The sequence below is a fragment of the Leptosomus discolor genome, chromosome 2 (assembly GCF_034619465.1).
Source record: "Leptosomus discolor isolate bLepDis1 chromosome 2, bLepDis1.hap2, whole genome shotgun sequence".
In the NCBI taxonomy this organism is placed as follows: domain Eukaryota; kingdom Metazoa; phylum Chordata; class Aves; order Leptosomiformes; family Leptosomidae; genus Leptosomus; species Leptosomus discolor.
Window position 1 is genome coordinate 7,409,974 of NC_141392.1, and position 70,241 is coordinate 7,480,214.

The following is a 70,241-nucleotide window of genomic DNA, read 5'->3' on the forward strand; positions in this document are numbered from 1 at the left end:
GCTTACCATTGTTATCCCACCCTATCTCAACTAAAAAGGTGATTAAGATAAGTTATCCAATGTAAAAGTAAACCCCATGAAATTAATTAAAATAATTCATACTCTTCTACCAATCTAGTTTCAGGTCTTACACCCTATCTTCAAATTCTTTTAATTAACTTAGATTGGAAGATCCAATTTCTCATGATAATCCATTTAGAATACATGGAATACTTAAAAAAATGCTTCAGATAATGGAAGGTCCACACCAGTGCATAAAGTCAGACTAGCGTGAGTAGTACACTTAGGAACATACTTATGCCAACAATTTTTATAACAATTAAGACGACAGATCTGATGCAAAAACACAGCTAATCAGAGTGCCAAGGTTGAAAAGACTCTCAGCAACACAGAAAAGTAAATGCAGTTGCTCTTACAGATTCATATATTTCTGCCACAAGGTTCTCATTGGAATATCCTGCACAGGAGAACCAATCGTTACAAAAACTTCAAACTGACCAAGGAAGAAAGACGGTACTCAGAAGAGCTTGGCTGGGCTTCTTCACCTCCCACTTCTCTGAGCTGGTGCCATGTTTGAAGGTACAGGCAGAGAGTCAGGTTATGTGGGACCACGTAGAGGAAACAGATCCCTGATCACAGTTATGGTTATTCTTTTCGCATACAGGCTCCTGATAAACAGAAGATTTTAGTGAGTGGGGAAAAGCAGAAGATTGCAGGACAGTACTTAAACCAGACAAATCACTGACGTTCCATCAGAGAACAGTTCATAAAACCAATTCTGGTAGCAAGAGTAATTTAAGAGGTGCCTGCTTCTCCGCATATACTTATTTTCTGCTCCATTCCATAAGCTTTATACCAGTTATGTCAATATGACTGCTTGGGATGATGCTGTAAACTGAATCAGTGAAGTGAATTGGATGGAGGAGGGGAGCGAAGAAACAGCTGGTTTTTCTTAACCCTGATCATGAAATGTTTTATTTAAAAGGAAGCTGCATAGTGAATAGTAAATTGTAGGTATCATAAATATGGTATTTTATTCAAACAGACATGTATCGTTGCTATCCAAACACTCTTCCAGTCAATTTATTTTTTTGTGGAAGACTTTTTCAAGAGGGTGTGAGGTTCTGACATGGTAAACAATTTCAAATTGCCACACCAGTGGAATGAGAGAAGGCTCAGAAGATAATGAGCGGCAGTTTCTTCAGGTGAGAATACCTACTGAGGCATGGAGAGGCAGGAAGCTTATTCAAATCAGTATGCTTTTCACCACGGAAAGCAAGAGGTTTCCTCTAAAAAAAGGGGGGAATCTTCCACAGCAGCACTTGAAAAATGGAACCTGCTCTCTTGTTGACTGGAGGCAACGTGACACGAAATACAGGAGCACCTCTGCTGCCATAAAGGATGCCAGCCTATGCTTTTGCCAAGTTAGCTTGAAGTCATCTATCCCTCCAGGCATGACAAATCAGACAACTTACGATGTCTCCATAGAGGAGCTCAGATACCTTTGAGTCACACAGTGACAGCTCTGAAGAAACAAGTAGCTCTCTGAACACATCCTCATATACTACTACCAGGAAAGAGGACACCCCTCTCATTCTAGTTATTTCATAGTAAGGAAGAAAGAAGGAAAAGTTCATTTTAAAATAGATTTCTAGATTTATTTTTTTAAAGGAAATAAAAAGGAAAAGAGCTTACACAATCACCAGTTTCAAATAAGCATAATTTTAAAGTTAACAAAATAAAAAGTGAAAACAAAAAGGAGAAAATTAATTTATTTCTTTTTTTTTCCCCCTTGATATGTGTTTCCAAAAAAACACTGATGTGGACTTGAATTTTAAGAAAAATCCTTCTCTCATGTTATTTTCATGAAAAATATTACATGAAGGGGCAATAATATTTTCCAATTTAGATAGCTCGGGGGGGGGGGCACAACACATGAAAAAAAACCCCACATTTTTCCAGTATAAAACTTGTTGTAGAGACTGGAATTTCTAGACATAAGATTAGCACAAACACAAACAGTTCTAAAGATGGTGAGTAGGTGTTTTGTAACAGTAGCTATATCCAGACACTATGTTTTCAGGAAACTATGCAACATTTTCCAGCAATAAAGCTTTAAAAAAAAATTAAAAAAAAAATTAAAGAAAACAAGTGAATATGTAATTCTGCTCTTTCTGGATTTCACGTGGATTACCTGTTTACTTGTATAAACAGAGGCAACAGAATTTGAAGCTATCCTATTTACACCTACCCCAAACTGAAAGCTTAAGTCTATGCAGGATCTACTTGTCTACAGGAGCAACAACTTTGGACTACATGCCTGGGTAGCTCTGTAACTGTAGCACCCTCTGCTGCTTTTTTAGTTCCAAAACATGTAATTGTACACTCAACTAAGTAGAAAATAAAATGAGTACATATTGATCATGTTGTTTCTTAAAAATTGTTACATTATTAACTAATGCTATGTGCGGCACACGAAAATATTTTGCTATTACATACAGTATATCTGCAATTTTATACTACTTTAGCACTCTGGAATATCATGTTTCTGTGTTAAGAACAGGTAGATACTAGATGAAGATCCCAAACCATGCTGTATTTCACTGCTTAAAATTCCCCTTTAACAGATACTGTAGCTTGCTTAGACTGGTGGCAATTAGTAAAGAGGTTTATATTTTTAGCCCTTGATCACTTCACTTAATTTAAATGTATACATAATTTGAAATTATTACTGCAGGGATATAACTATACAAGCATTTCAGTCATAACTGCTTTCTCTCACTAGGAAAAGCAGGGAAGGTGATACTCTCAAAAGCTCATTCTTGCAGAATTTTCCTTGCTTTTTGGCCTGTCTGTTGCAGAAGAGATTTTTCTTCTGCAAGGATGAGCATGGCATGTGGCTCCTGAAGCCAGCTGATGCTATCCCACAATGCCACCACTGAACCTTCTGCTTGGGATCCATCAGTTCTTTTAAAGGATTATCTTAGAACTAGAGATGGTCTCAGGGTGTACCATCTTTTTAACAGATGGCGTGCTGTTGTCTAAAACGAACAGGCTGATCCTTTCCTTCATTCCAGTCCTCTCGCCCCTGCCTCCTGTTTATGAACAGAATTAAAGCTAAATGAAGTGCATTTAGCACTGCATCCTGTCTGTGTGGAGAATTCACGTAGAGTTTTCACGTGGAAACTGCTCTCTCACAAAGGATGAACAGGAGAGAAAAAATTTTCACATTTTCCTGGGAAAGTGAAAAACAGTTGTAATTTGTAGTGTGAAATTTTCATTCCGGTAGTAATCCTGACAATGAGAACGCACCTTCAGATACTTTTTTGAAAAAGACAGAATGTAAGTGTAGGTACCAAGTTTGAACAAGACATTGGTGCAGAGGCAATTTCCAGAGTTAACACCTGGGACCCTGCCATACGTCATTTACAGCTACTGCAGTCGGCTCCACTTTTGTCCTGAAGTCTTACTGGTATAAGGCAGCACTTTTGGAAGCAGACACAAGCATTCCTCAAAAGCTGCTTATTGATATTTTATATAATGCTGCCAGCTAGTGGCACATCTTGTACTGAGTTGATATCTACTGGGAGTGTAAGGAAATTGGTATTAACTAGACTCTGCTCTATGCTCTTCTTTTGATGGTGTATGGCCATGTGGCTGTTAAAGACCTTAAGCAGAAAGATCAAAAAGTGAAACAAAAAGACCATAGAAATGCTCCCTGAAAGAGCTTATTTAACACAAGGTACTTAAGAACATTACTAGAAGAAACAAAAAAACTCCTCCCAAAACCACACAAACCATGTTATTTGAAACTAATTACTATGTTTAAAGAGGATGTGATATGCAACATGTTTCAGTTTTTACAAAATCTAATCTGTTTAATAAACAATTATTTTGTAATCGAATGTCTAGCAAAATATTAATCTTCCTAATACTCAGTATGGCAGCCAAAACAAACACTCAGAACACTTAAATATTTAACTGTTTTCTGATAACTCAGTCCAAATCGTTTATGTGAAGTTTAGTGCCCAGTAAATAAATTCTGACTGTGCAGTGTGTCCTAAAATAATATTAAGGTCTATAACTATTCAATGGGTCCCCTCACGGAGTATGCTACTGTAGATGGGACTGATCACGTGTTCAATACTGGCTAGCTCCTTTAGTATTAGGTATTAGAAGAAATAATCTAATGCTGTTAAAGACAATTTTAGAAATGTTTGGGGTTTTATTTTTTGGGTAGAGTATCATTTGATGATATGAAGTTCTTAAAGAACACCACAGCAACTGTAAAAAATAGTTGACCTAATTTTAGAAATACAACTGCAGTTACCCTTGGGGTAAATGAGGCAGGATTACTACCTACCATTTCCACTGTGGGTTAACACAAAAAGAGCCAAGAAACACACAGAAAGAGGTCAAAGAAAGAGCCAATCCAAATCAAGCAACAATGGGAGAGCACACAAATTCAGTCAGGTATGATCCAAATAGAGCAGCTCAGGAAACACATGGTTGAGGGAACTTTACTACGATGGTGTGACAGTCACGTAGTTATTCTGGCTTAGACACTGGGGACATTTGCTCCATGCAGGTGGTAGCAAAAAAGTACGATTATTACACTCCAAGCCAGTACTGCATACTGCCAGAAGATAACTCTTTTACAGTTACCCTAACAGTGTAACCTAGAGCGCTTAGTAAAATGGGCATAAACAGTAATACGTACATCAATACAGACAGACTCTTACAGACACAGACATTAAAAAATGAGGAAGCACTGAATCTGGAAATGACTTAGCAAACAGTGTGTATAATAGCACAGCATGAACCCTCAAAGCAATACTGAATCCAAAAGGAAAAATGTGAATCTTTGTATATACAGAGAAACAGTCAGAAGAACTACAAATGTCATATTATTTCTGTGTTAGCACTGTCGTTGTGCCTATTACAGTGTAAGTCTTGTTCTACCATCTACAATCAATAAGAAAGCAGCTGAAATGCTGCAAAAAGTTACAGAAGAACCAACAGCCTCTCTAACAATAGGAAAGCATATGAAAACTTTAGCAAAGTAATTTACTAGTGTTAATAAGAAAATTTGTGTAGCTTGATCACAAAATAAGTACTCACACAAAGAACGAAGATTAAGAAATCATATTACCATGTTTAAGAGAGTAAGGTACACTCTCTTGATCCAGTATGTGGTCAGTATTGAAGCACTTTCAGACATTTAAAAAAACAAACAAAACAAAACAAAACAGGATTTTCTCTGCTGTTCAAAACAAATACCAGAGTTGTATCTAATGAACTAACATAATAGTATTTTTTCTGGATCCAAAACCCCAGTTTGAGTTTTTTTCTAATTTTTTTCCCTTATTGACAGCAGTTTCTTAGAATAAAGTAACCTGTTTTAAAAGTCCCTCTAGCTTCCTTTTCTAAGAATCTACAACATTAAATCTCTCTAAATGCCTCCCATAATGTAAGTAAATAATTTTCTTCCAGATCCTAAATGTCTTAAATCTAAATGTTTTTATCATCCAGCTCATGATGCCTACATCTGAAGCTGATGTCAACCATAACTACAAATGTAAATTTTCCTTCTCAGCCTTAATATTATTGATTTGGATATTCGTACATCCATTAGACATAATTTTCTTTCAGATATCGGAGAACAAATTTCTCTTTGGCAACAGTTAAAGAATATATCCTGAAGTATTCTGTGTCAGGACCACAGAACTATCTTCAATGTTCAGAAATGAATGAAAACTAGCAAATTTTAAAAAGGAGAGCACTTAGTTTATGGTTATTTTTTCCTTTTGAAGGCAAAAGTTTATTAAACGTTGAAAAGCCAATGTTTATTGAAACATAGCTTTGGCATACTAAACCTGGAGTTTTGAGACGAAACTTAGGTATTGGAACAGTTTCGGTATCATTGCTTTGATGAGGAGGAAGAGATACGTGCACATTTCTTGAATATGTGGCAAACTTACAGGGACCTCCCCCAACTTTATTCTATGAGTTTGCTTGTTTGAAAACAAACCAACCAACCTGAAAAATAAGGCAGAATAATCGAACAAGAATTATATCTGTGTTAATTACATAATAGTAATTACTCATTACATCAACAATACTTAAATATTTTTGCTCGGCTTCTTTTCCATGATCTACCCCAACTTTATAAATCAGGTCCATGAACAGCATAGATAATTTTATTAATAAGTATACTGAACCTGAGCCATACTGGGTCAGACACTGAAGGTCCACTTATGGCTCATCTTGTCTCAGGTTACAGTAACTGATGCTCAGACAAGAGTGAAAGACCATAACAAACATAGCATTCCACTGCCCCATTAATTCTCATAACATCCAGCGCTCCCTAAGCCATAAGTGATGTCTTTAAATTTAATAGCCACAGTGAGTTTTTCTTGCAAATTTTGCTTTTTTAATTTGTGTCATGTTCTATGGTCCAAAACATTCTGCAGGGAGGAATTTCACAACTTGACTGTGTGCTTTCTTTTGTTTTCCTATGGTTTGAGTTTGCTCTCTCCAAGCTAGAAGTATCGTCTGCTTCCCGTGCCCTTGCACTGCTCCTCAGATAACCACTGCTGGCTACTGGCCAACACAAAGCAATGGGCTAAACTAAATTTTTGTTCACCCAGTTCAGCTGCTGTAATGTTCCTGCTGCAGTACAGAACTAAAAATAACCTGCACTATGATGACTTAAGGGTGTATGCACCCAAACCACTGTGCTACATAAAACAGTGTAACACATAGAAACGTATGGTAGGCAGATCTGTATCTCTGATCACAGCAATGGTGTTTCTCAGCTCGATGAGAAGGTTATTGAGGGCTCATACAGTAATATTTTATATTGATACAATCAGACTTCTATCAACACAGTACTGATTTAAATAAACAATGACTTACAGACATTCCCCGTGTTGTCAAAACTTGTAAGAACATCTTTAACATTAAAGAGTCCATTGTGAAATCTAGAAGAAAACAGAAATAGTGACTTTACCAACGTTTAAACAATAAGAAAAAAAAAAAAGTCTTCCCTCTTCAGAAAAGAGGTTCACCGCACACATTCAGCTCTCACAAAGCCCCTTCACAGACAAGTAGCAAACAGGTACTACTGGAGCCACCAGAGGGAAAACAAGGGGACAATCACTAGTGTTCAAAGTTCCATCGCTGATATCCATGAACCAGGAATATGTTTCTCAGAAATCAATACTTACCAAAACAAAAAAATTTTCAAAGAGCATCAAGTTTTGTTTAGTTACGGAAGTCACACAAAGGAAAGGAAGAGTTTTGGTAAAGCAAGTTCTTTGAAGAGGAAAAACAAAAGACTATTTTTGAACAGCAGCTGTACACACATTCCTATTTTCTCCCACAAAATCAAGAACACTTCATTTAATTAATGTGAACAATGAAACTGATTAATGTGTTCAGTGAACTGCATTTTCTTTGGTTTTACATTTGCATAACCCAAGTGAAATAAACATTCAAAAGTGGGGATAATAAATTAACTGAATTTCACACACCAACTGCAAATTTTAGAAGACAGTGAGCAAAACACTGACAGCAGCAGAAAGAACATGCACCAAAGTTGAATTAAAATTTGCCTGAGAAGCTTCCTTTAAATGTTATAGATGTCAGGCTAGCTGGATTCACACCAAAAAAAAAAGACAACTAATTTTTTTTTAACTATGCTGAGCTAATCTAGGCCCCAGATGAACACAAGGAAAAAATCTTACACTTTACAACAATCAGATCACATAGCTGTTTCACAAATGCATTAAAAAAATCTAAAAAGAATTCAGCAAGGCAGTAAAATACAAAAATACAGTCTTTAATAACGTTTCAAACAGCGTCTAAAGCTGTTTAGGAACATACTAATTTGAAACACTAAAAAAATGAAAGAAAACCATCAATTCTAGCATCTACAAAATTAGTTTTCATTCTCTCAGCTTTTCTTTCCTGGAAGATTGTTGTAAGAATGAAAAAAAAAAAAGCCCACCCTCAACCATTTTGCAAATATGAAATCGTGCATTTGTAGTGTAAAAAAGCTATTACAGCTTCTGATAAGAATAAGCATTAAATAAACATTAACATGTTTAAATCTGAGAAGCACCAAACACCAACTAGACTAATTCTAAAAAAAAAAAAAGAAAATCAAATGGAAATCAAGCTAACAAACTGAAATGAGCTCATAAACAGGTGCAATGAAATATATGAAAGATGTTACAAATGATTTGTCTGGACATTAGAGCTCTTCTCCCAGCTACACAAAAACAAACCAAAAATACATTCCTTAGGTGCAGTGGAAGCCTACAAGAATTCTGATGGACCATGTGGACTTAAAATGCATTTTTTCTTTTTTTTTTTTCTTTTGGCAGGTTTGCTTTCAATCAGATTGGACAATCGATGCAACAGAGTTAATTCAGGGGAAGCGACAAGCAAGCAGACAGGATCGGTAGTCCTGCCAACCACAGCACTGCCCTTTAAACTGTCCCCTGCTGACTGCTTAGCATCCTCCAAACTCCGTAACTGTGCACATGTCTGACACAGTTAGGGTCTCTCAGACAGCTGTGAATGTCTCCTCTCTAAACGAATGTCAGATGTGGAGGAGAGGAGAGGGAGATGCTGAGAAAGTAAAGAAATATTTTAATCTTTGTTGGCATGTAGATTAGACCTGGAATAACATGTTTTGGTTTGGGCTTTTTCCCCCTTCGATTTCTTTATGTAGTTTATGTATTTCTGTAGTTCAACAGAATGCTATGAAGAAAGAAAAACAGAACTGGAGTGGTCTAGGAAAGAATACAATTTATATACTTCAGGGTCAAAAGGTAGACAATGGCAAAATAAATAAATAAATAATACAACCATAGCACTGGCCTTAAAATTATCACTAAACCAGATTTCAGGCTGTTTTTTAAAAAAAATGGCTTATAATTGGAGATAAGTGGATAGTTCCAAGTACTTGAGCAATAAGCTGATATACCACAACAGATGCATGCCACACATCTATTGTTTTCAAGGTTTTCCTGAAATTTTGGTGATGTTTTATTCAACAAAATGAATGTTCTTCATCTACGTTATTATTTTTGGTACACTCAGTTTTCATTAAGGATCAGTTGTTCCTCTGACTATAAAACACTCTTTCCATAATTAAAATAAACACACACAAATTTCAAACATATTCTGGCATTTATTATTCAGCGGCCAAAAGCTTGTGTTGTCCAAGTACAAACACAACACACCCCAGTGTCTGGTCTCCTGGCCAGCAGAGGTGTTTTGCACAAACACCCTTTTCTGGCTGCCTGCAACGTTCAAAGTCTCCTCCTCTAACTCTTGGTCTCAGCAATCTCTTTCTTGCTTTCACAAGTATTGTTCATGGTAAGCATGTGAGAGAGCCATAATTTAATGATGAGAAGCATCCAGCTTTGCTATGAGGGACTTCCCCTTCTCCTCAGTCTTCCAGATGCCCATTCCACACTCATCGTGAAACAGGACAGGGTTTAACAGCTGCTTCCTTTAGTCCGATCACTCACGAAACCATCACTGAACAAAAGCAGGGCACAAGCTCAGTCTCCCAGGATGAGAGGAGTAGTCACTATCTCAACAGTAATCTGGATAGCAAAGCCACTCTCATTTACTCCAAAAATCACTTCTCAGGTCTTAACTATATCACCATTATGGACTATTTTAAGACTATTCCATACCAGTAGCAGTGAAACTTCCAAAGTCAATTAGCTTGATAGGAAACTGCCTCTTCCTGCTGATAAAGCTTTTCCTCCCTACACCGGGCTAAAGAAGAGGCACTTAAATTCCACTGGTAACCACTTAACAGTTAGGGAACCCAAACGATGAAGAATTGAGCATAACTTCTAGTGCAGACAAGTTTTAGGATTGAGGAAAGCAACATGTCAACAGCTGACCTGCTTGTGAAAGGGAGAGCTCAGGGAGACTCACTTCCAAACAGTAATAGCCATGTTTCTCCATTTGGAAGACTGTATTGTAAAGCCTGCCGACAAACTCTGCACCAGCTATTCCTCAGCCCTTTTTCATCGCAGACCTGACTTGCAGACCAAAAGTTACATGCACCTGTAAATACAGGTATTTTCTAAACCCAAATTCTGCCATAAATACCATGCCACTCAGTCCTGCACCTAAAAAACACAGCTTCTAGATTGGGATCCACTGCTCTGCATATACCTCCCCAGCAGTTCTGTAACAGCTACTGAATTATGAAAGTCAAGGAAAGGAATCAGAGAAGCTTGTGGTTAAAACCCAACCCCCAAATTCCCATAAATTTCCACAGGCAGCTCAAAATAGAGAACATTAGTATTTAGTGTCTTGGAATATTTCACGAATGTTGTACAGTTCAAAGAACTTCAAAGAAGTTCAAAGCTGTGATTGCCGAGGTCAACAAAGTACTTTGAACAAGCAGAGGTAAGCATCATCATGGAGAAAGTGAATTTCAGGCCAGTGTGGTTAATCTGATCTACAGTGTTCTTATTCTAAGTCTTCAAGGTGCAATATGAAAAATTTCTATGGCCAAGGCAGTGAGTTATAGAGGACAAATCTACAAACAATAAACTAATTTAACTCATGATTCTCCTGGTATGAAACAAAGAAAAATTCCTTACTCTGGACTATAAATAAACCAACTTTGGATGTACAAATAAAGGCAGAAAAAGAGAGAGAGATATCTTTAAAATATACTAATTTTCCTTCCTCTCCAATTCAGGTAACACAAGTTGCAGACTTTTACATGTATTAACTGTAGACAGTACAATAAAAATAATCCTTGAGTAGCTCCCTGTTAATATATGCTTTTCATTAACCATAATGAAACAAAACAATGTTCCTTCTCTTCCATATTATTCTTCAACTGAATGAGGATAAAATAATACAAATAACTAAATGCATATAGCAAACAAACTACAAAAACTAAGACTACACTTCCATGTAATACTCAAAAGAAAAAACACAACAAAACCCACAACATCATATATTATTAACATGGATACAAAATAAAACTACAGTATTTGTGGAAAAGGAAAGACAGCATAAGGGTAAAAAAGCTACTGCTGAGGATACTTTACAAAAAGGCTTGCTGAGCCTCACATCAATTGCCATTGCAGCCCAGTAAGAATCTCAGAGTTATCTGCAAACTTCGTTATCTGATCAAATGTTTTTTTCTGGGCCAGATTATAGCAAAACAAGGCAACTCCTCTTTCATTCCAGTTCAAGATCTCAGCTTAATATGGTAAGAAACCAAAACAATGGCTTCTTTGACTACAAATTCTTTTTAAAAATACATGTCTTGGGCAATACGATGGAACAGTCTTAGTTTCATCAGTGAACAAAAGTAGTACATTACCAAATCACTTTTTATCTCTTTCCTCAACCTCCCCCTTCTGTGGCCAAGCCTTTATGCTGCTAAATCCACACTTTGTCTCTCAGCACCCAATAAATGGAAGAAAGCAAGTTTACCGTATCTGCACAAATTGTCCATAAGGAGTAGGCAACATTCCCTTCATTTTTTTATGTCTATTCCTAAAATAAAAGTTCATTAACACTTCAAAAAGCTATTATCAGAAATATCCTATAGAAATAGCCAATGGAATTCACTCCTAAACCATCTCCTAACATTGCACTTGCCACAGACAAGTAACATGCCTCTCAATTCTAAACCAAAGGTATGGAATAATCCAATAATTTCTTTCACATTTTTATCTAAAGATTCATTCATAATGAGAATAAAGACATGACACCTTGCAAAGAACACTTAACACTCTTTACAAAGATTTAACCCTTCCTGCAAGCTAACGTCGTTCTTTCCAGTTCTGCATTTTAGTATTTGAAACACCAAATGACTGATCAATGGAAAACATTTTACCACAGAAATAACTTATTTCTTCTCTAATTGCTTAAAACGAGCCTACAATTTTAAAGTAAATCCATATCCTGAAATAGAAAACTTGAAGATATTGATTGTTCTTTTTTTAACTCTAATGAAAGAATAATTTTCCTGTCTAAAAGACAGACATCATCTCCACAGTGAGACACCGCATCTTTATGATCTATAATCACTTCATTGCTAGAACTATTCATACAAAATTTAAATTTAAAAGCACATTTCTGACTAATAGAAGGATTTAGAAATGAAATAATAAACACTTTTGAAAGTCTCTGCTTACTCTGTATCTTCCTATCACCAAGAAAACAAGTATTTAGCACATGCACAATTTTTAACAGCAAACTGAAATACCCCTGAAGTTAAAAAGAACTTGAACAAAGCTAACAAATAAACATGAAAGTTTTATGAATAAAAACATATTTTTAATGGAGAAAAGACCCAGAAGGCCAGATATTTCCTTTAATGAAAGAGATCTTTTTCCACTTCAAGCTTGCAAGAAATTTCACTCAAAATTAGGTTTAAACATTTCACCTACAGACTAGATTACTCAGTTTACTGAGTTCAAACCGGAACGTGAAAACTGCAGCAAGATTCCCGCTTGGACTGAGTATGTTTGCATTCTCCATGTTAGACTGCCATAAACACTCTGCCAGATTCCCAGGCCAACTTCCTGTCAGTTTAGGGATTTATTTTTTAACTAACATCAGTTGCAAACAACACTAGAGAGCAATTTGCTGTATGTAGCCACCCATATCATCAAGACGAGGATGTACTGTGTAGGCGCACCAAACACGGTACAACTCCAAATGAGACTAGACTAATCAAATGAGATCGTGGGTTATAACCCAAGAAATTTCATCTCCACACACCCTTCACTGCAAACAGTCACACTCATCAGACACACCCTTCCATACCCCAGAGCTACTGCAAAGCACCTTAGTACCTATACAAATTTCAAGAGATCATCTTCCACCATGTATGGTGAAGCTACATTTCATTAAGCACATTAGAGATCACTGTTTAAAGTTACAGGGATTTTTAAAATTAGCCAATGATGGTGTCACCTCAAGGATCTGCTCAAAATGGCACATAAATCCAGCTTAAATGTTTAATGCAAAAATTGCCTTATATTGGTGCTTCTGGCTTCCTGCTTTGGAAGATTTATTAAGAATTATTCTAAAATAAACTAGTGACAGAAAAACATGGCATAAGCTCTTCTTTCCCAAATGTGAATCGAACCCGAATTTGGTTAGAAAAACAGCAGCTTATTAAAACAAGATGCATTAGGAAGTTCAGAAAAGCATACACATGCCTGGTAGTTTCTACTGAAGCTTCTATTTGCCTAACAAACTGGTCCCCAGAGCAGTAATTCCAGCTGGGTCATAGCATATCTGAATACACAATTTGATCACTTTTGATAGCCCTTGAACTGATATAGCTCGACCTTTAGACTCTTTGCCAAAAGCCACTAACAACCTTATGAACTTTCTTAAGTATTTAGTCTTGTCAAGATATTAGCTGACAACCCTTTTAACATCCAACATATGCAATGAGCTTTCCCAAAACGATGTTAATGCATAAGGAAAACATATGCAGATGAAAATTCAAAAGCACTTTTGTCAAGATTTTAGAGGGGCCATTGTACCATTTGTTTTCCTGACAAAAAAGATATATAAAAATGGTCTTCTCTCAAGCACACCGTTCTGGGTTTACCTGACTGATGTTCTCATTATGGTTAATAGCATGCTAATAATATGTTCTTGTTATCTTGTTAAAATTGCTTCTATTGATGAAAATCATGATAATTAGTATTTTGTCAATGGGAAGACAAAAATGAAGGGAAGACTGTCAGACACACAGAGGATCCTTAAGTTTCCAAGACACGATCAGTTCCCAAAGATCCAGGACCGCTTACTCCAAGATTTCTTATCTTTGAGGTACGCAAGTTTCCGCAAGCAGAACTGTTGCTCTGTTATGTACGTTAAACTGTTATGTTTACCCTCTTAAATTACTGCTCCTGCAAAAAACAAACTTTATTTAACATAGACTTACAGTAAAGCAGATTTTGTTGCAGGTATTTATACTTTGTCCCTTGCAAAATCCACAGTTCATATTTTCTCCTTCCTTTCTTCACCATCCTGCAATATTCTGAAATGAGCAGTAGATGCTATCTACTGCCACTGCTCCAACACAGAAAGATTTTAATACTTGTAAGTGTAAGTAAGTTCTGATCATTATTCCTAAAATGATCAGCGATTACCATTTTTATAGATCACTAAGTATCTTCTAGAAAGGAACCAAATATGGGGAAAAATAAAAATCCCCATCAGGAGACAATCTCCCTATTATCAATATCCAGTTTTTTAAATCCAATGCGAGCCTGCTCCAGCACAGAAACTATACGTTTCCATTGGCTAAGCTCAGAGGAACACAAAAGGTAAAACCAAAATCTCCATACATAGAATACTATATAATGATCACCAATAATAAAATCATGTATAAACACACATGCTTGTTTGCAGTCTACAGTTTGAGCTGTGTCCTATTATTAATGAAACTACTATTAGCCAAATAAATTATACTAAATAAAATCATGATGGGGAAGTGATGGAAACAGAAGGGCACACACGTCAAATGTCAGAGCAAGATCAGCCTCGCATTCCCTTGGCTCTTGCACTAGTGATCCACGGCTCGCCTCCTGCCTTAAAACTCCCATAAGCAGTAAATCAAGTAAGTGACACCAAGTGTTGCAAACCGTGCTAGTGAATGAAGAAGTTCAGAATTGCAGCGTAAAGGACTGCAGACTTGCTCAGCCTAAATTCTACCTAAATGTCTTACACTTCCCAGTGTGCCTCTGAAGACCTAAAACCAGGCAATAGAGACACACAAAGAGATTAGGTAGGCTGTGAGCATCGGGATGAATCTGTAGCATTCCCTGGCAGTTCACTGGAAAAGTCCCTACACAGAAAAACCACTGTACCTACCTCTATTGCAAATAGGCAAAGGGAAAAGTTCTCTTTCGAAGCCTTTTAGCGTCAATTAGTATAAGCTTGGAAAATGGAAGATTAAGGCTTTATAAAGCTCTAAACAATTTTGTATTTGACTTTTCACTCAACTGCAGATTTAAGGCAACCTGCATGTAGTGTTTAATTGGTTGGGGGTTTTTTTTGTGTTTTGGTTTGGTTTTTCCTTTTTGTTTTGTTTTACAACCTTGCAGAAAGTTAATGCCACAGTTAACGATGGCCACTTGTTTGTGTTAGAACTTAGTTTCTAAGATTGACTTCAATTTAAAGGTGCCAGTTAAATAAAAATGCACTTTACAATTTTGATGACTCAGGCTCTCCAGAATATCCTTTACTTTTGCACAGAATGCAAATCCCTACACCCTCAGCAGGGCTAGTTAGGGGCTGCAAAACAAGTGTTGATTCTGGAATGCTTAAGTTACTGTTGCAATGATACCTGTTGAGGCAAAACCAAGTTACAGATAGGTACAAAACTGAGCAATGAAAAGGAGACCAAAGCAGGAGAAAGCAAACTATTCTGTTTTGCTAAAGCTACTGAGAATTCATTAACACTCCTTCAGAGGGTTTTGGAGGGCATTCAGGGTGGGTTTTTTTCATTTTCTGTGGTTTTTTTATTTGGTCTTTTTTTTTTTTTTTAAATACAAATATCTTCATTTGTTTTACCTGCTCTAATGTAAAACAGTTTTCTTCAATAGGTAGAAATCATTTCTGTAGCAAGAGGAAATTTTTTTAGTCTTTTGTTTTGCAAATTGGCTTCCAAATTATCATTGAGTTTTACAACTATTAAGAAGAAAATTGAATAAAATATAGATCACTACCAAAAAGCTTTTAGAACTTTATGAATAACATCATGTCATTAAAATTTGTATTAAGATTACAATTAAATGTGTTCAGTTTTTTTACATCCTATTTATATCTGAAGAATGTCAAAACAGAAAGCTATTAGAAATATAAAATAAATGCTCATATTAGCATTCTGTTATAGGTACAATCATCCATATTTTCATTCAAGCTCTGGCACGTCAGTGAAATGTACTGAAAAAAATATCAGACAAGCTGCTTACTGTAACAAGCAACTAAAAATAACATCTCACAGTTTATTTGTAAACTATGCTCTAGTTACACAAAACACTTGAAGAATGACTAATGAGATTTATATTTAAGGCCTGTACAAGATCTTAGGAAGTACTTAAATGATGGTTACCTTAAGGACACACTATACTCAGGATAAAAGATGCTTTTGTACTGAACCCAGGTCCCAGTTTCCTCTTCTGTGTTCTGGTCTTCTACTGAAAAGAGGTTGAATGATGCGAACCTTCTTACAGACACTTGTTGGAGATGTACATCTTTCAAGTGCTTTTTCTTCAGAACCTTTGAAATGAAGAACAAATTAAACATTAAGAATAAAACCTTCAAGAAAAGAACAAACACAGGCTTATTTAACTGAAGAGGCAAGTCTGGACTCAACCATAATAGCTACGCTATTAGCTAATAGCTACAAATAACTAGTCAAGCCTGAGAAAAACAACAGTGGAATTGATGGTAGGGGTCAACAGAATGAGTCATGAGTTTATTATGTCTCAATATATATATTATATCTCAATAACTGTAAAGCAAATGGACTGTGTTCATAAGGACACACGTTCGTAAGGACAAAGGTGCTTCTTTAACCCCCGCTCCAGCAAACCCATGCCAGACTTCGAGAGGCAGACTGCATTCTTCCCTGTCCTCCCATCACCACTGAAACCTTCTGTGCCACCCACTGTCCCTATAGATTAGGAAACCTGAGTGGGATGTGTTTGCCAGGTACACCATTTCCTAGCTTAGAAGTCTACCTCTGCACACCTGCAGAACTGCTGCCCAACTTGCCACCTACCCCAGGCCCCAGATTTTCAGATGCCACAACAGCATATTCCCCAGACAGGGCCCCGTAAGGGCACTGATGCATTAGTCAACCTTTACGTGATCCCCAAAATACATTGACAGCACCAACTTCAGCGCTAAGAGACTGAAGAATTCAAGGCATGACAGAAGCAGAACGCAGCCATATGTATTTTGTGTAATTGCTAAAAGAACTAAAACACTTCTTTGGGAAAGTGAAAACGTGGGCTCTGTCCTGCACAGTCTGCTGCACTCAACCATGTGTTCAGGGAGTGAAGTATCAACTCCTCCAAACAGGAAAACCCAGCACCCAGCCCATTTCAGCTGTATCATTGCACAGAAGACAAGTAGCATTTCCCTGGCAGAGAAAGTCTTATTCTTTAGGTCAGTGATCTGGACAGAGAGTAGTTGTAGGTTTAACTTCTTTCTCCTAGTATTAGACAGAATACAGAAATAATTGCCATTGCATTTTTAAAACGAAGGTGCATAAGCAGTCCACAGTGATGAAAAAAAAAAAAACGGGGCAGAACATAAACTCATCACTATAAATAGACAGAGCTACAAGGAACAGCTCTATTGAGTAGGAGAGCACCACAATTTAGTTTTTTTGCCAACCAGAGCTAAATCTGAAGTCAAATGAGAAGTAGCTCTCCAGAATGACGAAACTTGCAATGGAAGCTTTGCATATGGGATGTGTTCCACAAAATAAAGGGTCAGTGATTTTTTTGCTGCACCCAACCTTCATCGACCGTGCTTTAACTGGAAATGCACTCATATCCAGCAGCCTTACAATTTGGTGCCATGACCTATTATTTTGCAGGATACTTGAAAATACTACATATGTGAGCAGAGCAATTGTATTTGCTATGCTGTTAGTTCCTAACAGCAGCTCTGATGCATCAGGCTTATTGCTTTTGCATCTATTTTCATCAGCAGGTCTCAGCATATGAAAGGCACGGGAATTTTCATCAAAGTATTAAAATGGCTGTGTGCTGTCCACACTATTTCTTCTATTTCTGTAACACATGGGAAAAATACACACATGAAGGAAATTGTAAAAATAGCAAACCAGGAGAACCAAATTAAAAGACTAGCAGAATTAAGATCTTCATATACTAGCGGCGTTCCTGGAAACAAAACGGACGAACCTGACAACTAAAGAAAATCACCAAGATCTAATTTTCAGAAAAGCATGTTGTTTTGGGGCCTTTTTAAAGCAAAGGCAAGCCATTACTAACAGAAAAAAAAATAATCCAGCTGTGACAACATTTTTCTGTTTTCAGGTTTTTTTGTTCTACAGAGACATCTTTTAGCTACTCTATAAAATGCATTCTCTGCGTTAGCAGAAAATCTCATGAGCATTTGAGTACTCAAAAAAACCATTTCTCCCACAGCCTCCAACTAAAATCAAGAGGGCTAAGATCTGAAAATTACAACAGCAGGTCAAATCTTTCAAAAACCTAAATATAACTAGGAAAACAGAGCACAAAGAAAGAATGTTACATTATTTATATCTAACTCTGTATTTTTACATAAGGATCAAAATATTTTTTTCCCTCAAGTCAGTTCCTAAAAGCATCACAATTGTATTACAGGCTACAAAGACATGCTGCTGCTATAGGGTAATCCACTGATAAAAAACAAAAGGTGACAAACCTATTTAAACTCATAATAATGTTTTGAGGACACAGAAAGATAATCTTCTCTGTCTTCACGATGCCCTTCCCATGAAGGTGAAGCTCCCTAAATTCCTGCACACTGCTGTAATACATGAACATGTCCCAGGAACCTATCACGCCAAAAGGCAATATCAAAGCAAGCTAAAGGCCCCCCAGCAGGATATTTTCACAATTCTTGGTTTTAGTGACGGCAGAGAGAAAGAACTATGGTGGGGAAGGAATCACCAGACACCACTGCTCTTTGGTTGGGGCTGGTGGCCTCTTTATCTCCTCCCTCAGTACGTTTCAGCTAAGTTTCTCTGCTTATTTTTATTCTAAAGATTCCAGAAGCCTTGTTTCATGCTCTTCTAGACCGTCTTTCAGTACTGAAAGGCCCTGTCTTCTGCAGAAGATCTTTACAGGTGTACACAAGTGTTGAGCTTGTACTGAGGTCATACATACAAACATTACCTAAATAAATAATATTTGAGGTTCTGCAATGAAAGAGCCTCTTCTAAAATTAAGTTCCTTAAAAGAAAAAAAGCCAGCAAGAACAATGACAAAAAAAAACCCAAAAAACAAAAAAACAAACAATCCAAGCTCCCACCTTTACTTTACTGTTTTCCCTCTCTCAAACTTGCATTTTCTTTCCTCTCTAACTGCTATGGAATTCTAAGGCAACTCTTTCTTCAAGACATTTAAAAAAAAAACCCAACAAACCATAAACCATCACCAAACTGTCTCCTGTTTTAGAAAGATTCTAGTAAAATATTACCACAGATCTCAGCTGTAGGGCCCTTGGTATTTAATGACAATATTAGGACCATATTTAGGACTCCTTATAAAACCTGAAGATGTTTGATCTCTCTTAAAAAAACAATCAGAAAAAAAAAATTGGAGAAAGGCCGTCACCTGAAATTCCCTATATCTCTGTGTGTATCTCAAAGTGTGTGGCCTAGTTGCACTAAAAGCCAAATTCAGTAACAGCTGATGGTCTACAAACCTCTGCCGAGTTCTACGATACTGACTGGAACATGGTATTTTTATACACACAAGGAAGTTTCTACATAAACAGTTACAGCATATTCTGTAACTACACCATCTCTAAATATCATCACTGTGTTTATTTAACAAATAGCTTATTTACCAAATTGTTTTGTTCAACTGTAAACATTTTACAAACTTAAGACTAACAAGAACATGGAAAAAGATCTGGAGCACTAGCACCCCTCACAGAGGAGCCAGAACAGAAAAAAAATTGTTATAGAAGTTCTTCTGTCCAGGAAAAAAGGGAAAATAAATAAATAAATAAATAAAGCCACTGCCCTGTCCCCGCTTTAGCTTTTATTTTTCAGATCTGGAAGCTAAAGTACACTAGCAGGTGAGCAAGAAGTCTGTGAGGAGAAGAACAAGAGGAAGGTAACAGGCAGGATAAATATATAAAGCTTATAGATTTCAGTAAAGCTTTCATTAAACTTTCTACAGGGAGCAAGCGTATGTATAGGGAGCAACTTGGTTTATGTCTGTCCTCTAACTTCCCTGCTAAAAACTACAGACTGAATAATGCCATCAATTGCATAGACTGGTGCAGCTCAAAATATAGCCATAGACAATTTACTCCAGCCATTTATAAACGTGCATTACACGTGTAACTTACCTCAGCATTTATTTTTTTTAAAGAAAAAAAAAATATTTTCCTTGAATCTGACAAGCTAAGTTTAAAAATGTTGCCAAACTTCAAACTCAGTACATACATAAAACATATCATTGATAAAGAACACATAGGTAATTATGCAAACCCCTGGTTCTTTGTGCTAGCTTCATAGGATGCCCGATAAAAGGCTTTTTTTCTTAATTAAGTCAGCGAGCATGCACTCAAGCATCCTTACCATAGCAAACCAGCTTGTGTATGCATTGAATGAAAGCAAATTCAATATATAAACGCACCACAAAACTGATTTCACCTAAGGCGTTATTATAAGCAGTATGAAAAGTGTTTTTAAAAGCACTGTAAGAAGCACTTCGACAGAGCTCCTTTAAAAATGGATATAAAGGAAGGTTGATACCTTCTCCCAATCCATAGATAGATCCGAGGATCACTGTAGTAAAGAGCACAGAACTGATTTTTACTTCAGATGTACCAAGTAAGATTAAATTGATCCTTGCTCATCGTACCATACAAAAATCAACAGAAAAGCTAAAGAACATGGAAAAACCCAAGGAATCTGCAGAGGAAAAGGTCACAGATACCTGTAGTTTGAGGAAGAAACAGAAGTCTTCTTCCCAAATACCCACATGTGCTCCCTACACCCCCATTTGATTGTTATTTAAAAGTTCCTTATGTTTTTAGGAGACAGGGATATGCCAAAGGCAGCAGGTTGAAAAGAAATAACATTAGTATAGCCGCAGAGCGCAGATTACATAGTCTGCTAGAATTGGAACCTACAAAGACAAACCTGATATTCCTACTAGTAACTTTGACATTTCCTGCTTTGGAGTATAAAAAACCAGAAGTTTGTCCTGTTCAACAGGACTGGGGAACTTGCAAACCAAAAACACACACAAAGAAAAGGTCAACATTAACCTCCCCAAGTCTCCCACTGCTACCAAACCACAGCCAGGGGCCCCTTCCAGCCACCATCGGACGCACTATCACCATTCCGCCTTCTCGGGGAGAGCTCCGGGCACCCATTTGCACCAAACTAAACATCAAAGTTAGGGCCCCAAAGATCACGTCCGAAAACAACGAATGCAACTGATTTGAGTTGTTAAGCCTTTACATACACGCTCATCTGCAGAGGAATCCCTTCCAACCTCGCACCGTTCCTCAAGGGTCCCGAGAAGCATGGAAGGCCGGAGCTGGCGAGCGGTGCTCACCCGCAGCACAGGCGTAGCCGCTCGCTGCTTCTTCCTCCTCACCCTCCTCCTCCAGGCATGACCCCGCACCCACCCGCAGCACCGGGCAAGGCACAGTTTTTGCTGCCAGGCGAGCGGGGTCTCGCCCTGGCTCCCCACGAAAGGCAGTTTGGGGCTGGCAGGGGCAACAGGCGGGAACTGGGCAGCAGCTGCCATCACCACCTCCAGCAGCATCGAGGGAAGGCGTCAAACCACAGCCGGGCCGTCCCAGTGAGGCGCCTTCAGCCGCGGGGTGGCAAAGGGGTGCTGGCCCTCCTCCCGTTAACACTGCTTGTAAGACCACAGGCTGCTTTCGGGATCTATTGGAGGCAACTTTAAAGAGCCGTGTGTGTATATATATATGCATATATGTTTATTACGACTATTTTTTTTCCAGGAAAAGCACTGCAAACCCCTCCGCAACCCTCCTGTCAGGGCAGCGGGCAGCTCCCCGCAGCTTGGCTTTCCGCCGGCAGGATTCCCCGCCGCCCCCGGCACCGGCACCCCGGCCCGGGGCAGCGCCCGGCGCCTCAGCCGCTGCGATCCCCCGGCCACACGGAGCCGCGGCCGCCCGCCGCCCTCCGGGGGGCGCGGTGACCCAGCGCGGAGAGGCAGGAGCGGACACGAACTGCCCCGGCCCACGGTGCCGCCGCGTCAGGGCACGGGAGCGCCGTTCGGCAGAGGGTCGCTCCCCGCAGGCTGCGCCGCCGGCCCGCCCCGGTAGCCCCTCCCGCCCGCGGGCTCCCCCTACCTGTCCGAGCAGCCGCCAGCGGGCTCTCGCCGCTCCCGCACCGCTCGCCTCGCACCGGTCGGCGGCGGGGCTGCGCGGGGAGCCGACAGCCTCGGCCATGCGGCGGCGGCGAGCGCCTAGAGCTGAAGCGGAGGGAGCGCCTAGACCCCGCTCCGTGCGCAGGGAGCGCTGCCGGGGCCGGCGGAGACTTTGCCGCCGAACCTCCTGCGGCCGCCGGACCGGCCGGGCTAGGGCTTGAAGGGGAGGAAGTGAGCGGCCATCTTTGTTAAGGGCAGCGCTGGGGAGACGGGCTGTCCCCGAGCTACGGCCGGCTCTTCGGGCGCATCGGAGGGGCGGGAGCCAGCCTCAAACCGGGCCTCCGCGGCTGGGGGCGAAATGGTGTGTGAAACGGGAGCGACTTGAGGAAGCCGCGCCACGGGCCGTGCCAGCCCTCCCACGGCCCGCCGCGGCTCCGTACACCCCCCCCCCCCCCCCCCCAGCTGATATTAGCTGTGCTCGCCCGGCGCGGCTGGCTGAAGCCCCCTGCCGCCATCTTGACTCCGGGCAGAGCCGCGAGTGAGGCGGGAGCTGCCGCTGCTCGCCTGCCATCTTCTCCCGGGCAGCCCCGCCGGCGGGGAAGCGGGTCCGGCCCCGCCTGCGGCGGCGAGTCCGTGCGCGGGCGGCGGGCGCTGCCCGGCCTTGGCGCGGCCTTGCCGCAGCGGTGAGGGGCAGGCGGCGGGGCGGGGCGGGAGCGGGGCCGAGCCGGCTTCTCTGGCCCTTGCCGGGGCGGGCCGGGGGAGCGGGGCGGCAGCGGTGGAACGCGTGGGGCCTTCCCCCCGCAGAGCTGCGAACCTGCCGGTTGTCTTGCAAGGGGGGGGGTCCAGCGCTTGCTGTCGAGTTACCCTCTTGAGATAAAGTTATTTTATTGTTACGTGGCCCTTATAAAGAGGGGCAAAACCTTTCGGGGTTTTGGTTCTTCACCGTTTAAACTTGCACAGTTGCACCTTCCTTTCTCTTCATTGGTAGTTGCACTAAACTTCCAACTGCCAGGAACCATGTTTTGGAGTAACGTGGCAGGTTAATGTGCAAGCTAAGCTGTGCGTACCAGCTGTTAAAAAACAGCTTAAATTTTACTGTTTCTTCCCGTCTGATTTACCTAGTGAATCAGTTTCATTTCTCTGAAAGAGCGGATGTTTTACCTGCCGTTTATGTTATGTATATTTCACCTACACAGTGTGAATGATCAACAGTTGGGTATTTTCGTAAATTTCAGGTCGACTGTCAAGAAATGAAGGCTAGGACGTCATGCGTTGGACTGCAAAATCTTCTCCAAGGGCTGAGCTTCAGTGCCAAATACTACTCTAAGCATAACCATCTTCAAACAATATGTCTTTGTAGTAAAATAACCCCCCCAAAATGCCACATCCTGGACTGTTCAGGAAGTACATGCTTACACAGGACTGTGCCACCTGGAAGCATCCTGCCGTGGAGATTCTTTTCCTGCAAGGTATGCGGTTTAAGTGTAGGCTTAATGTCAACAGCCACCTTGGTGCATCTGTTAAGGAAGCCAGCCATATTTTTCAAATGTTGAGGAAACACATTTTTCCTAAAGGGTTTGAAGCAGGGGAATAAATACTAGGATTTCAGTTATGTTCAAAGACATATACTGTTATTCAACTTTCCTATATGTTTTGATGTAAAGCTGCATTTTGGTTGATTTTCCTGCTGTATCAATTTTAAAAAGAATGATATTTTCAGAAAGATTCCAATGAAGTGTCAGGAGAAAACTGCAGGGAGAGATTGGCTAGCATAGAGGTATACTGTCCAAATTAATGATACCAGACTTAACCACTGTGAGCTGGCTCAAAAAACCTTGTATTTTCCTCTGCTGACCAGTAACTCATGGTTTGCACCATATTAAATATTAAAATATTCTAGTGACTTCTCATAATTGTATGCACATGTGATGAACTATGCTTTAAAAGATACTTGGATCTATTTCTGTAAGTAAATGTTGTGTAAATGGGTGGCAACGTATCATACACAGTGTCAGAAAAATGGTCTGAAATAATTTCAGGTCTTCTGTTCCTGTGTTTCTAACACAGAGTTTGCTAAAGGTATTATAAAAGTTTACTGAAGTATGACAGCCTGTAGACTGATTTATATCCATAATGCATAAGTACTGTTTAAAAAGACTGGTGTTTTGGTTTATCTTAAACATGTTTTCAGGTTGGTGCATGGCTCTCAAACTGTTTCAGGTTGATGGTGTTTCTTCAAAGGTGACCCAAAGATCATCTTGTTGTAACCTTTATATTTCTAACCATAATGTAAACAGTTCCTAAGTCTGTGTGTCTGAGATGTAAACAAATGTTTCAAGGAGAACATACCAAGTCTTGATGGACAAGAAAGTGTGGTTCTGTTCATTCATTGGCAGTTCCCTAACACAGTTAGAAATGCTGGTCAGCCACAGGATACAGATACACTGTTCCAGGATACAAACAAGTGGTTTTCACTTCAAAGGAAGCTTCACCAGTTTGCTTTGGAGCAAATGTTTGCAAACTAACTGTCACCGAAATCCTCTGCTATCCTCAAAATCTTTCTGGATGACTGTTTTTTTCCCCCGGGCAGGGAGGTGTACAGTAACTCTAATATATGCCTACACTGTGGCCACCAGCTCTATATAATATTTCCAAATAAATACAACAGGAACTGTTGAAAACAAAAGTAGGGGAATCACCAAGATTCCTAAGCGTGGAACTTGCCAAAATAAGTTGTGGATGCTAAAATTTTACATAGGTATAAGGGGAGATGATACATGTACATGAACGAGACTTTTTAAATATCCAGAAACCACATTCAGCTTGGGAAGTTCCTGAGCTAAAGTCGTTGAAGGCTGTGGGAATATCTGTTGGGGTGTATCATCTGTGCTTGTCCCATTCTTATGCTTTCCTAAGTGTCCATTTGTGGCCACTGTGGGGTTTTTGCTTGGTTGCTTCTGGTTCAGGGAATGGTGTTTTCTTACAGCATTTTTCCAGTGACAGGGAGAGGGTGGTACAACTAACACATCCTGCAATTTTTTACCTTGATGAGATACGTAGTTGCTCCAGAGCTTCTCTGAGGGCTTTCACGGTTTCTTTGACTCGTGCTTCTGACTTGATGTGCCAGGCTAGAGAGACTGTTGGTCTGAACCAGTAACAAACACTCATGTGCTCTCGTGAGTGATGTGGTTTATGTTCATAGGGAGAGTTTGGTAACTGGAACAGACAGTTTCTCCTCCTTTCAAAGCCTACTCATAACATTCACATTTTAGACCTCATGCGTTTGTGAAGACAAACCAGGAACAAACCAACAGCTCTTGATGCAAAGTGAGGATGGGGTACAAAGTATAGGCTGCTTTGTAAGTTTAGACACATTCACACAGTACATTGAATGTTATGAAATGCTGCTTTGTGTGATCCATGCAGTGTTATATACTGTAACATGTTGTTAAGCTTGTTACTCAATGAAATGAGATTTTACACCAAGCGTTGTTCTAGCAATTTTAACATATTTTTAACTTTTTTTACAAGAGAAGACACCTTCTGTTGGCAATGAGGTAGCAGTGGTCTGCTCACGGGTTGTGGAAGAACAGATCCTTAAGCTTATTCCTGATAAAATTGCTGCAGAACCCAAATCAGTTCACTGCTTCCCTTCATTCTGCGCCTTACGAACATTTATACTGACACTTTTGAGGAGATGGAGCAAGAACCTGAACAAAAGCTGCTAGGACTCCTAGATACTGGGACAGAGGTGTGGGCAGTGTTCCTGTTTGGGAAAGGAAATGAGAAATGTTACTCACTCTAAAGAGAGGAAAATTATGAGAAAACACCTCTGAAGAAGGAAAAAGAACAGAATTCCATAAAAATTAAGTAAAAACTATATAATCAATTGACAATATACATTAACAGTACCCTAAATTTTGAAGAGAAGACCTCAATAAATGTGTCAAGTAAAGCACATTTGATAATGCCTCCCTAAAAGACCAGCAAGAATTGAAAAGAAAAAACTTACTCCAACTGTGATTTTTCTTTTTAATGGCACGTCCTATTGTAATAATGCAAAGTTGGTTTTGGCTCTGTAGCTCAGGAAATATCATTATTGCCTCAATGTATTCATCTGGAGTACAGAGTGCTGGCTTGTAGCCATTGTTGTCTTTCCTTACCTCGCAGAAAGAAACAAAAATCCTTTCCAAAAGGAAGCAAAATACATCCTTAATTACATCAGAGCTTTTATACAAGAATCTACTGAAATCAGAGCAGGAAAACTGGAATGTCATTTCGGCAAGATACAAAGGTATGACAAAAAGAATCAAGGAAAAATTAGAAGAATTGCACAACAAGTACACGTTCCGTTCAGGAAGCCCAAGGGTAAGTGTCAAAAAACACATTTTTCATCACTGAGTACAGATATAAGGCAGTAAGGCCATTCCTGCTGTAAAATGCTGTTTTACTGATTATCTTATGGTGGTAGTTTTTGAGTTTGGAATATTTTAATAATTGTGAAGAGTAACAGCATGTGTTTAGAACACCTTATACCTGTCATGATAGTGGATTTACCTTAATTTCTTCATAGGCAAAAGCAAGTAAAGATACAATAATCATCGGACTTTTGGCTAAAGAATACAATACTTTGTAAGTTACAAGAGCAATTGCAGGTGATCTGAGCCTTTTGTTAAATTTAGAGCAGGTATAGGTAGCTTAAGTACCTTAACTTTGGAAGAATCTTTCTCAGGAGTGCAGTGCCTTCTTCAAGGTCCGATATGTGTGCTATGTTCTGTCATTGGTGTATGTTACAATTGTGTTGTACAGAACAGTGAGTGAATATAGGGATTCTAAAGAAATAGTCCTAACTATCTGTTGGGCTTGAAATATGTTTGTTTTGTATTGAACAGATCAGGTTTGGAGATAATGTGTACTTTGAAGAGAATGGCTGCATATTTCTTAAAAAAGCGGATGATGGTAAGGGATTTCTTTTGCTAGCATTGTACGATTGTTAAAAATGTAGTACATGTATCACTTAGTGTGCTTTTCCTACATTAAAGCTTAATTGCTCTGTTTCTTAACTAAAAATACTTTATAAATTTCCTTATTGATTGATTAATAATTCTAGAATCCCGAATCTGAAAAGGTGAGGTGAAGGGAGCTAGAGAATAGGATATATAGATACTAAGGCAAGTTTCTGGAGAGGAAGGAGAGAAGTCACTTCTTTTCAGAGCCCTAACTTAACATTTTGAAAAAGGAAAAGCACATTGATGCTTTTTTATTTCTGAGGGGGTGAAAAAAAATTACTAATTGTGTTTAGTAAAAACAACTGTCCTTGAGGTATCTGAACTTTAAAATTTAATACATTTACTAGAAGCCAAGATCTACACTTTTAAAATACCTTTACTACAAGGCTGGAACTGTAATTTTTTGTTTATTTTTACCAAGTGAATTTGCAAATATCTTGCAAGACAAGTATTCGGTGTTAATAAATCCCAGTAGTACACTTGTGAATATTGCAGGCAGACTTGTTAAATACAGGCATTAACAACCACTGTTCATTTTGACAGAGCCTTAATTACAGGATTTCTTTGCTATCTTTTTTTTTTTTTAATGTAGTAGATGAAGGAAGTGGTAACATTTTATTCAGTACCGAAGATCTTGGCTTTTCTGATGCCTATATTCAACGGATCAGAATTTCACCAGATCAGAGATACATGGCCATCAGCTTAAAAAGTGAAAATTCTGAAGAGGCAACCTGCATTATTATGAAACTTGGTCATTTTCCTGTCATAGAAAAAGTAATTCCAAGTGTATTTAGTTTCGGTAAGTTGTTTATAAGTATCCTGTGGATCACACCAGCTTTCAACACAACATTTTTTGTTAGTCTAGAAATAATATTAAAATATTTAAAAAATATAAGGAAGCAAAATTTTTAGATTTAATCCTCATAGCTGTTGAATTATTTTTTGTTTACGATTTCTTCCGCACTGCACAATGACAAGTTACCTGCTGCGGATGAAAGCGACTGCTTTCATGATATAAGGTTTCCTTCATTGTAAAAGCAAGTATTTGTAAGTGTTTGAACAGTCATACAGATCGTTCTTTTCGTTGAATTCAATACGAGTCTTTAAAACTTTACTGACATAACTGTTTTCAATATAAACGTCTTTTGGGGAAACATTCTAGTTATTAAACCCTTACAGCTACAACTGAAGGCACAGATAGGTGTAGGTACTTAGCTTCACTGAAAAGTGGGCAAGTGCTACCTATGGTTAAGTATTGGCTGGAATTTCAACTGGACTCGAGGATGTGGGTCACAATTCAGAGCCCAGTGAAGTCAGTCAGGCCTTGAGTCAGTTCTGTCAGAACAGACTAAGCTTTACATTGCTGTTAAAATAAGCAGAGGTAAACTGAAGTGAATGGGAAATCTTTCGGGTTTTATAGTATGTTAAGGAATATAGCAAAAAGAGTGCGATAGCAGGTATACAGTGTTCCACACCTTGTATTTTGGATTATATTGTTAGACGGCATCAAGTATATACAGTGCAGTAAGCAATTACCTGGGCAGGGCAAAAAATTAAAATGCTAGGTAAAACCTCCTAGTTACAAAAATGAGAGTAGCAATAATTTAATGTGTATATTGAAGTTTATAATACCTGTTGCAACCAGGCCCGCAAATTTGCCAGTGGCATTTTTCACTATACTTGATTTGAACATCTATCCACGTTTGTCTGGAAGAATCAGTACATTTAAGAAACCAGCTCCCTGTTGCCTACATAGGTGTGACAGATTATGGCAGATAATAAGAGTATAAAAACTATCTATCAGAATGGTAGAGATTACAGACATTTTGTAAGCGTATTCAGGTGTGAGATACAGAGGTATCATGAAGTACAGAGGTACCTCAGCCCTGAGCAAGAAAATTAGGTCTTACCACTGCTTGCAAAGTATACACTTGGGTTGCATGACACACAGTAGCAGGCAGACAAATGAAAGTTCTTGAAAATTCACATCTGTGATTTTTTTTTTAAATGCTAGGCTGTAGAAGAACTTGGATTTCCCTTCTAAAGGCTTGTGTTCATAGTGAACCCTCAGCTACCCTTGCACTTTGGAGCCACATTGCTGTTCAGAGAGCAAATTGTTTGCAGTCCTTCAGTGTGGTACTTCCTTGGGTTTTGTACTGAAAATTAGTATTTATGCATAAACCAGCATACAATAACTTTGTTAAGCATATGTGTTAAGCATCGTTCTGGTGGCTGTAGGAGCAGCAGAGATAGCAGTAATTTGTGTGGATCAATCAGATAACTAAACTTCAGAATAGCGAAGCTCCTGGATTTTTATGTTTCTAATGTTGGTGAACACATATACAAGCATAGAAAACTGGAGAATTTTTATCTCAGCAGTACCCATGAGGCACATGCATCACCTCTTTTCTCTAAATGATTTGCATGCAGTCACATGCAGTGGTGCAGAGCTCATAGTCTCTATTGTCTCGCTGACTCCATGTAAACCTCTGTTTCTGTGCTTGGTTTTAAACAGCCACACATCTATTTTCCTGTTCCCTCCAGAACCCCCACAGGGTCAAGAGCTTCCTCTTCCTGGGCCCTAGAACATTGTCCTCTGCCTTGTGTTTTTGTTTTCGGTTTTGGTGGTTTTTTTTTTCTTTTTAAGTATATTACAAACATGTTGTTCTGTGGGATTCAGAGAAAACGTGGAAGAATCTTTTTGTGGCTTACCCTAGCCTCTGGGATATAGAACTGCTGTCTTCAGTTCCCTGTCAGCTGCAACCCACTTTTTTCAGCATTGGGTCCAGTGTTCATGGAGCTCCATTTTCTCTCAGTAATAGTATATACTGTTCCAAGTTTGATATGCATTTGTCTTTTTTCCAGAATGGGCTACAAATGATGTTCTGTACTACACAAGTCAGAAGAACCTTAAATGCCAGAATGTGTTTATGACCACTTTCACTAATCAGAAACATACTAAGTTAGTTTATACAGAACAAGATGCAAGGTAATACTTACCTAAAATATACCAAGTCCTTTACATGTTATAGAGTATTTTATATGTAAAATATAACTGGTCTGGAAAACAAATTCTTCCGTATCATATTCCAAATGGTAAAAGGCATTTTGAAGTTGTGTTCTGCTGTCAGTAGTGCCTTATGCAGTCTGAGAATGTGCGCTGTTCTCCTCTTGATAGGTGATCAACAGAGATTTAACTTTCCTCTCTTACCTCACGAGTTCAGCTGAGTTTATAAATGTCAAGGTCAGTCTCAGGTCAGGGTGTCCTTTAATGAATGTGTGACAGTTTCATACAGGGTAAATCAGACTGTGGATTTCATTTTGTTTTCTCTGCTATTGATGTCTGATACATCTTTTAAAAAACAGAAGTTCAGGCTAATCCTTGCTCTGGGTAATGGATGAGCAAAATCATTACAGCATTCCCAGAGACAGAACTATTGTTGACTGAATACCCTCTCAATAACCTTTCTTCAAGCAGTGGTTTATGAAGACAAGAAGGCTCTGCTAAACTGAGTGCAGAACTAGATTTTCAGCCATGTAGAATGTGGTAGATTTATGCAGCATTCCATAAATGTTTGTGATTATTCTTAATTCAACTGACATACTCAGTAAAGAAATTTCAATTATACTTTAATCTAAAAAACCAGAAAAAAATCTGCAACTGAGATGGAGTAAATGAGATCCTTTTGTTCCAGCTGCATTTGGTGCATATTTTTGGAAAATCAAGTTGCACTGACCTGACACTTCCCCACAGGGAAACTGTTGGCATAATTCTGAAGGTCACAGTCATTACGGTAAATCTACTAGAAACTTACTCTAAAGGTTCGTGTACTATTGTAGCTCATAACTGAGCTCACTTGTTCATCAAAGATGGCAAGACATTCTTTTGTATAGCCATTGAGCAGTTCCGTTCTACAACTCACCAGCTCTTTTAGGTGCAATCAAATATCTTTTTTTAGAAGCTGAAAATTTGACTTCCTTACAAAAAAAAAAACCCTACAAAGACAAAAAAATTGTACTATCAAGGTCAGAGTCCTTGGGGAGAAGTGTAACCTGCATTTCAGCTTGACTCTTAGAGGTAAGGTCAGCAGAGCTGAACTGGTGGAACCTCTACTGAATGCAGTGCCGCTCTCTTGCCAAATTCATGTGTATTAGGGAGGCAGGAGGCTGATTCCTTGCAGACTTCAGATCCCCTGCTGTGCCTGTCCTCCTAAGGATGTCAAGAGGGTGCAATTAGAAAAAACAATAGTACCAAAAAAAATTGGAGTTCCTCCACCTGCAAATAATTAAGGGCACTGAAAATGCTATTTAAAGCATCCTTCCTTCACCAGTCAAATATTTTGAAGTCTAGAGGGATTATTACTGCAGTCATGTATCTGATCTGTATAATGCAGATTATGGTACTCAACCCTGCAATTTCTCAATGGAAATCTTCTGGATCTTTGTGTTGGACAGTTTTGATTTTAGAGACATCCAGTCTTAAAGAGTCAAAATGGCAAAGAAACCCCTATGTTCCAGGATGTGACATACCAATTAATTAGGATGACTCATAGAAATTTAAATCTGAATTTCAGGCTGAGCTTGTCTAATATTAGCATCCAGCCAACTGGTTATCATTCTGTTTTCTGTTTCTAGATTTTAGAAGCATTTAAAACTAGTAGATAGTTGCTAGTTTCTTAGATAGTTCCAAAGCCAGTTCCTAATTTCCAGCTTTGTCACTGTAACACTGTCCATCTTGCTCATAATAGGCCTCTACTTTTTTTAAAAAAGTCTTTTTTGTCTTACTTGCTTCAGCCAAGTTAGGTCAGTAACACTTGGGCTTTTTATCAATTTATCTTTATAATAGCTCATACTTTTCTTTTGTTATTGCTGTTCCCACATGCTGGCCTTTATTAATTTTATTTATCCATTATTACTTTTTTAAAAAAATAGGGTTATGAGCTTAATAAAAAGTTCTATGTTTTGCCTGAATTTTAAAGCCTGTGGACATCAATCTCACTCTATCTCAGTAATGCAAAAACCTGGATTCAGGTTGGGTAACAATGGAACTTCTTTCCTTGCAGATTTCAGGTTCCACACACAAGATTATGGGTTTTTGAATCCCAGGATAAATGCAGCAGGAGTGAGTTTGGGAACCAAATAGTGTGGGATTTCTCCAGCCTACTTACAGCCATGCTCTTTCTTACCTTGCACATGGAAGCCCATGATTCTGAAACAACCAATGTGTTTTTAAAATACTAATCAAGTTTGAGGTTTGGGTTTTTTTTTTTTTAATTCTTCCTTACAGATTCTTTGTGGACATCCATTGCACAAAAGATAGGCGCTTTCTCACTATCAACAGCAACAGCAAGACAACCTCAGAAGTTTGGCTGGTCGACTGTAGACATCCTTTTAAGTTACCTGCTCTTGTACAAGCACGAACAAAAGGGGTCATTTACCACATTGAGCACAGAAATAATGAGTTATATATTCTCACTACATATGGAGAACCTGCAGAATATAAGGTAATTTTAACTGATAATAAGATTCACAGAAGTCATCAAATAGTAAGGCTGGCATTTAATTCTGTGCTTCACAGCTTGCTGAAATAATTTAAGAGAATTATTTAAGAGAGCTGCATGGATTGAAAGACTGACAGTAGTGCATGGAGCCTCGCCTGTAGCATACCAGTTTGATTCTAACTCCTTTGGCAACATCAAGAAAAGAGTATGCTTTAACGGTCGTTGCCCCTACATTAAAATTTAATTTGGTGATTTTGGTCTATAGAACCGAACCACCTACGTTTCTGCTGGCCATGCTGAAAGCACATACTGCATGAAAATCTTCTATGGATTAATCTGTGAGAATTAAACTTACTTTTCAAGTGTTACTGAATTGTTCTTCCATTTTACCCAAATAAAGGGAGTTTAAAAACCTCCAGTTTTAGTCAGGCAAAGCCCCCCAGAACAAACTAATAATGTTTTGCAATAAAAATGTTGCATGAGATCACCTATACATCTGTACATCTCATTTGTAACTCAATACGTCTTAGTAATGCAAGGTGGTTTTTTTGTTTTTATAGCTGATGAAGGCACCAGTAGCTTCCACTGGCGTGGAGAACTGGCAGTTAGTTTATGCACTGGAAAAGAAAACCAAGCTAGTAGACTTGGAGATGTTCAGTGATCACTGCATTATGTTCCTGAAGATTGCTGGTCATCTTTACTTAAACGTGATTTCTTTTGTGTCACGTTCAGTTCAGTCAATAAAGGTATGTTTTAGCTTGGCTTAAGCAGCATAATATTTTTCCAGCACTATTTCATTTTTTTTAAATCGTTATAAGGAAAGCAAAGATAAATTCCAAGAGTAAAGTGGTTCAGAAACTACAATACTGCCAAGTTTGTCATTATGACTAATTGTATTACCTGTGGCTGTTCTTCAGGATTTCAAGTGCAGCACTTAGAGAGCAGCTCTCCTCAAGTCAGTTATTTCCAACATAGCACAGTCAAGCTCTTTACAATACAGCTGCCTTCTAATGTAAAATAGGACTTGATTCCCTAAACACTCTACTTACTTTTACTTGGCCTATTTTTGGTTACACTCATCAGTGTAAGCAAGGAAACAAACCTGGCCCTCCCACAGAACGATTAGAACATTCAGACAACAAATATGGACACTGTCCCGTAATAAATGGGAAGAGGTGATACTGCTGTTCAATTTGTGCAAAGTATTTCTTCCCTTCTCCAGTTGTTGCTAAATACTTGTGGATTAAAAACGAAGTGACTCAATTCAAAACCATGGTTTCTGGAGACCGTTCAGATGAAATATTTGATTGATTTGTTTGCCTGAAAAATACAATCTGCAAGTTTATTGCAAGAAACTACCAGTGCTGCATTCTATAAAACTGCTACGGAAAAAGGTTTTCAACAGAGTACAGTGTATGGTCTCTGAAACCTTCATTTTTTAAAAAATTGTCGTAGTTGATTTATTCAGGAAGGGTCTGCAGTTACTCTGGAGAACTTGGACTTTTGCTGCCATTTCAAAAGTCTCTAGCAGCCTAACCCAAGTAAGTAGTGGCCTGGCAGAGGGTTTGACTATGTCCCTGCTGCTCTCAAAGAATGAATCTTGATTTCTTTTATTCTTAGCAGAGTTAAAAAAATCTTAAATATAATAGCAGTAAGTGTCTGAGGGTGAATGTGCCAGGAAAAGGTTTTGTTCTTCACAATGGCTGGCACTAGGAACAGAGTTAAGAGGCAGGGGTTTTCAGTGGCTCAGCATTACTGAGCTAACACACAGCAAAAGCATAACAACTGACATGGACTTGGCTGTATGACATGTTGAAGTAGGACTGGAAATCAGAGGCAAAATAGGATCTAAAAAATAAAAACAATGCAGAATAATTTCAAAGAAGGTTTTCATGAAAAAAAAAATCTGCACTAATGCCCATTTTAAACGGAATTTGGATTTCTTGTTCTTTTTTATTTCATTGTTGAACTTGATCCAGTGGCCTTAGGGGAAAAGTTTGCCAAAGTCTTTCACTTTTGAACTGTTTCGTTAATGAGTTTAGAAGAAATACAGATTGTACTGCATACAAACTGAAGATAATTAGCTCGATACTCAAAATCCTTTCCTCCGAAGGACACGCTAGGCAAAATTTACAGAAGCGGTCTAAGAGTCTTACTTGAAATGCCATGTTTTCTCAGCTACCTACATGGGCCTGTGAATTTGAATTGGAATCTCAACCTGAACATACCACCAGCACTTGCTATTTTCAGCTCTCCTCCCCAGTACACCCCCCGAAGCTTTTTGCATATTCATTTAAAGAAAATAATCTCATTGAACAAGCTGTGCAAGAGGTACCAATTATTACGAATTGTCACACTACACGTTTACTAGCTAAAAGCAAGGTAAGATTTTTCAGTCCTTTTCCCATTCCCTTTATTCTTCCCTTCCTCCCCACCCATTTAAAGAAAATGCATTTGGCAGGGAATAGAGATTAAAAAAAATGTAAAGAGCAGTTGGTGCTATAGTTACTAAACAGTGGGTGTTTTCTTCAGGGCTATAGAGAAGAACAAGAAAGAGTCGTGATAAGATTTTCTTTTTTCCCCCATTAACCTGGGTATGCTAGAGGAGATAACAGTACACGATGAGTCAAGAATCAGTATAGTAGAACTGAGAATTGGTGGTTGACGTACAATATCATACTCTCCACGGTAAATGAAAGAGACACTGGCTGTTGAAAAGAACACCCCACAACCAGCTGCACAGTATAGATCAAGAAAGGAAAGTTTTAACAGCCTGAGTTTAAAAAATTGGAGATGTTAATAAAGAGTTTGTGCTGCAGTAAGCAGTAAACTACTTTGTTAATAATAGATATTCTGGGCGTTAAAGGGGGAAGGAAGACTTGGATGCTTTGGTAGTTTAAGAACTCCTCAGGTGTTGCACTTAAATGAATTTTATACTCTGCATCCGTAAGCCTGCACAGCAGAGGCTCAATCTCTCGCTTTATTTTTCAAGAGTGCTTTGTACATTCTAAGTGAAAAAAATTACTGTAATCAAAAAAACACATTTTAAAATAAATAATTGAAGTTTTCATTGCCATGTATCATTGAGATTTCTGAAATGTCCTTTATTGTAAAATACTCCTTCATTTCCAGGATGAAACTTTGGTGCCAATTACAGTTTTTCATAATATGAATTCTAAAGAGCTACACAGGAAACCACTTCTAGTACATGTATATGGAGCTTATGGCATAGATTTGAACATGAGCTTTAAAGAAGAGAAGCTGATGTTAATTGAAGAGGGTTGGATATTAGCATATTGCCATGTTAGGTAAGTCAAATATAAAGTGGAATTGAGATTTTAATCTGTGGGATATATGGATATTTCTTGATATGCAGCTGCAGAGGTACAGAAATAGTTTTTTCATGTAGCTACACCTAATTCATCATGCTTTTCACTTCCATCTCTTTAGATTTTTTTTTTAAAAAAATAAATTTACCTCAAGAAAAAAAAAAATTATACTTTCAAGACCACATACTGCATTTAGGTTTCTTCAATCCACAGGATGGCTGTATGTAACTTTTCATCTTTTGAAGTCTTACTACTTCTTGTCTCATCTTTGCTCAAGAAAAATTTGGTATCACGTTGAAATGGCAATGACAAGCTGCATCCCCCTTTCTGAGGGCATTGTGTACTAATGTTCAGTCTGTGTCTCCTGAAAGCCGTTTGCCTTCTACAGCAACAACTACGCGTTGAACTGGCATCTATTGTTCTTTTATTGGCTAAATCCTCTGTCTCCAGTTTAGCTACAAATCTAGTTTTATAAAACTGCTATGTACAATAGGCTTCACATTTTCATTGAGATAATAATTCAGTAGGTAAAGAAGATAACAAGATAGTCACTTTAGGGAGGGGAAGGAAGGGGGAGAATGAGCAATTGTTTGAAATACCGGTTCCAAAATAAATTCAGCACAGAAATATATTCAGTGTGCTATATTCCGTGGCAAGCATTGTGCTGTTCTTTCTCCCACCCCTCTAAGTATCTTAAGATGCAAGTCGGTCCTAGATGGAAGATGGATTCTTTGTCCAAAGATGAGGAATTTTGGCAGACTAATCAGTTAATTAATTTTAAACTTGAAACCTGAATAAGGAAACTTCGAGGTGGCTTAGAACCAAAATCGTGGTTGTGTAGAAAGGAATGTGCATAAATGTTAAAATTCTGTATTACAAAATGTAACATTTAAAGTAGTATTTAAAAGTCACAAACTAGGGAAAAAAACCCACTTTATAACAGTCTCAAAGTCTAAGCTACACAGAAGACAAATCCTGAGTCTCAGCGTGGAACCAAGAAATACTATTTAACTGTTTTTAATAAATGCTAGTGTTAGTGATGTAAGTATTGAAAATGTTTCAGTTATTGTAATAGTTTCCTGTATAAAAAGATAATATTAGTGTCTGATTTTGTATTGCCTACAGTGACAAGTGTCATTTCCTGAAGTGGTGCTTTTCCTGTGAGTTCCAGGACACAAGCACACAAGGGCACCGAGCATCCTCATGCAGTTAGGATTTTCAGCAATCACGGACTTTTTTTGTTTGCATGTTGTGTATTTTAGCCATAAAGGAGGGTAAAGACAAGAACAGAGCAAAGAAGAGTTAAATGGGAAGGCAAACTGCAGTTTTGCAATTCTGTAGGTGCTGCTGTCCTTCCATTGCCTGAAGCTTCGCTGTGCAGTGTTTTCCAAAGAGACTCCAACTTGAACCATTTTACATTTCAGGGGTGGAGGAGAGCTGGGCCTGAGCTGGCACCAAGATGGATGTCAGCATAATAAACTCAAAGGTCTCCATGACCTTAAGGCTTGCATCGCGCTGCTGCACAAACTAGGATTTTCTCAGCCGAAATACACAGCACTAGCAGCTGCCAGCGCGGGAGGAGTTCTTGCAGGAGCCCTGTGCAACACTGATCCAGAACTTCTCAGAGCTGTGGTTCTACAGGTGAGGTGCTGCGGACCTTTTATGGATTATGACCATAAACTGTATTTTCTGATTCATTCCACCAATTTCAGAATTGGGAACATTCCAATTCACAATTCACTTTCCTCATTTGTTTGAGAAAATCTTGACCTCGGCACTTGAGGTCCTCTGTCCTATTTGCCAACTTTGTTTAGTTTTGTTTTTTTAATAACTTCTAAGGCTCCTTTCGTAGATGTTCTAAATACAATGATGAAAACTCATCTCCCACTGACAACTGAAGAACAGGAAGAATGGGGAAATCCGTTAGCAGATGAAAAGTGTATGAAGTATATCAAAAGCTATTGTCCATACCAGAATATTAAGCCACAGGTAAAACTATGCTTTCTGTGTGGAATACTACAGTAATAAAGTGTAGCAGTTTATAAGAGAACGAGAAGTGGATAACTGGAATTTAAAGAAAAGTCTCTCTTTTACCTTTTCAGTGTTTTAAAACCCAGTATTTTAGAATTGTCTTAGCTGCTGCTTTGTGTTAAAATGAATCATTAACACAAATATAAACTGTTTTGGTAATAATCTTAACAATATTCGGAGTCATAAGTGACTACTGAAATTAACCAAATGCCTTCTCCTAAATAGTCAATAGATTTCAAAAACTGCTTTTGTTACAGGACTGCCAGGAAGTAATAGATTATTCTGTCATATAACAAACCTCAACATGTAAAACACCTCCTCCTTTCGTGGGGGTTTCTGTTGTTCTACTGGCTTTTGCAGACTTTGTCACAGGAGGAAGGAGACATTTTCCCCTGATTAAATACCTTTTCAGAGGCAAAGAATGAAATGGAACAGAAGCTATAGCGTTGACATTGTCACCTCAGAGAAAAATCTTTCCTTATTTGAAGTAATGTGTTAGCTGTGTTGCACAGCTTCACTAAGCAAAATCTCACTGTGTAAAACCAACTACTTTTTATATGTAGAAAGATTGCAAAAGTAAACCTCAATTACTGTTCTAAGGTGAACCATTCTATGATTATTGCAACCCCTTTTTTGCAGTCATCAGCAAGCAGACATGTATCAAACCCTCACCAGTGGGGAGTGGATGGGTTTTTTGTTACCTTTTGCAAGTAGATGATCCCCTGATATGAAGTAATTTTTCAGACCAAAATATTTTTTGCAGTTAGAGTGATAAAAGTGCTTTTTTAAGAGCAGGTAAATATGTAATTGATATGTTTTTAGATAAACTGTAACAAGTAGTACAGCAAGATAAATAGAGAAAAAATTGTTACTTTATGAAAAAAATATGTTGTCAAGTATTTGACTGGTTTTGTTTTTTAATCTCAGTGTTATCCTTCAGTTTTTATCACGGCATATGAAAACGATCAACGGATACCACTAACAGGAGTTTTACGATATGCTCAGAAACTTAGGAAGGCTGCACTAGACCATGCCAGCAAAGCAAGTGAGAAAGGTGAGGGTAAGAATATTACAAATACATAGGGTTAACTAAACCAGAATATCAGTAGTCACTTAACTAATCACCACAGAGATTGACTCTTCCTTAAATGCATCCATTTGTACAACACAATCCAGTATCTGAAGCTCTGAAGTCACTTCCGTTCCCTGCAAAGAGGAGACGTGCGGTCACACTGACCGACGGATAAACTCAGCCTCTCCGGTGCGCCCGGGGAGCCGCCAGAGGGACCGGCTGTCTCTGCACTGCAGACCTGCCTGAAAATAGTTAAACCTGCCTGTGTTAAATATTAACAGTGACAAACCACGGCAGGCTCGGGAGACCCTCTGAGATGAAAAAAATGACGACTGGGAGAACAGGGCTTGGGCTCAGTCAGATGGTGGCTGTTGGACAGGTGAACCCACGCTGTCCCATCCAGCTGCTGATATGGTCAGACTGCGGTTCTCAACAACGCCTAGATAAAAATACTATTTTTGCTGCTCTGTAAAAACCTGCTTTTCCCAGTTTGCTGAAATGGCAGGTGTTAGTCCAAGTTCAAATGACAGCAGTGCCAAGGCAGCGACGCTTTTATACCTGAAACTTAACACTCACTTTGGGACTGTTTCCTGCAAAAGGTACATTCAAGCCTTATTATTTTCTAGTGCTATCTAATCTGGGGAGAGGCTTTTACCATCAGTACCAAAATAGATTGTGAATTAGCGTTTCTAAATTGCATTATGCCTCTTCTCTGCTAGCAGCAGAACTGCAGCCGTTCAGAAAGGAGAGCAGATGCTGCAATCGCTGCTATAGTCTTGGCTCAGAAAGAAAAAAGCACATCTTTCCAAAAAGACTCCGAGAAAGAACACACACGCTAGATATATAAACATTTTTCAAATGTGTAGTAAATAGAAATACAAATACTTCCTCCAGCAAGCCCCTATATGATTCTTTTTTTTCTTCTTAAGAACAGAAATTGTCAGGACAGAAGGCAGAATTATCTACCCCTAAACAACTCATATCCCCACCTACCTTTTCCCTCACTCATTCCATGTCAAGTGATTGCTGGCTTCGTTGTTCCAGGAGATTGGATCCCTAATATCATCTTGGACATCCAGGCAAATGGCAGTCATTGTGATTCATCTTGGGAGGATTCACTGAATGAGGTACAATTCCTTTATTGCCCGCATCCGTAACGTGTCGGAGGGAGGTGTCCCCTCGATTGGTACTTCACCCTCAGTACTTCACGTAGTCACTGAATGTATGTTTGAAGTATTAAAAGAAAAAAAACCAAACCTGATAGAACAAAGGTTGCTCTTGCAGCCTTTTATACATATTGTAAGAGCAACTGTTAGTTGTATATATAAAACCAGCAGATTTTATATCATAGAATTACATCATAGAATCATTTAGGTTGGAAAAGACCTTTAAGATCGGGTGCAACCATTAAACTAACACTGCCAAGCCCACCACTAAACCATGTCCTTAAGTGCTACATCTAAAAGTTTTTTGAACACCTCCAGGGATGGTGACTCCACCACTTCCCTGAGCAGCCTCTTCCAGTGCTTGACAACCCTTTCAGTGAAGAAATTTTTCCTAATGTCCAATCTAAACCTCCCCTGCTGCAACTTGAGGCCATTTCCTCTCATCCTGTCACTTGATACTTGGGAGAAGAGACTGACGCCCACCTCACTACACCCTCCTTTCAGGTAGTTGTAGAGAGCAATAAGGTCTCCCCTCAGCCTCCTTTTCTCCAGACTGAACAACCCCAGTTCCCTCACCCGCTCCTCATAAGACTTGTGCTCTAGATCCCTCACCAGCTTTGTTACCCACTCCAGCACCTCTATGTCTTTCTTGTAGTGAGGGGCCATACTTACATGTTTATATATATATATATAAAACCAGCAGGTTTTTTATATATGTAAAAAAGTATATCTTGATATATATTTTTATCTATATCTTGATACATTTATATATGTATGTATATACATATATTTAAAAGAGCCAGTGACAGAGAGATTATTGAACCTCATTGTGCCTTAAACCTCAAAATAGTATTGAACTCCCACTTGTGCTGAGAGCTTTGAATGAAAGGTTTTAAGTTGTGCAAAACGTTCCAGCAGGAAGGGTCTTGCACTATAGAGTATTAAGTGCTTAAAATTGTTATACTGCCTATTTGCTTCTCTCTTCCTCATGAGTAAAACATACATGAGGGGTTTGATCTTTACATTTTGACACGCAGGATCCGTACCATCAAAGGACGCTACTGCAAGTAGGTTTCAACATTTTGCTCTTTCTACAAGCGAGCGTGCTCAAAGCAACATACTGCCAAGACCTGACATACTGATACTGATGTCTCAGACTATCACAGCTGGATACAAATTTTATTACTGTTAATTTTAACAAATCCTACCAAATGTTATTTAGTTGTAGTGCAGTTATCCCCAAAATGAATTCTTTTAGGAAAAGCCTCATTCTGTCTTAGAGCGAAGTATTGCTTAGCATTAGCATGGGAAAGGAAGAAGATGAGAACAGCTGTGCAAGAACCTGAACATTTATAGCACAAAGAATTTTTTTTTTTGTAATAAAACATTGTTGTTGTTTTAGGTTGCAAGACACCTTGCTTTTCTGAACAAAGAACTCGAGGACGTATGCCACCTCCAACATCATGTGAAATCCTGCAAATAGCTAATAAACACATCGACCACCTGAAGAAATTTGAGTCAGATTTTTATGTATATGAAAAGTGAAACCTTCTCCAGAGGATCCCCCCTCTTGGATCCCTGCTTTGTGCACATAAGCGGACAAGAAATTCAACGCTGAGCGCGGCATTGGCTTATAAACATACAGACCAAGAGCCGAATTTCTCCCGTGCCAGCTCACACCGTAGCAGCGATTTGTTCCGTCCTGCTCTGCTCCCTTCAGCGAGCGGCACAGCGCTGCGCCAGCGGAGCTGAAGCACAGCGGTTGGTGTGTAAAGCCTCATGGGAGAAGACAAGCACTTTGTGCAGGCAGCCTTTCCAGCCCAAGACCTCTCTTCCAAGGCCACATTTCACACAAGGCAGTAAAACTCCCAAGAACCATTTGATTTCGAACTCTCACGTCGGTCTTCTAAAACGAATTCCCATGGGTGGCTGATGATGGCTGTTGCCCTTCCTAGCTATGCAGCAGCCATCGTGTGCTGATCACATGGCAGGGTCAAACAGACTGCACAGAAACAACGGACTCTCAAGAACAGGGATTTTAGCAGAACTCTTTCGTCTGAGTAGATTCAAAATCTTGCTGTTCCCTTAACTAGCATGGTAATCTTAAAAAGGAGATGCCTGAGTCTCTCTGGAAGACAAGACAAATGCCCCAGAGGGAGATGCCAGAGTCTCTCCAGAGGATAAAACAAAAAAAATGCCCCCACCTAAAGCAGCCCAATTCATAGCTTAGCTGACCTCTGAGCAAGGCCCAAAACTGCTACCCGTTGCTTGTTAAAAGACAGATGTGTGGTGCACACCTAGGAACAGCATCGCTACAAGCAGTTGGTGGAAAATACACTGTGGCCATGAGGTGCTCACACCACAAGGGAGTTGCCCAGATTACCCACGTGTCCAAACGGACCGCACCAAGTCAAGCGCTCCTCCTTCCTTGGTGTCACGTAAGGCTCCATAGGTGCACCCAGTGCAAATCAAAACACGAGCGAGTGTGACATCCAGTCGAGTTGTTTCAGTCACTCTGAACTGACGTACACACACCTCGCCCCACCCTCAGGGTAGAGAAAGAAAGAAAGAAGAGACTGCAAATGTTTTCTAACTCAGCTGGAGAGGCAGGGAAAGAATCAACTGGAAATGCAGTCCTGAGCGTAGAATTCTACTGGGTATATTGTGTTCTTTTTCTTACTAACTTTCAGAGCTGTTAGAAGACATAAGCCATCACAACTTCAGATACTAGTCTTGCTTGCTTCTACCTATTTTAACAACTATAGGGCCACCCCTCTAGAATAAGTTTTACAAATCTACAGACTTAGAAAGTTACTATGAACTGCCACAGGCTCTGGATTCCACAGGAGCTCTTCATGAGCAGCAGCTGTAAGGGGCTGCACCCCGAAAGCAGCAGTTCCCTTTCCTCACAACAATACACTTGAACAGGACATGTTTTTAGGACAGGTTTACTTCTCTTCCCCACAGACCTTAAGGGGGAGTTTATACCATACTTTTTCCTCTTCATCACCAATACAGATGCAAGACAATTAGGTATCTGCTTTATTTTTCAGAACATTTATTTTGTACACAAATGAAGTTTTAAAAGCCACAGGGAACTGAAAATTTTTAGCAGTTCCGTGAAACCGGCATTTTCTAAATTAACATGAAAGCTTGGTTATTCTACTCCTGCACTTAACAGTTCACATAGAGTAAATTGAAGGCACTGGAATAACAAGCTTTTTCTGCCACAAAACAATTTCCTTGGAAAGCTTCCATAGTATGAACAGGTTTTGCTGTTTTATATTCAAGGACCAGGCCTTCTCCCATTTCAGTTTTAATTAGTTTGGTATTGACAGCTTTACCAGCATTGCTAAAATTAGTACTTAGTCTTATAATAGCTTCAGATGGAAGGTTAGGAACTATAGCTTTCAGGTCTATTGTCGATTCCTGCCCAAAATTGAGAACCATCATAAAGACTCTGTCTAACCCATCCAATTCCCTCACGTACACAACAACGTCAGTGTCATTCCAGATGTAGCACATCCACCCCCGATGAATGGGGAGCTCGTTGTTGCGAAGTAAAGTTAGCTCTCGGTACAAATTCAGGGTGGAGTTGGACCAGGTCATCTGGATCTGCAACAGTCAGCATGAACACAGTCATTTCTTTGCACCGAACGCAGGAAACACTCCTCACCTCTCGCACCCACACCGCCTGCTGAGAACACGCCTGTTAGAACTCCATTTTGACAGTTACCTCTCCAAACTTGTCTGCGAATTCCACTGAAAAACTGCTCTTCCTCATGCACTTCCTTGGCATTTGTGGAGTGGCAGAGACAGAGGTAATTTGGCGTGACAGAATTTCCCCAGCACTAACACTATTTCTTCCTCCCACAGTGTCCTTACCCTACCACTTATTCAGGAGAAAGCCATGGCCATTCAACGCTTGGTACGGAACTTTTTTCTTTGATTCTAATCTACAGAAGTCACAGGGTTTGTTTCGTGGTTTATATTTTTCCTGTCTTAGATTTATTTTTTTCTGTCTTCAGTTCTGGTCAGCAAAATCTGTTTGGGCCACTGCTCTGCTTAGGTTAGAGATGGGCTGTGTTAAGTTCTCGTTACAAGGCCAGTGCTTTCTACAGCAACAGAAATGAAAAAAAACAACCCACTAGATTTCAATTTAATATTAAAATGGTTAAAGGGATGTTAAAGAGCCAAACTGCCACATCGACATTGTAATTGCAGTTGCTCTGCTTCAGTGAATATAGATGACGCAGGCTCCTTGGTGGTGCAAGGATTTCATTTTCTAATAAAATTTGTGAGGATTCAGTGCTTTTTCCTCCCTCGAGTTTGTTGTTGCTGCCAATTCCCACTAAGTGAAAGAAGTGAGAGCATAACAGATACATTAACATATTTTTAGACCATTAGTTTGTCACACAGAGATACCTACTTCAACATTTACACTTTGGTAGTCAGAGTTAACAGGTAACCAGCTACTGTTGCCTTCAGTAAAGCCAGCATTAGCTTTGCCGTCCCACTGCATGGGGGATTTCCCTGGAAAGGTCACCTAGAAAATAAGGCAGTGATTAGTAGATTAAAACATTATCCCTTGAATAGCACATTCTCATGTCTTCCAAAGGATCACCACTTCAGTATTGCTTGCTTTGGTTCAAGTTGAATTTAATAAGGAGGATGTATTCCCGCTCCAAATCTAAAGAGAAAATAAGAATCGAGGCAGTTCCTGAAATGGTCTCAGGGATACAGCATCGCTGCGGAAAATGGGGAATTCCCAAATGACTCTGCTGGAGTTGTCTCCCCTCGCAACAGACGGCTGGAGAAAAGTTTACTAGTGACAGCTAGGATGTTCTGATAAACATCTAGACATGCAGTGAGTGAATATATGAGGTCATGACTCCTAAGAAGAGATGCTGTTAAAATAACAGTAAACACCAGTCAATGCTATTCGGTGTCTGTTCTTTGGTAACCATCACGCTTTTCCCCTTAGAACTCTGCAAGCTTACATTTGCAAGGGGGACGATTTGGACAGGATTGTTGGTGTTAGGAAGATAAAATTATTTCCAAGTGCAAAAACTTTATTGAAAATCAGCTTTTGGCTGATTAAAAAGTGTCGATGGAAAAAGTCTGAGGTTCTCATTTTGAAGGATTCAGAAAAATTCTGAAAAAGCTTCCTCATTGTTATTGAAGAGCTGCCACAGGATCTGACACTTAAATTTAATGATATAAGAGGGCATAAAATATTTTGCACATACTTTGAGTGTTTGTTTTCCATGAAAACTGTTTTTCATATAAAGGGCACTTTTCAATACAATCTGTCAGAACAGCAGCTCAACAAAAGAAATCGTCACTTTGCTTTGTGACATTATAAATAACAGGTTTCTCCTTTTAGCATGTTCTCAAAAGCAGAGGAAAAAAGTCCCAAGTTTTCAACACTGGTAACATTCCCTTTCATCTTTACCTCTTTTAGCTTCTCCTGAAGCATTTCAGATGCTGGGGCTAAAAATGGCACCCTGGGCAAATACTCCCCGTATTTCTAAGACACTCATTAATCAGAGAATCTTCTTCTCCAGACCGACTGAAGAGTGGGTTTGCATTGTTACAAAGCTGTGAGCCACAGGGTAGCCACTAGAAGAGAGCAAACCCTGAGGAGCCAAGGGCCAGCCACTTTTCCAAAGGGTGTCGTCCTGTCAGCAGTAATGGGCAGCAGCAAGAAAACGCAGGAGATGCTTTGACCGAGGTGTTTCTCAGATTTCCTTTCAAATCAGAGAATCCTCTCCTCTCATGTGAATTGGATAAACCTGGTGATGATCCTGTGCCCCTCAAGTACCCCTTTCCCTCTGAGGGAGCAAAGGGAGCCAGCACCACCGGTAACAGCATCAGAGGCTGTCTCGTCCCCCAGCAGAGGCCTTCCCCAGTGAAACCAGCATCTGCCATAGGACCATGTCCTCACATATGCTCATGAGAGGCAGAGCTGAGCTGTTCCCTTTTGGGCATGACCCAGTCGTGCCCACACATCTTGGACAAGACGACACAACAGAAGTCAGGTAGGATCAGAGAAGAGACAAGAAGTTACAGGGGCTGAACACGAAAGCTTTTAAGTTCCGCAGGCCAGCACAGTGTGAAAAGCACCCACACTTTGTTTCAATCCCTTTCACTTTGAATAAACTTCTGAAAATTTCTGTAATCTAACAATCATCCTGTGACGTCTGACTTGTAGCTATGATCAAAGGAGCCAGGCACCTGGTTCCCAGGCTCAGGGACCCAAGTCCTTTCCATAAACGGATCCAAAAGACAAACCAAAAACCCCCGCGTGACAAGCAAAAGCCACCTTCCGCTTGCCACCAGGCCCTGCCGAGCAGGGGCTGCTGCTCTGTACGCCCACCCCTTTCTGGAGATCCCTTCTCCAGAGCTCGGGCACGTGGTAGAGGGCTGTGGCTTAGACAGGTGCCTTCGCATGGAGCGGAGCAGTCCGCAGGAGGCGGTGACCGCAGCTACGGTCTCTCACGACCTCCAATTTCCTTTAAACAGCAGCAGGAAATAAAGGAGTTGGACACAGCCACCAGGGTACTTCTGTGGGAGGAAGGAGACGGCGACTCAGTTCCTCTCGCCTCAGATGACCGCGACACACCGCTCCTAGCCCAGGCCTGGTGTCGGCCCTTGCTGCCTTTTCTGCTGAAGCGAAGCGAAGCAAAGCAACACCGCTGCAAACCGTGCAAGACTGATCTGGCAGAGGACGGAAATCTGGGACCACGGCTGCAGTGCAGCAGTTCAGACACACATCCAGGCGCCGGTTCTGGTCTCTGGCCTGGCCATTTCTGCATGCTGTCCAACAGTTTTGCCATGGGGAACACCGAAAACCATCTAAACAGCGATAAAGACTGGTTTTGGTTAACAAAACAGAAACTCTGGTATTTTTGGAAGTTCTGTTACTTGGAACTAAATGACAGGATCAGTTTATACGCTCTTCACTTACATGTTCTGATGCAATGTTCTCCATGCCTATTTCTTCACCATAGTAAGTTACAGGAGTACCAGGGAGGGTTAAAAGCAGCATGTTCATAACATTGACGTACTCCTTCCCAATCCGAGATGAAATCCGAGCAGCGTTAGGGTTTCCAACCTGAGGAAAATATCACTGTTAAACGCACATTATAAAATTCCATGCGTAGGTGAAATTGGTTAACTAATTTAACAAGGTAGTAGCTTTTTTTCCTTTCCCCTCCAGGCCTGTGAGGGCAATTATCTTCTTTATCTTGGTGCCAGTACAAACTTCTGCCCCACATAAGTCAGCACACAGAGGCCCTGCCAGCAGCACATGAGGCAGAACTGAGGACAGATGACAAGTAACATCTCTCCGTGATTAAGGTTCCCTTAGATTTCTGCCATTTTCTTTTCTGTGTGAAGGTGGTGCTTGTTTTGGAAAGTTCTGTTGCACATCCCAAACATGTTTCCTAGTAAAGACCAGCAAGGTTTTAAGTTAACTGGCCTCAGCTGCCTGCTCTGTTCTCCCCTGGCCCCAGGGGGTTTCCAGAATCCATTGTGCCGAGTCAGTTTACAGCCACAGATAATCATATCCTCGCTGGTGGTTAAAGCCAGTGCCCCCTTCTACACTGGAGACACATGTTCATAAACTCCCTTCAGTCGCCCTTGCACAGGAGCGTAACTGTGATCGAAGGGCAGGACAGCCAGCCAGCTGGCCAGCGCCAACAACTGCGACTACAGCAGCCGGCAGTTTCACGTGGATACCTGCGATAGCTCAGCTGTGGGCTCAGGCTGCTGCTGATCCCACTGAAATCAACGTCTGTGCACGTTTCTTCTATCACCACAAGAGGAACTACCACCGACAGGTTTCTGTCACCTACAGGATCAAGCCCTTCCTATAAGAGCTGGTCTACAACTCTTACCGCCCAGTTTGGCCATTTTCCTGCAGGCATGTTTTTCATCCACAGGTTGACAGCTTCAAAAACACTGTTGCCCGATAGATTTTTCATGTTAATTAGGTTGAAATTGAAGGGAAAATCTGCTTCTTGGATAAAAGTTGTACCATAATACATCATTGTTGCTTCAATGTCTTCGTTTTCATCACCCTCAGAACCCATAAATCTACAAAGAAGAACACAAATGCTGGGTTTTGGCTCATTCTTGGTTTGCACAGAGCAGAAGAAAGCTAGGAATGGTGTTGGACATGTATAGAAAATAACACAGCATTAAGAACTACGTTCGCTTCCCTCCTCCCCATCAAAAAAGATTAATACAGAGAAACCGTATTTCGTAAAGCAGACAAGGAGACGAGGAGAAATATTTCTTGGAAATTTCTGGAGAAAAAACTCCAAGAGTCAACACGAGGCTCTAAATATCCGACTGAAGTCTTCTCTTTCTGAATCCACATCCACACACTCCATTCCAGCAATTTCCATGCTTTCCTTTACCAAAAAGGACCTGGGGGTGCCCCAAGCTGGCCATGAGCCAGCGATGTGCCCTTGCAGCAAAGGCAGCTGACTGTATCCTGGGCTGCATCAGGAGGAGTGTTGCCAGGGCTGAGGGAGATGATCCTTCCTCTCCACTCTGTGCTGGTGAGGCCACACCTGGAGTGTGGTGTCCAGTTCTGGGCTCCCCAGTACAAGAGACATGGAAATACTGGGGAGAGTCCAGCAAAGAGCCACTAAGACCATTAAGCAACTGGAGCATCTATCCTATGAGGAGAGCCTGAGAGAGCTGGGACTGTTTAGACTGGGGAAGTGTCAGGGGCATCTTGTCAATGTATGTAAATACATGCAGGGAGGGTGTAAAGACAATGGAGACGGGTTTCAGTGGTGCCCAGTGCCAGGAGGGGAGGCCGTGGCCACAGACTGAAACACGGGAGGGTCCCCCTGAGCATCAGGAAACACTTTTTTTACTGTGAGGGTGCCAGTGCTCAGGCACAGGTTGTCCAGAGAGGCTCTGGAGTCTCCGTCCTCGGAAACATTGAGAAGCCGCCTGGGCATGGTCCTGGGTAAGTGGCTGCAGGTGGCCCTGCTTGAGCAGGGGGTTGGACCAGGCGACCTCCAGAGTCCCTTCCGACCTCAGCTGTTCCGTGATTTTAACAATCTCTGACTACGTGTCTGCCATGAACTGCACTATTCATCCTATGCAATAAATCAGCCACAGGGCTGATCGATTACAGTGTCTCTGTGATCCAAATGGTGACCAGTTCTGCTCACGTTTGTACAGCTACCGGGGCCAATTAACGGCCTTTCCCTCACCTACTGGGGAAGAGATAGTATAGCCTATGCATCGCTATTGCCGTTCGAGGAAGAAAACTTTTTATGGCATATTATGTTATTAAACCCCCCATTTTATTGCTAGCAAGAGGGTGACAAATGTTAGAGAAAAATTCACTACGTGTAATAACGATTACCTGTATCGGCCAGGTTCACTGCTGAACTGATTCATGGTTTGACGGAAGCTACGGACGATATCATGCATACCAACTTGTGTGGTCGTGTAGTCATGGTAGAGCTGCGAATAGGCTGTGATACTCTCCTCAAAGAAGGACACAGTATTTCCCATTAGTTCACCAATATTTTAGACTTCAGACCACTCCAAATTCTTCCTGTCCTTTCCTGAGGCAATGCACCAGTCCAGATCAATTTTAATAGGAATGAGTTTAGCGTACCAACACCAACAGTGCAGAGCTGAACTGCACTTGGGGAGCTCTAAAGATACGATAGCAGAGGGCTGATTATTTTGGATCCCATCCTTCAAGACAGAGAGCCCACCCGCAGCACTAACGAGCCCGGCCCACCTGCAGGAGGGAGCACAGCAGGTGCTGTGGCCACACACCAGGCTGGAAAGGTGGACAACGTTGTTGTGGTAACTTACAAACCCAAGGATACACGTGGAGCTGACCAGTTTTATGTGACCCCCAGCTCCGCAGGGGCACAGTGTGTCAGCGCTGGCACGACCAGGGAAGGCCACCCAGTTCACTACCTCAGCACAAGCAGCTCGCATAAACAACAGGGTGCACGCTTCCGAGGTCTGGCCACCTCTCGCTGTGCCACACTGCCAAGACGAGTATTTTGGGGTTTACTCCAATTCCTACTAGCAACACGGAAGAAACACGGTGCTAGTGACTGCTACAGATCCCAACCTGGCAAGAGCTCTGCGCTTACCCCCTGTAGTGGGCTCCCCAAAGACAACCAATCAACTATTAAAATCACAAAACTGGTCTTTTTAGAATATAAATTGAGAAGTAAAATACTTGAAACAGAAAATTCAAAGCAACAGTGTCAGAACAGAACTACGAAGCGCATACGGACAATTCTCCTCCCACCCACAGCACTCCTGCTTGCAGGTATCTCCCTGACCTACAGCCTCAGCCCAGGGGCTGCTTTCTTGTATGTGCTCCCTCTGCAGAGCGCCTGGGAGCCACCTGCCTCCCAAGGGACAAGGCTGGCCCAGCCTCCCTAAAGCCACAATTAAGACCCGAAAGAGGTAAAGGTGTAAAAAGAGGAAAGGTGTAAAAACACATTCTTGCCCCAGTAGGAAACAGAGGAAAAAAGCAAAGACAGAACATATACGTTACTGGGTTCTGGGACGTGTTCACTTGAGGCTCGTCTCGGAGATGTGTTGCTTCTAAAAGAAATTTAACAGCGCTGAAACTAAATCCGTCGATTCCTTTGCCGAGCCAAAATTTGATAATATCCTACACAAAGGTAAACATTGAGAAGTCCAAGTGAGCCCACCGCATTCAAAACAGTACGTACTTAAAAGGAAAACTAAACCTGTTAGGAGGTATTAATATGTAACAATTGATTTTTTAATTTGTACTTCAAATTTTACTAGAGGTTAACGTGAATCCTGTCCATCTAAGGTCACACGAAGATCTAAATAAAGCCTGTCTTATTATTTCATCCAGTATCAAAAAGAAAGACTGGTCCGTAACTGCTCCATAAAACCACGAGCCCAAAGCCAGGGCATGCCCCGCTACAAGCCATTCCCAATCTCACCCACTGAAACAATCGGGCTCCTGCTAAGTGCTGCTGGTGGTGAACACCCACCACGGCCGCGCACCGTCAGAACACACCGATTCATCTGTGCAAGAATGCGTTGTTCTGCACGGACCTTGTGCCGCTAATTTTCTTTTTACACAGCAGAGCTCTTAAAACATTCGTTCTCCCTTATTTGACTGATGTGATTTTAATTTTAGTTTCAGGCTTATTTGCTGATTTGCAGGAACATGAAAAATTATTGTCCAAGTGAACTGCGATTGATTTGTAATGTCACTGTCGAATTCAGAGGTTAGTCGCTATTAGTAAAATCATATCCTGCTTCAGTAGCTATTATATTACTACAGTTTTAATTGCTCTAGTTTTAACAAACAACCCTAATATTCAGTCCCTCTTGAATGGTTTTAGACCAGATACTTTTCTTCAGCTGAGGACAAAACTTTTTCTTTTCTTTTTTTTTTTTTTAAAAAAAAAGACAGCTATTGAATTGCCTTTTCTTATGTGTATGAAGTACACTTGCCTGAATAGGCTGGAGTAGGACTAGTCCACACTCAAGCTTTACAGATTTTTGTTTGGCAAATAAAGACTCCACCTTACTGAGCTGTACTTTCTCGCAGAGCCACTCTGAAAGCAGCAGCTCTTGATATGGTGCCTGTCCAATACTGAATCCACCAAAAATTAATTCACGGTTATGCATGTGCTCATCACGAACGCAACCCCAGGAATCAGCAGTGCAAATATCAAGCACTGAGGTGGGACGCACTGAGACTGATCTACTTTTATGTATGCAAGGAAGCTACAAGCAGCTGGCTGCTAAGTGTCATTGCTCTTGCGTGCCCTGGGGCTAAACCAAAGACTTGAGCTTCTCTGGAAGAGTCCATTTGCTTCCTGCTCAGTCCTCCTAACCTAGTGAAACAGGATTTTAAATTAAAATACTAGATAAAGATTATTCTTTAACATGTTGGAGCAATTAATGATGTTCATAAGCATTTACCAAAGCTTGGTGTTACCAGGCCAGACTTACTAGTTTTCATTTCATTTCTTTGCATAGGAAATGCAGCACCTCTTTGCTACTGCAGCTTCAGTAATATATCAAGTACCATTAAAAAAATAGCCAGGACCATTAAAAAGTATGTGAGATGCAAGGAAAAAAGGTGCAAGCGGCAAGACGCGGCGTTAAGGGAAGTATCAAGACACAAAGAGGTTACTAGTGGAGTCGAGTTCTTCAAGGATCAGTCTCAAAAGCAGTCTCACTTCATGCTTTAGTTACCAAGTATGACCAAAAGTGTTTTGTTTCTTCATGCACCTGCAGCGCCCGTGGTGAGGCGAGAGGCCCCACAGAGACCGTGAGAGCAACACAGTAGAACTGGGCAGCTGTGAAGACTGCCACCAAAGAAACGCACAAAAAATCAACCGTACAAAGTAGCCAGCACTTAAGGAGTAAGTCAAAACACCCGAGGTAGCTGTACTGCCTGATGGGGCATAACTTAAAGGAACAACTAAAGAAGCTGCAACCGTCAGACTCCCCATGTTCAGGCCCACTTCCCCATATTGTACTGAATTCTACGTTGCCTGCTGGGAGACGTGATGCAGACAGGCATGAGGTTTCATCAGAGCACCACCACCGTGCCTTGGTGGGGCACTCCTGCGTGCCGGCTGTCCATCTGTCTCTCACCTCTCTAAAGTCATCAGAGATGTAGACAGATTGAAACTCACTATCTCCCCCTTACCCAGGAGCTCAGGCATTCCTTGTCATTCAAATCAGCACTGCCTCACCTCTTTGCTAAAACAAGGTGCCATTCCCACTTTTGACTGGCTAATTCACAGCTCCTTGTACCAACAGAGACAAAAACTTCTCTCCCCTCGAGTGACTCAGCTCAGCTTCAGTGCAAGAGCTGCTTTACCTCCCAGTGTCAGTCCTCCCATCAACTGTCATCCCTGATACAACATCCAAAGGCGGTAAGTGCCTTCATCCTTGGCTCTTGATGGAGACTAGAGCTGAAAGCAGTTAACTGCTTCTAGACAGGCCTCAAGTTGGATTAACTGAGAACTAGCACCAGCTTCGAAGCAAGTAACTGCAACTGCGGGACAAAGAGGGAGGAGAACCTGTGCCACTGAACAAGATTCTGACCAGACACCTCTTCTGTTCAATTTGTTTAATTCTGGCCATCCCCATTTGAGAGAAACCTCAGGCTGGAAGCGCTGTGAGGAGCAAGGGCTAAACAATGGGGTGGAGAGCCTCTCTCTTCCGGGAAGGCTGGAAAAGCTCACCTCATTCAACCTGTCTTAACAAAAGCTGAAGGCAGATGTTGTCAGAGCTGGAAAAATACAAGTGTAAAGAAGGGTGGGAAAAGCTATTTCAGCTGAAGGACAGGTTGGATTCATAGCAAGCGAAGTATGCACAGTTGGCAGATAAGGTTAGGCTGAAGAGTAGAGGGCTCCTGAAGCATCAAAGCAATTTTAAGCTAGCCTTTAGTGGGAGGAGAAAGGGAAAGGGCAAGGGAGCTCCTTTTAAAGTGCAATAGGCTGTTCCAAAAACCCACCAAGCTTGTGCAAGGCCCTTGTGAGAGCAGGGGACTTAAGCCAGCAGAAAAAATAAGCAATAGTCACACCCTCTTAAAATCCAGAGGACTGCAACACCACCCACTGCCAGTACCTCCACTCAGGGACAGTTTTATTTGGATTTTTTTTTTGTTGCCAGTTTGCTTTTAAATTAAAAAGACTTGAAGGAAAGTAGCTCCAATACTAGAAGCATTACAGCATAAAGCTTGAATTTTGCTTATAAACATAACGTTTGTCTAGACACCTTTTTGTTTCAAGTGTTTACATACACGGCAATCCTTTAATTACTTCCAACTAGGCTGCAAATTGAGTAGCACAAATAATCAGAGAAATTAAGCGTAGAAATAGCTGCTTTGCTGTTGGCACAGCAGCAGCGGGTTACATACTTACATGGATTTCGTGTTGGACAGCAAGGCTGCGAAAATTTAAGTCTGGCTGTTCTTTTCCAAACTGATGAAAATAACATTGCTTTCTCACATCGTCAAACTGCCAGCTGGAATTGCCAAAGACACTCACCTGCTCGTATAAGGGAGGGGGATAATCAGGACTCCTAATTTCACAAACATTTACTCTGACACATACTTTAAGACACAGTTACAAGCACATAAAAAAAGGCACAAAATGCTTAATCAATGGACTAAATTTTGAGTAGATTTTGATACTTGTGCTACATTTCCTTCTCCCGCTAGTCGCTCTCTTATTAGTCGTGCTGTGCCACATGTATTTCTTGTTCAATGTTGTGTTTCATTCCCTTTTTTTAAAGTAAACTTTCACTGGGAATTATTCAGCATAGAGGGGAAAACATGGGTGGGAACATTTCTTTTGGAATTTTTTTTTCCTAAATCTTATTAAAAATTGCTTAAATTAACTTAGAGCTTTCTGCAGTCTGGTATTATCCCTTTGAAGCACCAACAACAGTCAGCATGTTAAAATGTTAACTTTATCACTATCTCTGTAATAAAAGATTCCAAAAGCTAAGGCAGCTGCTCTTAAGACTCTAAGTTTAAAGAGAAATTACAGTAGCTGGCACAAAATATTAACTCCACCTTGAGCTTTTAGAACATACACGTTCCTCATCATGCACCCACCAGTTCAAGTTTCAAATAAACGCAGCTGAAACAGGCAACACGCTTTCTGGCCTGATCACCTTCCAGAAAAAGGACAAATCCAACCCCTAACATTCTGTGATTCTGTGACAAGCCAAGAACACACAGTTTTCTTCCCTCCCCACCAACTCTGATTTCAGAGGAGCCAAGATGAAGTTTCCAGAGCAGAACAGCCAGACACAGAAGGAGGCACATGTTAACAACTTGTGCACAAGTATCCCTTCATTTGTTTAATGAGTGAAGATTTAACACTGAGGTAAAGAAAGAAAAGAATTTTAAAATTCTGTTTGAAGTAGGAACTCCTCCCCCCAAGCCTGTTTAAATCTTAATCTGCACTAGCTCATTTACCGACACCCGTTTGTACCTCGAGAGTCATTTGTAACCCCGTGTGCGTCGGGACGATTATGTTACGGCTGCTTTTGCTACCCGGCAGCCTGCACCCAGCTTGGGATTTGTCCCTTCCCGTGTTTACCCAGTTGTTCGGAGGAGCGACGGAACCAGCGGCCCACGTGCAGTCCTGCCAGATGTAGTAGTCCGTGTACTTCCCTGTCCGGTTGCGACTCAGCTGAAACCATCGGTGTTTGTCACTTGTGTGGTTCGGTATTAAATCCATTATCACCTTCAGCCCTTAAAAATCAAACAAGAAAAACAACGTTGAATTTAGCCTTTTAAGACAAAAGTTCACATTTTTTCTTAATGCAGTATCCGAACTGTTTGGGCGTCCCCCATCCCAGAGTTCTGGCAAAAGAGAGGGGCAAAAACACCCCACAAACAACCCAGACTACCAGCGCAGACTAACTAGAGTCTGCAAGCAGCTGCAATACATCTTGCTGGCACTGCTCCCCCCATCCCATTGCTGGGAGGGAAAGGAGGGAAAGGGAAAAAAAAATCAGGACAGATTTCTGCTGTTAGGAACCACTTCCACTAACTCTGACTTCACCATCTGTCTCCCAGCTCCCAGCTGGAAAGGCACTTCACCAGTCTAGCACCGGCGAACACGCACTCTTCCTCACCCTTCTTAAAGACTAGGCGTCTTTTTGAAATCCCAGATGTTTTGGGGACTGGCAAACCATCTTCCCTTCAGCCCAGCAGCTCTAAGGGGAAACACCTGAGCAAACACTCGGTCTACGGCATAAACGCACCCACCAAGGATGCAATCGCAGGAAGGAAGCGCACGTTCCCTCCCAGCCCTGTAACTGTTTTCCTGCTTTCTTCAGCGAGCAGCCATCAGTCACGAAACTCCGGTAGAAACAACCGCACCGCAGCCTCCGTCCCCCAGGCCATCGATGCCCCCGCCGTCCGCAGCAGGGAGCACGCACAGCACATCCACCCACGACCACCCTCGGAGGGGACCGTGCCTTGCAGAGGACAAAGAGCAGCCTGACGCTGCGGCTGTAGCTCCCCGCGCCTCCGGTCCTGCTCCCAGCACCACCCCAGCACCCAAGGGTGGGCCACGGCAGCCGCAGAGCTCGTGTTGCTGTGGAGCTGGTGGGTCCCCTCCGCTGGCACCTCCGCTGCTCCTGCTCAGCGCCGCGTGGGGGAACTGCCAGGTGCACAGACTGAAACCTCAGACCAGCACCACGAGGTACACTCGTATAACACAAGCAAACGTCTTTTTAACAGAATTATTTTGCTCGGAGTTGCAGCTTACCTCTGTCATGTATGGCTGCAAGCAGATTCTCAAAATCACTCATTGATCCAAACATGGGATCAATATCATAGAAGTCTTCAGCTCCGTACCCAAGGTCTTTTAAGGGGGACTTATAGAAAGAAGTGATCCAGATGGTTTTAATGTTCAAATATGTGATATGGTCCAGTTTTTCTTGGATACCTATTTAAAAGAAAAAGGCATAATCTGTTTAAAAAGACAAAATATTTTTTTGTAGAAACAAGCTTGCCATGGGCTCTCAGTCCAAGATGGTACACAGGTCCCTTCGGTACACAGCCATCCCCTGTTTTCACTGATCACCAATAGCAGGGCAATTTTGATGTTCTTCAGCGATACCATGAGACCACAGAATGGAAACCATTGAAAGCCACCTTTACAAGAGAAAGCAGCAATTAAAAAAAAAAACCCAGATCAAAATAAATTTATACTCTGTATTATAAAAATATTCACAATTTCGTTTCATAAATTTATCAGCCACTTCTGAAAACAAGCTCCTGTATTTTGTTAAAATGCACAACAGCATTGCCTTCCCGTTTCAGGAAGTCAATTAATCCTCAGATCAACCAAAGAGAAGCTCAATTTTAATGCAAAGATCCCAGGTTTTCCCTGCCCTAGGAAAAGTCTCCTACGGGGTTTTTCTGTCGTTTCCTGCAGGGACACTGCACTCCAGCCTCCCCAGGTTATGTTTAAACCCAAATCTTTCCCACCTTCCTGCAACTACAGAAACAGTAAACAGTCTCTTCCCTTCACTTGCCAGTAGAGGATATTAGAGCTAGGCACTTCTAGTTTAGAAGTTTATAGTCCATGATTGTGCTGAGCCTTTCCTTTCTGAAAGGTAGTCAGCTAAGCTACTGGTAGGTGGCATTGCCTCTTGGTATCGGGTACCCTTCCCAGTGCATTCACAAGAGCTCAAAAACACCCAGACCAGTAACAGATCCTGCTGTCCTCTTTGTCAGTTTTATTTTTCCTCACTCTTCCCTATGGAAAGGCAGCCAACCTAACACGATGAAGTGCTCAGCACCACCCGTCCTCCTGACCAACCACAGTTTCGTGGAAGTATTTTACTCTGCTGGCTGTTGTGCTCAGCTGTGCTCCCCGCCCCACCTCTACACATCCCTCCTAACTCCAGGCTCAGACTTTGCAACTTGAGCAAGCACCTCCTAGATTTATTCACGGCAACGGGAGCTGCCATTAATGATGAGTCCGACAACTTTTCTTCCTTTCTCCATGAGGGTGGCTTTCTCTATTGGACTCCACTGTGATTTTTTATTTTTTTTAATATATCTATATATACACACCCACAGACAACCGCTACCCAGCTTTGCGCATGCCAAGACTGGAAATTCACCCACCTTTCAGATCCCCGTTCCCATCCATGTCGCTGTCCTTGAAGGAGCGGGGATAGATCTGATAAACAGGACCAGCCTGCCACCAGTCGAGGCACTTGGGGGAGAGAGCAATAATCGCAATCGTAGAGCACACAAGCACAACTGCGGCGGCAATTATGAGCCAGAAGAGAATCTCCCTGGTGACTCTGTACCGGGCTTGGCTGGAGAACTTCAGCAAGACTTCCTTCGGCATCCCCGCGTAGGGCTGCAACGCCGGCTCCTCCGCAGCTGCTGGGTCCGCATCGATAACGCACGGCTTTGGCGTTTCTTCTTGGCTACCGGCACTGGTCTCCTTATCATCAAAAGCCTCATTTTGAACAAACCCGTTGTTCTCCACCCCCCCCTTCTCGCTCAGCTCCATAGGTAAGCTCTTAGCTTCCTCCTCCACCATCTTACTTCACAGGTCTTGTCCCAAAGACTCCAGCCGTGGCACGCAAGCGTTGCCAACACTCTTTGTTCAGCGAAATGAGGAGCGATGTAATTAGCATCTGGGTTTATAATCAATCCTGACCAAGTGGTTAAAGTTCGGAGAGAGACAAGAAGGGCAAAGTGCTCCTGCTTTTCCGCATAACAGGCATCTTCGCCAAGATAACAAAATGCCTCAAGAAAGCGCAGTCTTAGGGGGAGATAAGCCTATTGCTCGTCCCAGCTGAGCAGAGCTCGGTTTAGGGTTGCTCTCTCCAGCACAGCAAACTTCTCTTCCTTTTGACAGCAGTTTTTTTTATCAGTAAACGATTTAGTAAATCCGCAGCTTTCCAGACTGGCCCTGGTCTCCCCTGCCTAAAGCAGCCTGAGCATTAATGAGTAATTTAAACACGGGCAGCCAGAGAACGAGGTGTTGATGACTTCTGACCCAAAAGCAACAATACAAACTAAAAGAAAAAATAGGCTGGTGGTGCTTCATTTCTCACAGCTTAGAAAAACACACACACCACCACCCCAGCCCATCCACAACTCTTAAAACAGTTACAACTGCTTAAGATAAGGCACATACCGATCCGCCGATTCACAGCGTGTGACAGGTTGCTACGCCCTGAGCTATCCCCGGGTCAGGACAGGACCGCTCTGCACAGGCACAAGCAAGAATCAAGAGAGAAAAACCCACTGCCCGCTATTAAAATCCTGTCTTTTTCTTTTTTTTTTTTTTTAAGATTTGTTTCAAGGAAAGCGACCTTTCCCTTCTCCCTCCTTTCCCCCTTTCTGCTACTCCAGCCAGGAAAAGGCATTCCCCAAAGTCTGCACAAGGGAGCACAGATTTACACATCGGTGTGCCCTGGAGCCAGCCAGCCGGCATGGCCAAGCCATCCCCTCCAGCCAGTGCCCTCTGCCCAGGCACATCAAAGGAAACACAAAGCAATACTCAAGGAGCTGCCTTATCACAGGTAAAAGCAAACGCCTGCCCATGACCATAGGGTCAGGGTCCCAGGGAAACTCCCACGGGCAACTGCTGTGGAGAAAAGGTTGCTTTTGGCCTCAAAAAAGTATTTATGATGTTTCCCTTAAACCACGAAAGAAGTTTCTAAGCTAACGACTGAAAAAATCCAGCGTGGAATATTCAAAAGCGCGTTATTTCTTCAGTAGCTGAGCTAAGAGGAGGTCTTTTTCTCTGACAGATTCAAGCCTTTCCCAGCGCCTGGCAGCAACCTCAGCCCATGCAGAGTCAGGCAGTTGCCAGCGCATTCGAGATAACGGCAGCAGTTTCAGTGCAATTCAGTAGTGCCAGGAAATTCAGCAGTGGGGAATGACTTGAAACCGTCTCCCATCTAATGACTCTACAGTCTTAGTATCAGTAAGTTGTAGAAGTTTCCAGGCAGGCACGGTACACTCTGGGCATAAGCTTGTATTCGGTACAATGCCATCCGCTCCCCGCCCCATTTCAATGGTTTCATTTCAATGATTACACATTTTAATGGGAAATGAAAACACAGAAAATTGTTCAGATTGCACCACATACACCTCGAGACCTTAGTACTCCCCCTCTTGCTTTTTCCCCAAACCCACAGATTTAAACATGCCCGCAGCTTGCTGCGCTACCCAAAAGCTCCTCCAAGCACAGCGGAAAGCAACGCAAGCCAGAGGCAGGAGCGAAGGACAACCAGAACTGAGCCGCCTGCCACAGCCGCGGGGGTCAGCCCAGCCAGCGGGACAGTCGAGCAGACAGAGGGGGGCTCAGTGCCGGGGCCGAGAAAGCCCAGGACGAGACTCATAGCACCCTCAGCCGCGGGTTGTTGGGTTTCGTTTGTTTGGGGTTTTTTGGTTGGTTTGCTGTGCGCCCCACCTCCCCTCCCCAAGCGCAAGCCTGGTTCTAAATTGTGGGGCTGCCCAGTACAGAGTCAGAGTTGAGAACAGCTCTGCCTATACATACGCATTCCGTGCCTTTGCACTGCCCCTCGGCAACGTGTCCGACCCTTCAAAAACCTCATCACCCACCAGAAGAACAAACCCAAGTCTCTCAGATCATGACACTGTGCAAAACCAACGCCTATAAGAAGGCTTGGCTCCTGCTGCGATATTTAGAAAGAGAGAGGTAAAGTAGTATGTAAAAAAAAAAGTTGAAGAAGGACATTCACTGAAAAAAGGCCACTAGGAGTGGCACTGACAAGCACATTATTAGTTATCCATGCAGGCGGGTTGTTTTCTTTATTTGCTTTTTGTTTATTTTTAAAATAAACATGTTTTTTATTTTTAAAATAATACATTTTAAAATAAAACGCATTCCCAGCTATGGCATCACATCAGACGGTGCAGCCACCATCTGAGTTCGAGGATCTTCACATTTGCCATTTTGCAGCACGCGTGTACAACGAGAGGGGGCAGGTGTCAGAGCACTTACACACTCGAGACACAGATCAGCACTTCTGCAAGTCCCAGAAAGCATCTCTGGGACAGAGAGATGTAATTTATCATAACAAATAGCTGCTCAACAGGCAACGCTACATGACCATGACTGAAGTTGCAGTTTTGTGTGTAATTCACCAGCATTTAGCGCTAGTTTAATCGTCTCTTATCCCCGACTGCTTGCTCCTGCCTTGCATTGCCCCCTGCCTCGTGCCAGGTGAAGTATTTAGGCAGGTGCACAGTGAAACCAGACTGGGAAACAGATTTGGTTAAAAAAAAAAAAAAAAAAAAAAGTAATTTAATTCTTCAGACAGTTCTATTCTAATCTGCCTGGTCCCCGTGAGACCACACCAACGCTTCGACCGGCCCAGCCCAAGGAGGAGGAGGAGGGTGGCAAGCAGGGAGAGAGGGGCCAGGACACAAAGCACAGCCACTTGACCGAGCACCTCTTCAGTCAAACACAGCCTTTGTCCCACATTCACTGCAGTACACTCCTGTCCATCCCTCAGAGAAAGTCCTATCCTTCCACTTCCAGCAGCAGAAAGCAGCTAAGTCTCATACCCACAAACACTGCTGGAATCAAAGACGGGGAGGGGGTTTAAATTCTATTGACAGCTTATCCCCAGTCCCACATGAAATCTGCAGAGGATCAGGGACCTAACCCCGCTTCACCCAAGCACTACATCAACGTACCCAAACCACTGCTCAAACTCGGGTTCCAAGGGAGTGTTTCCGCGCCCCCTTTCTTTAAGCCAGCAAACTTAATGGCGATGGCTGCCCGCATGGGCGCGTGCGCTCGATCTAGAGATACCGGGAAGCCCCGCTTCGTACGCGTCCTCCTGGCCACGGGTAAAGGCCAGTTTGGTATTTCAGCAGCCAGAAGCTGCCGCCGCTCTCCGTACGCACAGTTTGGAAACTATTACTTTGCCCAGATTCAAACATCTTGCAGGGGCGCAAGGGCCAATGCCGGCTCTGCGAACCCTGCTGAGCGGGAACCCTGTCTTCAAAAGAGCCCCTTCTTGTCCTAATGTAATCCCCAAGTAACATTAAAGGCTTATTTATACCTTAAGTAGGACAGATCGTGTCTTAATTGCCAAGCGTCTGGCTGAAAAGAGGATTATGCTGCTGCGGTAGATAAACACAGCGTGCAGGAGTCAGAGACCGCTAGAGGAATCCACGCGCGCTACCTCGACCTTTCTCTGGTGGCTACAGGGCACGCAGAGACACAGGGACACACTCAACTATTGCGAGGTTAGAACAGAATATAAACAGTCCTGGAAACCACCACGTAGCTGTCTTGGTGAACATACGGTTTGTAGTCAGATCGGCCGTGCTTACAGCCGGGCTTCAATCACGTTTCAGGTCCGCTCCATGTGGCCGTGTACGAAGAGCTGAAGCACAAGCAGGTACCAGGGGAGCACAGGTACACTTAGGCCGGACACCTGGACCTTGAATACTAAAAATTCTTCTAGAAAACCTGGAGGGAAAATACAGCCAAGCAGCTTAAAATAGGTCTGGATGATCAACTACCACAGACCCTGGAGAACAAGCTCAAGAATCTGGTACCTCCTCCTATATGTTTTTTCTCATAGACTAAAAATAAACGACAGGTACTTTGTTTTTACTACAAACCTATTTTTTCTTCTCTCCTCGTCTTGAGGAGTGGCTCACCTTAAAATTATTTGATAAAGGGAAACTGTAAACTTCATCTTGAGAGAGGCAGATCACCAACAATTCCCATCGAGCTTTAACCTTTTCCTTTTAAAGTAGGTTTTATGTATGCAGGCATTATGCTTCTGGCTTGCTCTCAAGCAGTTGTGAAACGGTTCCCTCCTGAGCAATTTCATAGTTTAGCAGGAGTAACCAGCCAACGCAACCGTGTTAGCGGCATCCACTGAAAAGCTTAAACAGTAAAGGAAACACTTCATATTCTGCGCCAGTTACTCTGTTTACCTCAGGGTTAGATAGGGAAACAAAACGAATCAGTATGTGGGCAGTAATAGCTGCTATCTCCACACAGATTGCCATGGTTATTTCTATAAGATGGAGGGGTTAATTTCCACAAGTATTTCTTATATATAATTACTTAGATGCACTGGCTGACTAAGTAGTCTGCTGTTTGATGCTATACAAATGCCAAGTAGCTTGCCAGTTACTCAATACCATACACTTTACACCAAAACCCATACAGAGGGCTGATTAAGCACCCTAATGTGTTAAGTGTAGGAAGACGTTTATTGTTAAAAAGTTCTCTCGCTTAATGCTTTCTCATTAAATGGTTTGTTACCAGTGGAACTGGTCTGACACAATGCACTTTGCCCCTAAACACAACCTTGTTATTTGCAGAATCAGGGCCAGCTTCACACCCATGTAGAGGCAAACACTATGGCTGTCAGCTCTCCCTCAGCGGCTCCCACAAGACTGAGGGATAATCTGACCTTCAAAGCTACGTTTCATTCAGCGCTAAGAAGGTCCTCCCTTGACACGGAGGGCAGCCATCCAGAGAGAGATGCTCTCGAGGAACAACTCTCTGACGTGGTATCTTTTACCCTGGGCATCGCTGAGAGCGCACGAAATTTCTGCCATCAGCCTGAAGTCCTGAGAGGTGGCAAAATGTAACTGCGTGGGACGCCGTGACATGGTTTGGGGGGAACTTTTGTCATTTTTTTTAATGCTCTTAGTCCACTAATGGACTATGTGAGTAAAGGTTAATGGCGTTATAAACACTGTAATTAGCTACTGCTCGGCTCATGTGACGTTTCGGGGGTAGGCTTCGGGGGAAGGAGGCATCTGGCCCCTGCCCCCCATGGGTGATCAGCATGGCTGGCTTCCTCCACTATTTTTAATGAAAACGACCATCCCCTAATTCTGGCTGCTGCCATCGCTGCAAGAACAGCGGCACGCAGAGCTGACTTCTTCTGGAAGCTCTCCCCTACAGAGGGTCAAACACTCTGTCTTTGACATCATGTGTGTCACACATCCATAGAAAAACTTACTTTCAAGTAAACTGCAGGTTTGTGGCCTCTCCAGGGGGAAGCTCACTCACATAACGGCAGCATTCTCAATTTACAGTTACAACTCTTTTCTTTACAGCATTCTCCACCACAGTTCTGACCTAGGGGGTGATGACTGTCAAAGAATTTTCTCTTCCAGCCTAATCCTGAAAATCTTTGCCAGTGAGAGACCTCGACTCCACCCTTGTATAAGCTGGGCATGTCCAGCACAGTATTAAGCCCTGGAAGGCTGTCGCTGAAGTTTTGATGTCTAGAAACTCAAGAATGACTTGGTGCTATTGAAAGATCCCTGAAATGGGAACCTCATAGTGCAGACAGCACAGCCAAGCAGCAGCTCAGAAATAAAACAGCATTGCCCCGCATCACCACCACGTCCATCCTTTGGGTCACCAAAAGACAGCAGCCCATAGCAAGCTACACCCGTCCTTGCTAGGACTTACCTCTGACAACAATTTACATTCACTGAATGGTAACCGAGGAGCAAGTTTTGGTCTGTTGAACACTAAGCACTTCCTCATGTGCAAGAACGAAAGGATTTTCAGGGAGGAGCTGACTCTGCAGGGCTGACGCTCCATGATCACAACTATCGCCATACTATACAAGCTGTGCTGATTTTCACAGTGCCTCAGTTTCCCCACCTGCCCCTGGAATTACACACGTAGTATCACACAGTTATATGCAGCACTCTACTCAGCATCACCATAGCTTAGAATGACGACTTTACTCCTTCCCTGTCTCTATCAGCGCACCTAGAAGGCCTTCCTGCAACTAATTCCCTTTTGCACATATATCAAGTGGGTGGCAGGCATTTCATCGTCAGGCCCACTCAGGTTGTGCTCCTCTGAAATCATTTCCTGCTGAAAGAGCTCAGTTCAGATCAGAAATGTCCAGTTGCCGTACAGAAAGCTTCACTCTGTGGCAGTGAATTACATCCCAAGGCTTTCACAATGGCTGTCTGTGACCAACAGCTCATTGATTCCTCATCAGACCATAACAGCCCAGCAACAGGAACGTGAATGAGGGTGTAAAAATCAGCGTGAACACTGGGAGTGAAACCAAAAGAATTTCTATCTACGCAAAAACCCCAAAGCAACAAAACCCCCGTTCTCCAATACGGACGGACCTAGCGTGCTGCTCAGCAAGACTTAGCGCATGCGAAGTCCTACGTTCAAGGAAAGGGCGCTCTGGCCAGCACAAACTAGACCTCTGCATCAAGGGAACATTTCACAACTGAACGGAGCCATTTCCAAAGACACACAAGCCATTCAGTGCGGACTTGGGCAGCAGAACTTAACCTTAATCCACCTGAGCACAAAAAGACTGACACTGAAGACAATCCTTACTTTCCCTAAGTTAGAACTGCTGAAGAACGAATCTTAAGCGCTATCCTCTAACCACTGCCTGAAACAAGTTTTTTGTTTTGGAATTGCCCAGCACTCAAGGACCCAGGTACCAGAGTGAAAGCATGGCTTGGTGGGAGGTGAAGGAAGCGCCGCCTGCAGCGGATACCAGCCCTTCCATTCTGGACTTCACGACCCCACCGCACCGCGCGGGCTCCTCAGGTGCCGCATCTCCCGATACGCAGCTGCGTAACACAGTTTCGGGCTCCCACCCTGTTTACACCAGCGAACCAGAAAAAAAAAACCCACAACCCCACACCCAGAAAGTATTCAAGTAGCACAGTTAAACCCCCGCCCCCTCCCTCAAATAGGGGAGTGACGACTATCACACCAGGCATTCCCTTCGGCCCCGAGGACAGTTAAAGCAAGCGTCCGTCCTCCGTGACGCGAGGCGCACTCTCACAGCTCTCGCGCTTTTCGCTCTGCCATGCTGCCTGCCAAGGACCCTGGGACTCCCCTCCACCCACAGCAAAGCCAGTTTGCGTTTCAAAGACAGACCTTCCCAACATTCGAGAACTGAAGGCTGAGCAGAACGACAGCTGCACCACACCTTTAAGTTACTGATAACCCAATACCTGCTTTATACGTTTTTTTCCTCCTCTTCCTCAAGCCAAAAGCTTTTATTTAATGCAGTTCAGAGCACAGGGGCTACCGAGACCATATTAGAAGTTTTATCTACAAGATGTATCTTCTCTTTTGTTTCCATGCAGTTCGCAGAAGCAGCACTTGAAATACAGTAACTGCACGTAAAGAGTTGCTGCAACTACTCACACACTTGGATCTCTGTGTTTTTTCCCCCTCTAGTAAGTTGAGTGGGAAGTTAAATGCAATAATTGTAATCTCTGAAGCAACAGTATAGAACTTGCTAAAAGTTTTTAAGGTAAAGGACAAATAGGAGTGAAGAGATGAATGTAAAATATATCCCATCATTTAAAAATTTCCCACCCAGTACAATGAAAAGAGGTGTCCGTGACTAGAAGCAGAGACTGAGAAGCTGTTGTAAAGCACCACGCTTCTAGTCACCTCAAGTACTGTTTGCGTTAACAGAGCGTTTCCTACAGCTACATCCTTCCAAACTCAATGCAGATTTAGAAGAGCTGGAAGAAGTATTTTAGTTTCATTTCACACCTTCTCTGCTCCCAAAATGGAAAGATGATTATTTTAAACACACTAGAATAAACACATCTGCTTTACATAGCCAGGCCAAAATCCTTACTGCACCATTAAACTCAGACGTGTTTATGATCTGAAGATGACCATTGGATAAAGAATTGAAAAAAAAAATCTCACAAGCACATTCTCCAGTTTCTCTAAGAACAACCAATTAAATACTGTAGACTATTTGTCCAAGATTAAGCAGTCATCCATCTTTTTGCATGCAAGTAACCTGCCAAAACAAAAAACAATATTCACAGAATTAATGGGATGGGGACGCTGTTAAGAAGTTTCCTTACAAAAATAAGGGGAAATAACTTTTCATTAATGCAATCAGACTTTAACATGTACACATTTACTTTAAAGTTTCCAACGAACTTCTAGATGTAGGATATTTACTGAACTACAGGTTCACACCCACCCCCCCCCCAAAAGCAGCTAAAGTACACCAGTGTAGAGAGGTGGGTTTTCATTGCAGTTTCTCTTTTAGCACATTTTTTAAAAAAGACAATTCAGATTTTTCAATACTCTTGCAAGGAATGTAACATACCCAAACATTTCTGGTACCCTTTCTAAGTTCTGGACTAACTCCTGAAAGTAGTGTCTGATCTCGTAAGACAGAATTTTCATTCTATGAATTCGTCCAATTTCTTTCACTTGAGGTTTGCAGCTCTTTTGAAGTGACAAAAGCAGATCCCATTTGGGCATCTTCTGATATAACTTTGGGCAGAAGTTCTCTGAAAAATACTTCTCTGAAAACCTCCCGTAACTACCCAACAGAATCCAGAAAAAGGCCAGAGAAACCAGCATTTCTATATTTACCAAATGCACTTCCAAGATCATCATGAGGGGACTCATGAACTGGATCATTTGAACTTTTTGAAGGTCAAAGATGTGGTCCTTACAACACCAAACACTGTTACAACAAAGCCTCCACTTTCCCACAAACTCACCTTAAATTCCAGAAGTCTGAAAAAGCAGAAAACCAGGCAACAGTCATTTCCAAAACAGACTTGACACCACGGGAAAAATTATTTCCACCACCACCGTCTGAATTAGTTGCCACAAGTCTTCAGAATGCAACTTCCTACTCCACAGCGGTTTTCTGCCTTTACTAGGAAGGGCGACTACTTTCAGAGACAGATTACCAAACTGATGGGGAATGTCCATTTTTTCTCCTACAGAAGCCCATCCCCACAACTTGAATCCTTATCTGTCTTTGGTAAAGTTTCCAAAGCAGGTGCCGCTGCAATCGCTAGTTTACTTTAATTCACAGTTGCTACTCCCAGTACCAGTACAGCAAAGTGTTTTCTGTTGGAAATTCCTAGCCAAGCTGCACACAGACAAATAAGGACAGAAGCAGGAATACTCATCAATGGAGAGGGAAGTCCTTGATAATCCAAGTCGGACTTTAAATCCAGGCATCACAGCAAAGGAGAGCTTTAAGAAGGTTTTTGAGGAAGGAAAAGTAAGGTATTTGGGGGAACGCGACCTTTCAGATGTAAAAAGAGCAAAGCACAGCAGCACCGATTAAGCACGTAACAAAGCGAACGACAGAAATGAGACGACCTCACGCGACGAGCTGAACACAGAAAGGAGGCGCAGGCACGCTAACAAGCGAACGCCCCTCGTCTTTCAACCGCCAGAGAAGCAGCCGGGCAGGAAGAGAAGCCGGTACGAGCAACGCATGGCTAAATCGGATCTGTACAGAACCGGTCCAAAAGGAACTTGAGCAGGCCAAGATGAGATCGCACAGAGAAAGGGGTTCCAGAGGCACAGGAGACCCCAGGTGGGGTTTCAACTGCGTAAGCATGAGCTGCACACTGACCTGGAACGAAGCTGCAGAAGTTCAGTGACTCGGGTACTTCGCTGTAGTTTCCTCAAACGGTCTTCAGCTCAAAGCATCCCACGCAGTTGCTCACCTGCACCAGTGGAGCTCCCTCCCTCTGACTTCATTTTTATTTTAGAGAAAAACGACTATGAAGAGCCAAAAGCAGCATGCCTTCAGCAGACAAGCCTCAATTCTGAAATCCGCTTTTTAGCCCAATAAACCCCAAATTACTTGGTAGATTAAAGGTTGCTTGGCACTGTGAGTTTTTTGCCAGAATAGACCTGATGCCTACTGTTAGGCAGCACTGTTTTTTGCTTCATCTTCCAGAAGTAAAAATTGCCCACTAAAGCTTGCTTCAATGCTGTAACTAACCTCAAGTTCCTATTGATCTTCATTTCCACTATAAACCTTTAAAGTGCCAAAGAAAAATGACCGGTTTTCTGGGGCTAATTCTACTTGTTGTTTAAGATTTAAGCCAGTGATTATGGCTGACAGTATAAGAAAGCTCTCAGGTGAGTTGGCAGACCTGACTCCACTTTATACATGATACCAAGAAGCTGCCTAGCCACTAAGAGCTACCCTGTGATGTGTGTAAGAAGTGACATCTTTCCTCTTTCAAGTGTACATCTTGTTTGGCTTTTTTTTTACCCCTTCACCTAAACAGCAACATCAGCATCAGATTCAGGGAAGGGACATGGAAAGTAGGGACGATTCAGCCAAGTCCTGCAGAGGTTTGCATGCAGGTTCAAACAGGCACACGAAGATCCAGTCTACTAAGAGAGACTTTCATTGTAGTTAACCTCTCATAAGAGCCTTTCGAGAAGGTCAGGATGCCACACCACTCATGTTTGCATCCATTTCTTTATTCCCGATTCCATTTAACATGTTAATGCCAATCAGTTAAAACAAATCTTTGTTTTGCTCAAGATTATCAGAGAGTAGATTTGAGAACTGACACGGACTGCTTTGTCTCCGTTACAGAAGTCATAAAAATGACGACAAGAAAAGAATCAAGCTGAATTTGACAGGTCAGAAAGACCTGAGGTGGAAGGGACAATCCCCACTCTCAGCGTTCTACTGAAGTATCTTTGTTAGTTACCAGATGGCAACATAATTAGAAGAACATATTCTTAAAACAAATGTTAAAATTGACAAGTTATGGCAAATACATGAACAAATTTTATCAACTATTCAAACTTCTCACACTACGAAGGCAAAGTCAACAAGCACAGGGGTTTTTTCCCAGGCTGCTGAAATCTGAACAGTATTTTGATTACACTAAAAACATGATTAGAATTCAGAACCCAGTGGATGCATGAATGGAAAGCAGTGCTAATTTAGAGGGGAAAAAAAGATGTCTTGATTTACATTTTGCTGTAGCTGTGCAAGCTACGGTCCTTCTCTCTGAAAAAGCTATGTGCCTGCTTCACCTCCACGCAGTAAAAGCACAAACCCTTTTAGTTCTGGGGGACTATCCCCGTGATGTAAAAAACCTACACGTGCTCACAGGACTGGAGCCTATGGAGTACGAGAACTCTCGCCAGTGGAACAAGGTATTAAAACTGCAGTTCACGAGGAAAGCACGCAGGGGGTATGCTGCATAAGCAGATCCAACAAGAGTTCAAAGAACTTACAGAGCTTATACTCAAAAATCCACAGGTTGTTCATAAATACTCCCATTCCACAGCAACACCGATTATTCGGACAGATTACCACGCCGTATCAGTAACACAGCGGATTTCGTTCTCCTTCCCCACCCAGCCAAACAGCTTCATTAATAAGTTTAAAAAAACCCAAACCACAAAGCAGTAGAAGGCTTAACCCAAGAGTGTTAACCTATAGAAATTTCTCTCCAAAACACTGCACGAAAGTAAAACTTTATAGGTCAACCCCTAGATCTTTAAGAAACATCAAGAAATGGGCAAGGTGTCCTTGCCCATGGCAGGGGCGTTGGAACTGGATGATCTTTGAGGTCCCTTCCAACCCCAAACCATTCCATGATTTTAGGATTCTATGAAATGAGTTCACTAAAAAGAGTCA

The 70,241-nt window shown here is 41.7% G+C and overlaps 3 protein-coding genes across 4 annotated transcripts in view; 1 reads left to right on the top strand and 2 right to left on the bottom strand.

The window, feature by feature from the left end:
• CAMKMT (calmodulin-lysine N-methyltransferase) overlaps positions 1-22,227 on the bottom strand; it is a 218,461-nt gene extending 196,234 nt beyond the window's left edge. Inside the window, exons 1-3 of one of the 2 annotated variants that reach the window (XM_086460916.1) lie at positions 22,129-22,227; positions 16,148-16,314; positions 6,919-6,983 (exon numbers count right to left, since the gene is read on the bottom strand). In XM_086460916.1, the coding sequence (XP_086317042.1) occupies positions 6,919-6,983; positions 16,148-16,314; positions 22,129-22,227 (331 nt within the window). Of the gene's footprint in view, positions 1-6,914; positions 6,984-16,147; positions 16,315-22,128 lie in introns of both variants that reach the window. The other variant, XM_086460915.1, reaches the window with a different exon arrangement.
• A 1,168-nt stretch (positions 22,228-23,395) lies between these two features.
• Positions 23,396-41,746, top strand: PREPL (prolyl endopeptidase like). Its single transcript, XM_086460573.1, has 15 exons — positions 23,396-23,614; positions 25,418-25,496; positions 26,320-26,513; positions 27,038-27,104; positions 27,747-27,953; positions 30,020-30,143; positions 32,442-32,658; positions 33,216-33,401; positions 34,834-35,037; positions 35,788-35,963; positions 37,409-37,625; positions 37,824-37,973; positions 38,943-39,069; positions 40,132-40,214; positions 41,656-41,746. Exons 1-15 carry the CDS (start codon positions 23,396-23,398, stop codon positions 41,734-41,736), a joined length of 2,331 nt encoding a protein of 776 aa, XP_086316699.1. The 3' UTR covers positions 41,737-41,746.
• Positions 41,747-43,426: 1,680 nt separating this feature from the next.
• SLC3A1 (solute carrier family 3 member 1) lies at positions 43,427-58,354 on the bottom strand. Its single transcript, XM_086460574.1, has 10 exons — positions 57,928-58,354; positions 56,558-56,737; positions 55,379-55,533; positions 54,191-54,316; positions 50,815-50,934; positions 49,648-49,772; positions 48,155-48,353; positions 47,224-47,370; positions 44,683-44,799; positions 43,427-43,868 (listed from the first exon to the last, which is right to left on the bottom strand). Exons 1-10 carry the CDS (start codon positions 58,352-58,354, stop codon positions 43,428-43,430), a joined length of 2,037 nt encoding a protein of 678 aa, XP_086316700.1. The 3' UTR covers position 43,427.
• Between the last annotated feature and the right edge of the window lie 11,887 nt (positions 58,355-70,241).

Coding starts and splice junctions, on each gene's coding strand:
- PREPL (XM_086460573.1), top strand. CDS start 23,396: ATGAAGGCTAGGACGTCATGCGTTGGACTGCAAAATCTTCTCCAAGGG. Junction 23,615..25,417: donor GGAGATTCTTTTCCTGCAAG/GTATGCGGTTTA, acceptor TTCACATTTTAG/ACCTCATGCGTTTGTGAAGA. Junction 39,070..40,131: donor CAGCAAAGCAAGTGAGAAAG/GTGAGGGTAAGA, acceptor TCGTTGTTCCAG/GAGATTGGATCCCTAATATC.
- SLC3A1 (XM_086460574.1), bottom strand. CDS start 58,354: ATGGTGGAGGAGGAAGCTAAGAGCTTACCTATGGAGCTGAGCGAGAAG. Junction 54,317..55,378: donor TCGCTCCTCCGAACAACTGG/GTAAACACGGGA, acceptor TTATACGAGCAG/GTGAGTGTCTTTGGCAATTC. Junction 50,935..54,190: donor CTGTCCAACACGAAATCCAT/GTAAGTATGTAA, acceptor ACCTTTGTGTAG/GATATTATCAAATTTTGGCT.